Source organism: Cyprinus carpio, chromosome B8 (genome assembly GCF_018340385.1).
Source record: "Cyprinus carpio isolate SPL01 chromosome B8, ASM1834038v1, whole genome shotgun sequence".
Taxonomy (NCBI): domain Eukaryota; kingdom Metazoa; phylum Chordata; class Actinopteri; order Cypriniformes; family Cyprinidae; genus Cyprinus; species Cyprinus carpio.
In genome coordinates, this window is record NC_056604.1 from 107,985 (window position 1) to 180,073 (window position 72,089).

General features: G+C 37.3%; 1 protein-coding gene across 1 annotated transcript; it reads right to left on the reverse strand.

Moving 5' to 3' along the window:
- Positions 1–2,819: 2,819 nt before the first annotated feature.
- LOC109098877 (metalloprotease TIKI2-like) lies at positions 2,820–57,990 on the reverse strand. The gene is given in 7 exon segments (XM_042729143.1): positions 2,820–3,777; positions 3,872–4,113; positions 7,708–7,802; positions 18,456–18,630; positions 21,521–21,667; positions 54,115–54,681; positions 57,517–57,990. Coding segments are annotated over 7 exon segments (1,563 nt in total). The 5' UTR covers positions 57,628–57,990; the 3' UTR covers positions 2,820–3,551.
- Between the last annotated feature and the right edge of the window lie 14,099 nt (positions 57,991–72,089).

Genomic DNA, 72,089 nt, shown 5'->3' on the forward strand with positions numbered 1-72,089 from the left:
TATTTATATATTTAAATGTAGGCGAAAAGCTTCTGTGGATGTTATAGCTATAATAAAATAAAATAGAACCTGTTCATTTAAATGACACATGTTTTTTTCTCTGTCATCTGTTTTTCATAACTAAAATTAGAAGCGAAATTTTAAACTCTTACCTCAAAACTGTTTTTTATATATGTTTATATTTTTAAACAGACACTTGACTGTCACTTCAGGAGGTAAACATAATTAATTCCTTGAAAAGTAACAAACTGCATTACAAGCGGTTATGTAAATTCTATATTTGCATATTATGTAGCCAACATGTTGTTTATCATAAGATATAACTCCAGAGACATTTTTAATTATTGTGAAGGATATTGCATTAAGACAATGGAAGTTGGTTTATCGTTGCATGGCTCCTACTTTATTGTCTGACACCCACACAAAGGCAAAATAACCTCAATGGAAACACTGTGTAGCATAGGCACATCATAGAACAATAATATATTTTGTAATAGAACAAGATTATCGACATTTTGTTAAATGGGGAGAGCTGCATTTTTTTCAAGGTGAATATTGATGCACTAATGTGTTTTTCCTAGATGTTCCTCTGAAGGAACTGAAATAACAGCACTTATTTGAACTAATAAATTGTCCTTACCTGGTGATCTCTTAAGAAAGGGCTTTCAATGGCAGTCCCTCACATTAACAACAAAGCCCCTTCTTGTTATGTGTTTTAGAAACATGTCCCTGAATTTGTATTGATCAAATGGATCCTATAATATAGCCTGAATTTGTAGTGTTATATTCGAAAGACCTCGAGTTGATAACCATTGTGTGCATGCTTTATCTTTCGCTACTCAATTAGAACTGCTGCAGATAAATTTCCTGAGAGCATTTGAGGGCCCCAAACAGAATACAAAATATATGTTTTTTATATAAATACAATCTAATATTAATTGTTAGCTATCCTCAGCATCTCCACAGTGTAGACAAGATGCTGAAACCATTTCATTTTGGTCTGGCCCTGGTGGGCCTTAACCTTGGACCATATGACCGTGCAAAGGGGGGCTTTAAAGCCAAGGGGGTCCTGGAGGTGTGTGGGCAAAGTCATGCCTTCCACATTATATGCTTTAACATGGATAGCAAATCCAGCTCGGTTAAACAAACTTAACCTTCATTTGTAAAACGGTGCAACTCAAAGGGCAGAAAACGACTTGTGAAAGTAATTACCGCTAGGGAAAAGCAACAGAGGGAGAGAGAGAGAGGAAGACAGAGAGGAGGTAAAGAACAGAAATCATTTAAGATGAAGAGGCATTTTTAATCAGTTTGCTCAGACATTGATTTTCCCCAGTAATCTTTTATTAATATGCAGTGGGCATTCTGTCCCCAAGCCCAGGGAGGGGTCACAGCCTGTCAGGACCCCTACTCCCTCAAATAACACCCCAAAGCCCAGGGAAAATGGTATTTTAGCAAAGGCAAACATTGTCCTGTCTTGGCTTAAGGGGCGGAATAGCTGTTTATTTTAAAACTTGTTCCTCTCTGCCTAGATAAGTGACACACTTTGAGGCAGAGCGGCAGGAGGTGAATATATATATAAGAAATGCATAACATTGATATCTAGCTTTGCTTATTGATTTTCTTTAATACTTTAGATGCCAAGTTGTAAGTGTTTGAACTTACTTTACCCAACTGCAGTATTTAATTGGAAGGACAAACATATTAAGAATTGTGCAGAATAGTTAAGTACATAAAAATGCTTTCTAGATGTGAAAGTGGTGTTTTTTATTTTTTTTGTTGGGAAATTTATTTTTTTTTGTTTTAGTTATATTTTTATTTTAACCAAATGTAATGGAACATAAATAGACTAGCGTTCCAAAAATAATTTAATATTAAGCATTTGTCAGTGCTTTTAGTTTCTTTAAAGTGTCATTGAGACAGAACTTCGAAAGATAAAAGCATGACAAGGATTGTTATTGTTACTGCATTCTCCTACATAGTAGGTCTACTGTGTGATAGCTTTTATTTATATCATAATTGTTTATTATAACAACTTAAAATTATATTGTTATATAAAATTAGATAATTATTTTTTATACGCAGACAAACCATGCATCTTTTAAAACGTAGCATTCTTGAGGTTGCATGTTAGACAGCAACCCATTTCTTTCAGTTACAAAGGCGTTGTCTGCCACCTAGTGGCTAAAACAGGATGGATTGATTACATTAAATGGGTGTATATGGAAATTACATCCTACAAAATGTTGTAATTTTTACTTACGGCATTCTAATGCAGTGTCTTCTTCTTCCTTGAAACAGAAAGGAGATAGATAGCTTTTCAGTACAATGAAAGCATATTACTAACTTAAAAGCCAAGCTAGGCCTATAACCAGAAAGATAATAAGTACCATAAAACTATAAATGTCCATATGAATTGTGATCAATATTCAAAGTCTTCTGAAGCCACGAGGAGCATATTGAATTTAAGTCCTTCTTGACTCGCGATTTTTTTCTGTCTGAAGATATTCTGCCTGACAGGAAGTGAGAAAATAATATTGCTTCGGGACTGCCTGAGGGTGAGTAATGGCAAAATGATTATATTTTCATTTTTGGGTGAACTTTTCATTTCAATAATTTACTAATCATCTTTGAAAATGTGTATTCTTTTACCATGTCGACCATACCATTTCCGTCCCTATTTAATAAAAAATATTTTCTTATTTGATTTTACAATTTTTCGTAGTATGTAATGAGTATTAATAATAATAATAATAATAATAATGATAATGATAATAATAATAATAATAAATGATAGGCTATTATCCAAAATTATAATAAAATGTAATGGTTTGAGTGCCAGTAGAGGGCAGTATACGTTGATTTCTCAGCAACGCTGCAAAATATCAATGGACCGTACAAGGCGAGTTTGTTTCCATAACTATAACTTTAATACGTGAGAAATGCATGAAAATATACTCTTCATGAAATAATAAATATAAAAATTCTGTATGAACAAATGCACAATTTACAAAATATAAGTGTCATCTCTGTGAACTATTTAAGTTATCTGTCAGTGACCATATCACATAATACGTCTCTATTATATAATTTAGGTGTTTAACCTTAATGTCATATTGATATTTTTGGTTTAGTTTCTTTTAGCCCCATTTTATTTATTTGAAGAAAATGCACATTCATATTTTGCTGTCTGCTCTGATGGGGCGATGGGGAACAGTCATGGTGGTATTCACATAAAAAGGTACAATCTAAGCTGATTCTTATGAATCATCTCTGGGCAGAGTCATTGCATAAGTATAACAAAATGTTCTTGTTTTTCTCTTATTGTTATTCTTACAGACTACCATTCTGCCAGATGTAACAATTAGAAATTACTCACATACGTCTACTGTTACATACTGCGGCAACTAATCTACTGTAGGCAGACACCCAAATCTGATCTAAGCAGTACCTAAATGTACTTCACTGCCATTTATTTTTACCACAGGCAAAGTCACTCAGATAAAATTCTGATTGAGTTGGTTTGTGAGCTTCCAAGAGACTCATTTCCTTCTTCAGGAAGTGAAAAGCAGTTGTGAAATGAGACAGGCCAAAAGGCAAGTCAGCGCATATGTTGAGTTTGGAGCAGCAAAGTCAAGTGCCCTGGGGTTTGTGGGGTGGACGGGAGACTTCAGTCTGTCTCGGAGCGGCGTTCGTCTTTGCTGTTGTTCCTGTCGAGTTCGAGGAGGTTCCACCGTTACATAGCCATTGGTTATCCTTACATTCGGGTTTGGAGTCGTGCTGAGGTCAACATGAAAACAAAAACGTGGATTTTGTTAGTTAAAAGCAGCTTTAAATTCCCTGTTGTGGCTTCTGGCATGCGTTCTGTCCTCACCTGTCTCCTATGCGCACCCACAGGTCACTGAACAGCCGTGGTCGACTGTGTGCATGATGGGTTTTACGGGGGCGCTTGTAGCGGCCAAACTCCTCTAGCTGGCTGAGGCTGTCTGGCAGCAGCATGTGGGAGAGTTCTTCCTGGCTGATCTCCTCTAGCTCAGGAGGTTCTGATATCCATTCCGTCACTGACTCAGAGCTGCCTTCAGGATTCACAGTAGTCCCCTCCACCTCAGACCAGCTCTTCTGTGAGAACATGTGGAAGTTATAAAACTATGTTAAAGTTAAAATTTAAATGGTTAAAACACAAGTACAATATCAATATATATGCTTAACATTAAGGATGCATGATATATCAGCATTTGTCATCAGAAAATATTAGATATTTCCAATGTCATCTAACACTCACTCAAACATTTAACTATGTTTAATAATTTAATAATGTAAACACTTTAGTAAATCTCAAAATATCCATTTTTTTTTACCTGTACTTTATAATGCTGTGATGTCTAAATTGAGTTGCAGCCACAAAAATATTACATTTTACACTTAAAAAAAATATATTTTTTGAAGTTATAAATAAAACTCAGATTATTAGAGTATGTTTTAAAAGAAAATACTATCAGTCTTTCTACTTCAGAATTACGTATTCAAATCAATGTGTTACTTGCCAGGTCTTTTATTTGTAATTATTATAATAATGGCGTGTATTTGTAGGCTAATTATTGAAAGTAACTAGCAATTTCTGAGTGAAAATGATTTCAAAGTACATCCCACACCACATTTTCAGTGTAGTTTTAGTTAATTTATTAAAAAATTTTATTAAAATGATTATTATGTGTTCTTAGATAAAATTAAGTATTTTACAATTAACCATTGACACCATGAACATAACTCTTAAGTTACTGATATGGGGCAGAATTTTAATACTGATTTTGATATAAATTCAATTGTAGCCTTTAAAGAGACTTATTTAAGTTTTTATTTGGTTACATTTTTATTAATTTTATTATTAATGAATATTTCAACATCAGTTATTTATGACATGAAAATAATTCTCTGTATATCTCTATTGGTCTGAATTTTTAATATTTAAAAAAGTGGATTTATCCATATGAAGGTTATTTGAGAACTGGACAGTGTCAGGAGACACCTTTGAAGTACTGGAGATAATGTCCTAGCAGTGTTTCAAAAAAGCTCTGGCTTAGTGTGACTGTGTGTGGACTTCTTTGGACTTCAAACAGCGTTATATCAACCTTTCCGCTTGCTAAGAATTCACAAAGAGCCAGTGAGGTCAAAGCCACAACCTCAAAGTCTTTAGCTCCCTTACTGATATTCAAGTTTAGGCTTACATACCAATCCATATTGCTATTAAATGTGTTATATAATCACAACCTTAGTATCATTAATTTTAACTAAAGAATTGAATATTACTGACATTTGGACATAGACTTGACCATAGTGTACCAGTAGGGCGTAGTATTGCCTAAGTTTATGCCACTCCATACTTGTCACCTCCAGCTTGTGAGTGCCAACTGGGGCATTTTATTGCAGTAAACATCAGCCAAAGCCATGCAGACTGGGTAACCATGACGACATTTGGTAAACCGTCCTTCATTCCGAACTGCCTCATTGTGGTTAGGCCAACCCGCCGTGTTTAGTATGTCCACAAAGTGTTTTGTTTGGTTTGAATCTCGTAATCACCCATATGTGCACCACAAACACACTACAGCACTGTTTTTGGGCCTCAAGTTTGTGGTTTATGAGCTTTTAGTAAACACATGTCCGGCTGCCATTGCACGTTGTTATACTTGCCCATCATATCACCTCATTTTTCGCTTTACAGTGGAGAGGAAGCGAGCAGAAAGGAGCGGGCCTATAAAGCTGAAAGAGTTCGTGTTTCTAAACCACAGTCAGTCTGTCATTCAGCCGGTCCATCCAGCTGTCAGCTTGTTACCACAGCCACTGTCATCATCTCCAGCAATCTGAGAACCCCCCTTCACGCTCGCTTTTTATGCCTCTATCACTTCCACCGCCGCAGTGTGCCAAAGGAAAATGTTTGCACTAAAATTTGTAACAGGAGGTTTTTCATATGACACCGGCTGGATGTTGCGGTGGTGGTTGGGCGCTTTGCGAGTTCGAACTACCTTTCTGGGACCGTTCAATTGCTCGGCGTTCTCATTTTTCCATTTGCGCCTTTGTTGGGTGTTGGAGCCATTACAACAGCTATTTAATGAGTACAACCTACACAGCCTTTGGATCACCTCTTTCCAGCTCCCCTAAAGGCTTGTTGAGTAATGGTACGAGTATGCCAACGATAAAGGTGGGTTGTCTTTGTCTGAGCAGGCATAGCACCCCTCTCTACAAGACAAATGGGTGAGGCATGAGTTGGCACAGCGCTGGTCTGGCCCACTCCGTCATGGTTAGCAGGGGAGATCAAAGGGATAGTTTAACTCTGTCTGCAGTTTAGCACAGTAAGTGGAATATCCTCTCAGTGAGTTACAATGTGCTTGGGGTTTCGATGTGGTGAAACACGATGCATTGGTGAGTCTGTGTATGTAGTATTCATCATTATATTCTGTGCCACAGAATATTTGGGAAAGTTTGTTGTTTAAATAACTTCATAATTATTAGGTGTGTAGGCAAGGTATTGGCATAGGAAGAAAAGGAATTAGAAGAGGACAGAATCTGAATGGGGAGGAAAAGGTGAAGAGAAGAACTGTCCTTTGTGAGAATCATAAAGCCAAGAGTGTGAAGCAGAATTGTGCGCCATTTTAAATTTAGGGTAACGCTTTAATATAGGGACCAGTTTCTTAAAGTTGCTTATGAACATATTGTCTGTTTATTAGTACTTAAGGTCCAAAATTTTCACAGGTTAAAAAATAAATACCTCATGTTGTGTCAATCACGTGCACACACTGCCTCAGAAACTTTCGTCCGTCAAAAAAATTCGGAACAGGTCGATTTTCTGCGTTTTCGCACCGTAGCAAGCATTTTGATAGGAAAAGATGAAGAATACGAAAAGAAAAAAAACGCATACGAAAATTTCGGACTCAGTGTGCAAGGACCTTTATGTTCAGTGTTCAGTTCACTGTTTGTCGTCCGGTCTTCTTGGTCCATACGTGTTTCCTGCCTGTCTGTTTTGGATTTGCCCTAATGTGGATTATTAAAGACTATTTACATTTTTCATCGTATTCTTTGTGCGTTTCATTTCACCGTAGCGTGACATAACTAAACTTAAAAACTACCTTATTAACTATTAATAAGCAGCAAATTTTTTTTTTTTTTTTTTCATCGTAGTGTTTTATAGTTTAATTTAAAAACTACCTTATTAACGCAAACAGAATGCAGAATTGAAATTAAAATTTGATTGTAAGGAGGAAGAATTAATATGAAGTTAAATGTAAAGAAATTCATATAACTAACTGTTAATGATTTTTTTAACAAGGCTTTGTCAAACTAAAATCCAAGTTTGGTTTGAAAAAGCCATGTTTAAAAGTTTTAAAGGTTTTGAAGTTTGAATGTTCATAGATATATAGATAGATAGATTTAGATAGATGGTAGATTTCTATGCCTACTATAGAAATTTTGTATTTAGTTTATATATTCATTCATACTTGATAAATTAACTATTGTAGACAAGGGTAGAGGAGAACTCCCAGAATGCATTACCTGTATTGAATTTCATGCCATTGTAATTCGGTAGATTTGACTTCTTGTCATTCCAATTCAATTTCCTGTATGATGTGGTCAACATACTCATAAACTCAATGGGAGCCACTTGTTCATTCTAAATTTTGCACAACTCTGGTGTGGCGTGTGTATGAGTGAGTGTACTCACTGTGTGATGGGCTCTTGTGCTGGTGTGTGCTCCACCTCATAGCCCTCCTGGCGCAGGATGTCCAGTACACTGTGATTCCCCAGAAAATGACCTGCAGCACACAAGAAACAAGTAGCAGCCATGTTAAAGAGGAAAGGTTTCAGGTGGGTGTGTGCAAATATTAAGAGAAAGCAGATAAGAGCATGTAGTCTTGGGGGTGACGCTGTCTCAAGAACCCTCCTTTTCTCTTGTTCTTGATCTCAAGGTGCACTTGTTCCTTCAAGAATGAGGCTGTATAAAATGCCCCGTGCTACTGTCTCTCCGCCTTGGCTCTCACGTATAATACACTCATAATTCCTTCACTCTTGAGACATCAAATGCACGCGCTCCAGCGCCACGCTGATGAAAGCTGTTTCACTTCTCCGCGTAGCCGATAATCCCATGTGTCACTCAACTCAGCAATAAGCGCTAATACAGCCTGACCTCATTGCCTCAGCAAGCTCCGCGAGCTTATTAACGGCACGCTGAAAATCTTCAAGGCTGTCTCTTTTCATGGTTCTTTATCATCATTATTTTGCTGATCAGTCGTGAAGACAGGGTGGGGGAGGGGGAGTGAGGGGCCCGCGGTGCTTTCTTGGCAGCCAAGTTCAAAGGCTGCTGGGGCGACTGGCACGGAGCGTGAAGAGGCTACCGCTGAGCGTCGGTCAGATCAGACGGACAGATTATGATGCTACGCCCTTCGGTATGGTGGGAAGAAACAGGAGGCCCATTGAGGCGGTCCCGTTGTGTTCTACACCTCATCTTCTATCCCAGTGCCAGACTCAGACAGGTTCAATGACATGGTGGCATGATCAGCAGGCTTTCACACCCACGTCCTCTGTTTAATGTTCATATTAAACTCTGTTAGAATGTACTTTTATGGAAATGTTGAATAAAACAGCCATGCTTCTGTATTCTGTGTGTGAGGTCGAGAGGTTCAATTTATGTGCTGTATTTATTTGCAGGGTTCCAGCCACATAAATAACCCCGCCGGACAGAGCACTCTCACAGACTTTGGCTACTGGAGGAAGTAGTTACTCGAGAAGTGTTCAGTTACTAGAGGAAGTAGTTAGCTTAGGTTTCAGGATGCGGTGAGGTGCGGGTGGTCACCTGGTTACCAAATTGGTGAGATTTTTCTTGGTTAGGACTTTTTAAGGCTGCATGATACGTTCACGTCATGTTGAAAATATCATATCTACAAGTTAAACACATATGAACTTCACCACCAAGTGGTAATTACACGTGGGAAACTCATAGGTGTTTGGCTACTAGAGGAAGTAGTTAGCTTAGGTTTCAGGCTGTGGTGAGTTCGGTTGGTCACCTGGCTACTAAATTGTTGAGGTTTTTCTTGTTTAGGACTTGTTTAAGGACTTTGGTGCAATTAAGTCTTGTCAGATAGATAGTATTTATGAGTTGAATGCACATGCACCAATATATCGTAATTATATGTAGAAAACTCTGAACTTTTCTGAAGCCCACAGTTTCCAAGTTGGTGACATGACAGTGAGAAAATATGTCAAGGGCAATAGATGCAACGTTGATGGTCATTTTTAATTGCAATTAAACTACTTAAATTGTGTTGAAACAAAATATGATAGTGTTGTACAATTTCTATGGAATACTTAACGATTCAGTTTACAAAAAACACAGCTGATGTGCATTCTTTATTCATATTTTTTAAAAGTTAAAAAAAAAATCTTGCTGAATTTTTTGTAGAAAAGGTATATCGCCATCTTGCTCTGACCAAACTGACTTGATTGTACTTGACGTTAAGGCAGCACAATAATGGTCAAATAGATACTTATGAGTATTTTAAAACAGAACCCTGATTATTAATCACGATTATTGTCATTTTAAATATTTTTACATTTCATCACAATTATTGCATTTTCATATAGGCACAATTCAATAAAACTCGCACTGTTTGCGCACAGATTTATTTAAACATTGCAAACAACCATGTGAAAGAAAACAGACTGGCTTTATTACACTTTGAATTTGAGTAGAATATCTCAATATAGAACACGGTAACACTTTAGTATAGGGATCAATTCTCACTATTATCTAGTTGCTTATTAGCATGCCTGTTAATAATATATTGACTGTTTATTAGTACTCATAAAGAATATTGTACATCCCTAATCCTACTCAATACCTAAACTTAGCAACTACCTTACTAACTATTAAACAGCAGCAAATTAGTAGTTTGAGGCAAAATTCAAATGGTTTGTTAATAGCAAGAATTGGACCTTAAAATAAAGTGTGACCCAGATCACTAAACTCCAACTTACTTGTTTGCCTGTATTTTCAACTCATCAGCGCTTTTTCCATACTGTAGAGAGAACACGTATACATGGTTGCCAGATTGGGAAGACTATGTAAACCACTGGGCAGACAATGAATCGATTTATGAAAATAAATCAAAATAAGCTCTAATTGGGATATTTAAACTCTTGAAATCTGGCAACTGCAGATTTAAGATGATTATGTTTAATAACGCGAATCAGAAATTGTGATCATGATTAAAATACAATTCCTCATGCAGCCATACCTGACGCCATAATTATGACTTCCCAACTCATAAATATGAACTTCCCAGCAGGATTTGAATGCACCATTACTGAAGCATTCTCCTTTAATTAATGCAAGGAGGCAGGCACATGCTACAAAACAAATCAGCCTGAACTAATCTCTTACTTTCATTCTTTGTAGGCACCCACACCCAAAACACTGGCACACGATAAATAAATATACACACCCAGAAACAAACAAACAAACCCATGCTCCACTCACACAGACTCGCAGCTCTCCAAAGGCTGATACAGTTCATTATGTATATTTGTGATGTTTATTTCATAACCGCAGTTAGCATATTCCGATTACCAAGAACAAACTGCTGTTAAGAAATCCTGAAAACACAGCCAGTACACGCAGGCCTTAAACAAATCCATTTGCAAAAGCAAAGGCTTAGCAAAAGCTCCTGGCTTTTCACTAGTTATGCCCAAAGCCTTCATCCAAATCACAGAGATAAGACAGGTGATTGTCAGTTCATTCCCTCTGATTCAATCGGAAAACAGCACGTGTGGTGTTAACATTGCTGGAATAGGAGTATTTTTTGTCAACCCATAGCTTTATTGGTAGAGCATGGTGGGAATGATTCCATAGGTTTGATTCCCAGGGAATGTGCATACCTTGAATTCACTGCAAATGGCTTTAAATAACAGTGTCTGCCCTATTAATAAATGTGAATGTTTGACTAATGTCCTTACAGTCTGGCTTTTACTGTAATGTGCAAATCTACAGCTTAAACTATATGTTCACTCTCTCTCTGACTTTCATCTGACTTGTTCCCGTTTTCTCTTTCAGGGTAATTAGGGCTCTCAATCACTTTATAGCAGGACTTTTTTGGTGCATTTATACTTTTTCCATACCCCCCTCTTCACTCGGCCCTTCATCATACTCAGAAGATGTACTGTGAACGGTTCAGGTGTTGGTTTGAGTATTTTGGGTTGTGTCCAAATATGTCAGCACCTTCGTGATACATGATACATGACACACAAGAGCATACGTACACATACAGCCAATGTTTTAGGTTTATGAGCAGTGTTTTACACATCAGTTTTTTAGTTTAAGTTATTGAGTTATTGTCCGTTTAAATTTAGTGACATTTTTAATATATGTAATTGTACATTTAAAAAAAAGAAAAAATAATTAATTTTACTCTTCCTAAAATAGCATTTAATTTAATATGCAATTAATATGCAAAACAGCCCAAACCTAAATTGAGTGAGCAAAAGATTTAAAGCAAACCAGTTACGTTACAGTTGGCATTCAGATCTATAACTCAACATGCTCTGCATTCTAAAAGCATTGTTATGGCATTAATGCATTGCAGTATAATTTTTTGTTATCAAATTTTTGTAACCAGTAAATTGATAATCATAATTTAATCTTTTTTTTATTTTGCAAAATCAAAATTTCTTTGTCAAACTGTAACATTTTGTCTCTAGTCGAGCACTGTTGGTGTATGTTTGTGTAACACTTGATGAGGAATCAAACATGCAAACGGACTGATATTCAGTTCACACACAATAGGCCTCATTGCTAGTCTGCCAAAAAATAAAATATTCCTCAGCAAGAGTGAACTGTTGAAAGAAAAGAAAAAGCACATATATTTGATTTTGAAGTTGTTGTGGGTTGTAGGACTGCATTTGTCTTTGATCATAGTACTACTTTTGGGTTGTTTGCTCTCTGCTTGCTGTCCATTATTATGAGCATGTATGTGTCTGTGGCTGTGTGTGTGTGTGTCAGAGGATGCTCGAGGGAAGCCTCTTTCTCTGACTCATTCATTTTTCTGCTATCCAACACTCAATCCCCCGTGATAACCCTACAAACAACTGACCTCTAATGCAGCACAGCTCTGTCTAATCCACACATCCATACTACCTTCTGCAAGTTTTTACAGCAGCAGGAAATCTATAAATCTCAACATGGTCTCTAAGTCAACAAACCCTCTGCACCGCCCCGGGTGTACACGAGAGTATATGACCCACAGATCAGCGAGGAGAGCAGCTCTCACACCTCTTATAAATCTCAGAGTGAGATCAGGAAATTCCAGCCCTCGGGCCATCCCTGGGATCCGAGCTGAGCTGAGAGATTAGTGAGAATTAAGGGGGTGCTGCTCTCTTTTTACCTGTCCAAAGGGACTCCTCTGGTGGTAGTTCAGCAAACTCCATAATGAGGGCACACTGTTTCTCTCTCTGTGGTGTAGGGGTTCGGGCAACTGTTTGGGGTTCAAGGGTTTGATGCAGAAACGTTGAATCTGTTTCCTTTATGGCTTTAAATATTTACATTTCTTTTACAGTGACTGTGGGGTGGCAGGCAAGTTGGGGAAATGTGAAAATGGAGGAAAGAGACAAAAAAGGGGCAGCAGGAGTGCATTAACAGTCAAAGTTCACAGGGGTTAAAGCATTTAGGGGAAATTGCCCCTACCGTTTGTTTTAGTTTCTGACAGATGGGGTCTCTACTTCTTTTCTTGAAATGCTTAGGTGGCTTTGTGAAGCAGTGGGCATGACTGAAGAAAAAGAAGACTTTCTTGCACATAAATACACATGTAATGGTGCATGCACACATACTTGCAGAACAAAAACTGTACGTTTGTATTGACAAGGTAGTGCACAACTTTTTGCGTGTGTATCTTTCTCTGACTCTTTTTTTATGTGTGTGTATATTCATAAAATGATTTATGTATAATATTATTATATAATTGTTATTTTAATATATAATTTATATGTGTAGCAAATAATTGCATATTAGACATGGGCGATATACCGGTATACATGATTAACTGGTAGAAATTTGTCAACTGTACAGATTTTGTAATATTGTCTCTATTGCGGTTACACGCTCATGTGATGTTGCTGTGCATTGTGCATTTAAGCATTGCGGTTTATGTTGAGATGCAATCAGCAGCGAAAGAGAACTTTTTTTGTTATAGGTGTGCGCTGTCTGAGAGGCTGTTTCTGAGGGCTATCACAGAGCCTCACGCACATGAAGACGGTGCTTATAGAGCGTGAGAGTACTGAACTGAGTTATTTTTGCCACTTTATATGCCTTGAACGGTTAAATACACACACTTGTATGTGTAAAAAATCCCGTTTTTGCAAGTATCCTTGCGAAAGCAAATACTTGAAAAAAAAGATTACATGTGTAACAGTATAATGGATCTGGGCAACTCTTAAAGTATCTAATATTCCTAATATTCCTGCTGTCTGTCATTCGTGTTAATCAAACAACTGCTCTTGACTAACTCATTTTTGTAACTTTAATAAGGAGAAATATTTAATTTACACAGTGAAGAATATGCAGTGTTTTTATACATTTGATTGCTTTATACAATATATGTAGCAGTTTTATTTATTTGTTGTACTGTAGTTTGTCCTATTTTTTCCTATTCCTTATAATTAGTTTCTTATTCTTATTTAATTTCTGACTCTTTACTTGTCTTCAGTGAGCTTGAGGTTTTTATTTTAATTTAGGCTAGTATTAGTTTTTTTTTTTTTTTTTTTTGTGATATTGACACTGGTCAATTATGAGAATTTTGACATTTCTGTGGTATCAAAAATTTTGATATCACAAAGACCTTATTGAAAGCAAAAATAATTATTAACTATAATACAGCTATATTGTGATATATATCATTACCATGAAATAAAATTACTCATATCATGATACAAGATTTTGTCATATTGCTCACCTCTACTGCGATTTTTTTTAAATAATAAAAAGTTTATTATATAATATATTATTATATAATTTATTAAATAATGTATTTGTGTGTGTGTGTGTGTGTGTGTGTGTGTGTGTGTGTGTGTGTGTGTGTGTGTGTGTGTGTGTGTGTGTGTGTGTCACACGGTTGTCACTCCCAGGACTCCCAGAATTTGTTGACTTTGCAATAATTCCCACAGTTCTTTTCTCTGTTTTAAAGGGACACAAGGTTGCTTAAATAATTCGCCTAATAAATCACAGACTCTGTCTTGGAGTGCATCCACATACTCTTTAAATGTGTATGTGTTGGCTGAAATCACATGTGCAGGTAGATGCATCTGTGATAGTGCGTCACAGTAAAACTGTGTGGGTGGGGAGAGAGCATGTGTTATGTGTGTAATGTGAGCTTAAATTCCATTAGCACCCAGATCAGTTGTTTTAGTAGCTAATGAGGCGTGTAATGGCAGAGTCTGATAATGAGCTCTGCAGATCTAATTAGCACTGAGAGTCACTTTAGCATCTGCGCAAATGTCCTAAGAGATGCAGACCAACACAACCCGCAGCTCAAGATAAATGGACTGTTTTCTCCAGCGTCCCAGAAGCCATTAGATTTGACTGCCATTTAATAGTTGAGCTTTTTTTATTGTGTAACCATTTGGAGTAGTCATTTAATGACATGGCCTTTTAGATAAAACACTTCATGTTTATTGTTTAAACATGACAAATGTTAATCTGATTTCCATTTTAACCAGGTGCAGCATTGCAGCAGATTCATCTGCTATTTAATAACATTTCTTAACAATTAGAGGAACAATTGCAATGGTTGTTGTGGTGCCATGCAGAATTGCTGGAAGTCAAGATACAAGCTACTGAATTTAAGATAACACAGGTCAACTAAAAAAAATCCACAGGAGTTCTTCATTTAAACAAACCATCAGAATGAATCTATTCACTAACATGAACTGGACTTCCCAAACATGCTTCATTTTGTCTATAGCAAACCAAGGCAATGTCACGGGAGTGAAGCAGATGCCAGTTGGGCACCAGGAAAATTTCCTTTGAAGCTATTGATTCTGAGCACTTCTGATAGGACTGACACTAAAATGACCACCACAAACAACTGCAAAACACATGGGCTGAGAGTTCCTCACCACACACAAACACACGGATGAGTGATCACGTTCATACAAACACAGTAAGACATAAACAGTGGCCCGTGTGCTTACTGGAACTGATTGCTTTAGCGCCCGTGATATTAGCTTTGTGATTTATTAGTGTCATATGCATGTCAAATCAATAGCAAAACAAACCTGAGGCTATTAATGAAAAGACAAATGCGCCTTATCACATGCAGAGTGTGTATTAAAAACGAGAATGGTGCCTGGGCTGTGGCCATCGCAGGAAATTCCTAGGGATGTTTTCAATAAGTGCACAAAACTCCACGCAGCACCGAGGAACCAGGCAAATGAGAACCTCCTGAAATGCCACACACACTCTCCTTGCTCAGCAAACAGCTAATTATATGCAAGTGAACATGTTTGAGAGGCACAATGATATGCATTAGTGTACATCAAAATTTAGAATCATATAGCATTGCATATAGCATATAGGTTGTTTTTATGTATTTATTTATTAGTGATTGTCAGAAGTTTATTAGTAGATTTCTAGCGGATGTGAAATACTGATAATGCAGTTTTTTTGTGTGTGATCTGTAGCATAAACAGATGTGCCATGGTGGCATGTTCCTGCTTATCATCTGACCTCTTATGTAACTTTGCAGGCTCTCTCATAAGGTCACACTCACAAAAGAACAAAGCAAAACAGATGAAAGAGAATAAGAACCCTTTTTCTTATGAAAAACAGAATTTTCACAAAACAAGTCTTGGTTTTAGTATATGTGCTACTCCAAACCAGCAGGGAGCAGTAACTGCTAGCAGTGTAGCAGTTCTACTAAATCAATTTAAAAGAATAGTTCAACCAAAAGGGCATAAAATAGAAATGCACCTTATCTACTTTCTATTCATGTTGTTGATTTTATTGTAAAATATGCATGATGCGTGTTTTATTTTTAAATTGTGCATATGTTTCATTTAAATGTCTGCGTCTTCAATGTAATGACAGATTTCTCTCTGGCGACATATGCTGGACTTACGTCTACTTCATGTGCTATCAGAATTATCGTAAATATGTGTTTCCCAATCACAAATTGGACAAGAAATGGCTTCGCAAGTCATATTTACAACTGGGAAACTGAGATAATTTTGATACCTGAGTTTTATTCAGATCTGCCTCCATCCAGTTCATAATCAATGGATTGAACCATGTTCCCACCCCAAATTTTTATTTCTTAGAAACATTACTAATAATGTTTTTCACTTGGATGCATGTCACAATGTAAAAAAAAGATCTGTTGCTACTTATATTACATCGCAATGTTTTCATGCAGTTACAATATAGTTACCGAAGCTTTTAGGTATTAAAAAGGACACAAATGCACTATATAAGTATCATTAAAGTTGTTTTTCACACCTAGGCCATTGGTTAGTGAGCTGGTGATCACTGTGATTCAATGAGTTGAACTCAAATACATCAAATCATTTAGAATTTTTGTCAAATTCAAATGAATGATTCATTATTAAAAATAAATGTGCCAAGTAGAGCTATGCAGATGAACACTTTGGAAAATGTATGGAAACTTTTAGAAATGTTTTTACAAAAATTAGCATTTTTTTACACCAGTCCATTCTTTGTAACTGCATTGTGGGAAGAAAAAAAAAGTTTCTCCTTTTGTGTGCCACAGAAGAAAGTCATACAGGTTTGGTACAACATGATGATATAAATTACATACATGATGAAAGAATTAATTAAATTTTTTTTGGGGTAAACTATCGCTTTAATAGCTAGGCATTCAGTTTCCACAAATTGTGCTTTCTTTCCAGCTATGCATTATGCATTATGAGAGTCAGGGTTGAGGCTATGTGCGAGTGCACATGTGTATGATTTCCCAAAAGGGTCTTGTAGCTTGTGCCATGGGGCTTCCTGTAGAATCAAAACATGCTATTGCTGTGGAGCAAAGATGGATGGCCTGTTGAAACCACTTTACCAGCACAGCGTGTAGTTTAATCACCCCTGCAAAGACTCATAGAGCACTCTGGTAACTGTAGAACCCTCCGAGCCCAGGTTTACAGCTGCTAATTTTGCTTTCTGTCAGTAGTTCTGAATAGGTTCTGGATGAAATTGTCCAAGTGAAACTGTGAGCAGCTCAAACAAGAGCTCAAAGTAGAGAGAGTCCTAGCACATCAGGCAAAGACAGACCAACTAAAACCCCAGTCGCCCAACTATTAATGTTGATTTTGGGACATAGAGAACTGACAAGATATATTTGTAAATGTCATTATCTTTTTATGATTTTGAACTCACTGTAAAAAACGGAAAGGGTGGCATCATGTTAAATTCTACTCCATTAACATAAATCAACACAGGTTCTCACACATACACGCAAACACACACACACACACACACACACACACACACACTTGTCCTGTAGAAAACCTCAGATTCACCCCATCAGTGCTAATGAATTACACACAAACATAACCATGTGCTCAAACGCACACCACAGCTATCCCTCAGGACCTTGATGCAGCACTCAGGAAACATTAGCAGCATTAGCTTGGAATGCAAATTAAAACAAACAGCTAACACTCTCACAGATGAAAGTAGCTGGATGTCCTCTAACTGGGTCTCATTCACTATTAAATGCGTTCAAGTGTTCTTAGTTATGCATGTACAAGGCTATTGTGCAAAATTTTCACCAGATTCAGAACAGGTGTGTACACACATACATTTCTATTCTCATTCTAATGAATCCAGATTATTCTAAAGCATGTGGCCAGAGTTAGTAATTAGCCCAAAATCTCATATTCTCTGTATACGCTCTCTCTTTCTCTCTCTGTATAAATAATATATGGATAAATAAATACTTTTTATAATAATAAGATATATATATATATATATATATATATATATATATATATATATATATATATTCAACTTGTTTGATGAATATTATAGGACTGATGTAGTTACTGAACAGGAGTTTTTACGTACATGTGGTGTAACCATAAAAACACTAAATAAAAGTAATTGCAACCTGATCATTGAACCTGATTATTCATAATTTCATGAAAAAAATGCTTTTTGTAAGGAATAAATTTGTCACACAGACAAAGAAACACACTCGCACACACACAGGTGCACACAGATCATTAATGAAAGTGATGTGTTCTTAGTCGTGGGAAAAGTTCTTAGGACCATTTAGTTTTACTGCCATCTGGGGGAGTTTGTGTGTGTGTTTGTTTTGTATGTGGAGCTGGACCTATTCCTAGTCAGTCAGTCAACTGACCTCATCTTCATGTTGTTACGAGTGCGAGATAGTTATAGGTTTTGTGTGACTCACCAGCTCCGAAAGCAAAGAAGAAGCTGTGGGTGGGGTTTCTCTGAAGGAGGGCAGAGACGCGGCGGGCCATTCGCTCATTGCGTTTGTAAATGAGCTCCTGACGCAGGTAACTATCAATCTGCTGTGCCGTCAAGCGCTCATGAGCTGGCAGGGAACTGTTGATGAAATGCGGAAGCTGAGACAAAATAAGAGAGAGAGAAGTGTTACTAAAGTCCTGGCATGAATCTGAGTCTGTGTATGAGTGAGAAACTGGGAAGCTGAGACATTTATGCCACTTTGTGGAACGTGACAGCCACACACACAAAGACTGTTTTACTGTCTTGGACTCCACATGAACTGATTGATTTGCTGCAGGGTAAAGTGTATGGGAAGCTTTCTACAGCTGGCCGGTCTGTCTACAAAGTCTGCTATGAATTCTGAGGGATGGACATAATAGATTGAAGTAGAAAAAGGGAAATAAGGAAAAGAAGATAAAGAAAGCAAAGTTTGTGGGAAGAAAATGAAAACAGTATCTTAAATTCCCAGTGAAATGGTTTGATGTGATGTGGCGATGTAGTTTTAAATGAGATGATTGAGCTTTTCCATGTTTTTTTTAATAAATAAATAAACAAATAACCAATGGTTAATTTACGTCTTTCTTGAGATCTTGGCCACAGTAATAATAAAATAAAGTATAACTGATTTCCTCTTTTAGATTTAATATAAAACTATAACATTACTATTATTAAAACATTTACTGCTACTACAGTAAATTAAAATAATATGTTGTTTTAAAAAGCTTCTTCTTCTGGAATGCTGTTTATAGTCTCAATTTTCTAATTATTTGAGATTTTTGATATCCATAGCATTGCAATGTAGAGTTTTGATTTTGAATTTGATTTTGTTGGGTTTTCAGTGCTTTTACAGCAAGTGCATTGTGACTGTTAGAAAAGTTGTGGAAAATTGTCTAGATTCGAAACTTTCATCTCAATTTTAAAGTTTGTCATTGTAAAAAAATAAATAAAAATAATTGTTTTTATTGTTGTGTTTAATTTTCTAGTATATATATAATTAAAAAAAGTTAATGGCAGCCCATTGCCACCCCAGAGTAAAAAGTAAAAAAAGATTAAATAAATATTATAATTTTATATATCATATGTTATAAAATTGTGATATACAATGTTGCAATTACAAGAATTGAAGTCGTAATCATAAGAAATTGCAGTACAAAAGATATAGTCACAATTTTGAGATAAAGAGCTGCAATTAAGTCAAAAGTAAAAAATGTCATGCGTTAATTGCAATTTTGAGATATATAGGCCAAATAACTTTTTAATTTATTTTTTACTTGGGCTTCCATATGTTTGGAATCCATCTTTGGAATTGGAAAAGTGTGTATAGATCTTTGAAAGAGAGCAGGGCATTAGGGATTATATATGGTCATGGAGCTCAATTCTGGACCTTTTGCTCTAATTGATGGTCGGAAACACAGCGCTTCCCATGTCTTGACCGGCTATACATACACCAGAGATGGTGGTGGGGGGGATAATGGATACATAGTACAGGGACGGAGGAAGCGAGAGAGAGACTTAAAAGGGAAACTGTGGGTGGCCTCTTGTTAGAATCCAGAGCTCTGGAAGTCTAAATACTATGTTTGTGTGTGTGGTGTGTGTGTGGGTGTGTGTGTGTATTTATCCATACGCCCTGCTAATGAGAGAACAGTTTGGAAATGGAGAGGCAGAGGGGGTAAATATGGCTATACACGTGTGTTTATCTGAGAGATTCCTGCCTGAGCTGTGCACTAAAGAACTGAAGTGCAGTGGAGCAGAAAGCCATACATTTGGCTCCAATTTGTTGTGTGTGTGTTCAGACACTGATAGATGACTTCCCTGCCTGCCACCTGTAGCAATCCAAACCACTTTACAGGGAAGGCCTTTCCTGTAATGCCCTCTTACACAATCTATCTATCTATCTATCTAGGGCTATCTATATATATAATAGGTTAATAATCTAAAATTATGAAATGTGTTGTGTAGAAAAAAGAATGCAATATTTTATATAGTAGGGCCTAATACTTTTTCTTTTCCTTTTTTTTTCTTCCTTTTTTTTTTTTTTTTTTTTTTTTTACAAAGACCTAACTCATAACTGACATTTAATGAGTTTATGTTCACATTATCATTGAATGTGTGGTTGAGTTTACTGTCCATTGAGAGAAAGGGAAAGTTCACCCAAAAATCGAAATTCTGTCATTAATTACTCACCCTCATTTCGTTAACAAGTGAGTGAGGTCGTTGTTCTTCTTATGAAAAATTATTATGTTTTTTTTGTGTTTTGTGGGTGTTTTATGCTGCATAAACAGCAATGCAACAACCATTTTCAAGGCCCAGAAAGGTAGTAAGGACATAACTGAAATAGTCCTGGTTTCATCAGTAGTTCAATCTTAATTTAATGAAGACAATAATACTTGCTCAAAGAAAACAAAAATAAGGACTTTATTTTTATATATGTTTATAAAATTGGTAGTTCTGTTGCTGTCTATGCAGGATCAGAAAGCTCTCGGATTTAATCAATAATACCTCAATTTGTTACAGCTTTGTATTAATGACAGAATTTTTATTTTCGGGTGAACTATCCCTTGAAGAGACTTGAGCAGAAGACTAGACTTACACTCAAGTCAAGTACTACATAATGTCCGCATGGAGTACAGGAGCAGAATAGAGACAGAATGAGGAAGAGAGGCATAAAGCAATGAGAGAGAGCACAGATACCTTATCAGGCAGCAGAGCCATTAGCTGCCCTGCGTCTGACCTTTGCAGGAAATATGGAACAACAAAGATATTTCCTCCCTTCCTCGTCTTACTGCTCCCTCACATTTTTCCTGAAATGTTCATTCTCTCTCTCACTATGTGTGTGTGCCGTTGCTTTAATCTTTTAGTGTGTTGCAGGGTGAAGTGGAGAATTATAGGTCATCCATCAGAAGGAACATGCTGCTGCTCAAACTTTAAGTTCATAATGACTCCAATACATCACATACATACTCACATGATGCATAGAACAAGACCAGGCTGTGTTTTTGGTGTGCTTACCTGGGATGTGTCATGATTGAAGATGATGGAGTTAAGGTCTCCACAGTTGTAATGTGTGATGAGGTCCTCAGTAGTGAATGCGCCCTGCAGAATGCCTGCACGCAAACTCTCATGCTGCAGTAGAGTCTGGTTTAGAGCAAACAACACCTGCAGACATAGAGAGAGAGAGAGAGAGAGAGACGGTCAGTTTGTCATTCTGAACGCATAAAATACACAAGTGTAGTCATTCTCACTCCTGCACACACAATATGATGTCACATCGGACATAATGTGTTCACAAACGCACTCTTTATTTATTCACACACTATAAACATAGTCCATGCGAACATTTTTCCTTTTAGGGCCTCCCAGATATTACGCCAGCTTACGGCCAGGTACAACTTTGTTGTGTAAGCCAGACAATTTCTAAAGAAATAGGTACGAGAGAGAGAGACAAAAAAGACAGGGAGTGCTCCTTTAAAAACAGCTCTATCTCCAGGGTCCAAGGGTCGTAAATTTACAGCCCGCATTAAAATAAAAAGTAAACCCTCTTTAGAGAGAATTTATGGTGTGCAACAGCCACAGACCAGCGACCTGCGGTTTTTTTTTTTTTTTTTTTTCACTGCCGCCAGCTGTCCCAGACTGGTGTTGTTATTCTTCACTCTCGCGCACTGCTGTATTACGCCATGGCTGACTGGCTGACTTGCTCGACTCCGGCTGTCAATCAAAGTTAAGCGTTTTGACAGCAGAGCTTGCTGGAGATGGGAGGAGGGGAGTTTTTTCCGTTATTTTGCATGGAAAGGTAGATTGAATTTCACGCTGTCGTGCATTCTGCTGGCTAACACGTTCGTACCCGATCATGTGTGGTCAGTTGATTTGTGTACTTGATTACACCTCTCTATTCTGGCTGGGACCCGTGGCTGTGATTGCCTTGGAGATTTGTGTGGGTGTGTTTTGTGATCGGGTGTTGACAGAATACAGTAATGAAAATGGTCTACATGAAGCATGATGCTGATTGATTTATATACTAGCTTAAAGGCTACAGAAGATTTCGTCCCTGCCTCATGTAGAAAGGTTAGAAATAAAAGTCTGTACTGTTTTCTTTAGCACTGGGAATGAAATACAGATTTCTGTTTTGGTCACTAGTCTGGTGTGCTTTGCCTACACTGTGAGCATCGCCAACAGCAAACCAAGCTTTACATCTCTTTACAGTAAATGTTAAGTTAATGTTAAGTAAATGCCTCTCCTAGAGTAGAACCTTCTCTCATCTTCTCCACATCAGTTCTTGTCCTCTCTCCATAAATCTGTGGATTACACTAGGAGAAATGTAAAAATACAATTTTATTTTATTTTATTTTATTTCATATTTTAAATATGAATATAAGTATTTAGTGCAACTAGCTACTTTCTCAGCATAGCATTTTTGGTTGCACTTTATTTTACAGTACGTGTACTTACATGTACTTATAGTGTACTTACAGTGTATTTATCTAAGAAAGTTCTGGTAATACAAGGTAACTACATGGGGTAGGGTTAGGTTTAGGGGTAGGTTCAGGGTTAGTACCTAGTTATTACATAGTAATTGTAATTACTAAAATAAGTACATAGTATGTTCATGAGGAACAGGACTGTAAAATAAAGTGCTACCGCATTTTTTTTTTGCAGTAGTTTAGCTAGATATCTTTTTTTGTGTGTTATTTTAGTATTATTTATATTACTTACTTACTTAATCCTCTTTGTCCCAAGTGAGACATAAGGGCGCAATCAGATTATTTTTATACCGTTATAGTATTTAATGATATTTTAAATGAGCTTTTATTTAATATTTTTAATGTAAGTTTTAGTTTGTTTTAATAATTTTGTAATAAATAATAATAAATAATTTAGTAATTTTTTTGTCATTTTTTATTTGTTTTTGTGTTATAAAAATATTTGTAGATATTTAATTTAATTCAAAATAATTCAACATTATTTTTTTATAAAGTGTTTTTTTTTAAGGTTTAGTTTTAGTTTACATTTTTGGTTAAACTTTTGTATAGGGAGCAATTCTCACTAACTAGTTGCTTATTAGCATGTCTATTAATATTAACATATTGGCTGTTTATTAGTACTTTTAAAGCACATATTCTGCATGACCATATTCTGCATCCCTAATCCTAAATTTAAATTCCAAATACCTAAATTTAACAACTACCTTACTAACTATTAATAAGCAGTGATTTAGGAGTTTACTGAGGTAAAAGTTGTAGTTAATTGTAGTTGGTCATAGTTAGATGTTAATAGAAAGAATTGGGATTTTTTTTTTTTTTTAAAGTGTGACCAAGTTTTTCTTTTATTTTCTTTTATTGTAGCGGAATTACTGAAAAACATATTTTTTAGTTTTGCTAACTTGCACAACAATACCTGAGCCTGATGTTAATGGGGGTTTGGGAATACTATTTAAACGTTTTTTAAACGGTCTATTTTCAGCCTCCTAGTGCTGTGCAGATCTTTGTCACGCTTCCAGTGCGGTAATCCCAAAATGGACCATGATCAAACCAGCACCAGAAGAGCACGAATGCACTCCATCTATCGCACTTCACATCCAGCCAGCACTCTGTGCTCTGAGCCGACCCCCTGCCGGCCTTGTAATCGCTGGCCGTTTATTTCAATATTGCGTGTGTTGTTTTATTGTCTTCATTTTTTACACTGCCATGTCAAGTCGGGGTGTTGCCCTCCTGTGCAGATGTGCTCTGGCTCCATGTTCCACGGTATGTACCCACACATGGGAGCTTTATAGTGATGCCAGCTGCTGCAGCGGCCATGGCACGCTCACATTAGGAGACGGGTGTCTGACCCATCTGCCTCGCTTCTGTGCTGGTGCCAAAAATGAGGAGTTTCCCTTAACCTTAAGCACATTCCATGTGAGAAATAGAGAGATGAAAGAACAACTGGGATGTGATAGATAGAGGGATTAAAGGATGGGACGGCGAGGACAAGAGCAAGCCAGGAAAGAGAATTGGATCATTCTGTGCTCCTTTGCCATTCATTTGATGGACAGAGTGTGAGAGAGCACATACATTAAGGCCTGTATGTGTGTGTATGTGGGATGAAGGATGGCTAAAGTGTGTGAGAATGTTCCATTTGTTGAAGTGTGAACACCCTTTAGCATTTATTGTTCTAAACAAAAGCATATTTCCACAGCGCTTTCTCTCTGGTAATGGAGATTTCACGGGGCGGTAGGTGTGCGATCTACGCAGATGGACTCTTTTGTATGTTTTTGATGTTGTGAGAGGCTCCATTTACATTTGGTATTATCATCCGTTTTGGAAGTCATTTTAAAACAGGATGATGCCAAATACAAGTGTTAAGATTTACATATAGAATAAACCTAAAAGGTATATTTGGGAGAAGGAGCGGTGATATTTTCCCCCGAGACGGATCTTAATACCAGGTGTAACCAGGGCCAGATTCTCATGGGTTGATTAAAAAAAAGTTTGGAGAACCCAGTCTACTGCTGGAACGTCTACCCTTCACCCAAGCATTGCATTCCAAATTTTCATTAGCGGTTTGGAAAGAATAAATAGAGAAAAAGACCAAGGAGGGAGGGAAACACAAAAGAAGAGAATGTTAATTCCCATGTAATGTTCCCAAATGAGAGGCGGAAAAAGAAACATGCTATTTCATTGACACGTGTGAGTATGGAAGCAGTTGACTTCTTGTTCATTCACGTTAGCAGATTTCTTTTTCCATTTCAGCTGGTGCAACATACGGCACATGACATTAGCACTCTTACACCTTCATTTCTTTGTTTCTCTTTTTTCATTCAACTCTCCAGCATTCACTCGCTTGTCTTCATTGTTGTTTATGGAAAGTTCTGAGGTAGAACAGAGGGATGGATGGAGAGAGGATGGCAAAATAAATAATAGCTGGCTGCAAACGCATGTGCACCACAGCTGGAAGTGATTTAGTCTCTTTTAGTGTGGTCAGAGGCATTATGGGAAAAGTGCAGATGGGCACAGGTGCAGTCGGTGGGCAGTGTGAGCCAAAATCAGCTCAGAGTATCCAAACAGAGAACGAAAAACAGCAGTTGAGCACAGCTGACCACTTCAAACCAACATCCTGTGGATGACACTTGCTCTTTATTGGTCATTAATTAGAGCTTGTTTTCTGTTTCTTGCCGTCTTTTTCTCTGCACTTTGTTCTCACTCTTGACTGCCTCCTACACAGAGATTTTGTGGATTAGCTTGGGATAACTCAAAACATACTACATGGCATGCAGTCTTTTTTTAGTTTCCAGTAATCTTTCAGCAGAACATGTTTTTCACAGCAGTGCTGGCCGAAATTTAGAATTTAAAAAAGGCACATACTATAAAATGAAAAGATTATAATCTTTTCATTTTATAGTATGTAAAGAACTATTAAATATCAATTACTCTTTTATATAAAATAATATTACTTTTTTGGGCATAAATTTTAATTGTATTTCCTAAATTAACATGTGAATTAAAATTCTACTTCTTATTTAATTGCAGTTTAAAAGACATTTTCAGTTCAGTTCTGGATGACGCTCAATCCTATAGATCAAAGAGAGTGAGTTACTGGAAATATTTAGACATTTTAATGTTGTTTGACATTCTTCTATATCTAAAAGTTATAATATCCATCTTCAGTTGATTGAGAAATATTTGATTTGTGAGTAGTTCATGCAGAACAGAGCAGACCTTTTGGAGCATATGCTTATGAAGCACTTTCTGGACCAAGGTTTCTTTATTGCTATCTTGCATACTAATTTTACATACTTTCCTTGTCTTGTCTTTTCTTTTAGTTCAGGAGTCTGTGAATTACTGCCAAGAGAAGTTTGGTAGCACATCAGTGCTGTTTGGTTTTCCTCTCCTTCCTGGCTTGCTAGACAAATCTCTTCATCTCTCTGTCTAATCTGCAGTCGTCTCCATCCTGTCAGTCTCTATATCTTGAACCCGCTGTCTGCCCGCAGTGACCATCTGTGTCTGTTTAATAAGATCATGGAGAGAGTTTGTCTTTTCCTGTTTTTTATTTTCTCTCTCACACCCTCTCACTCTTTTTGCACTTGTCCAAAAACAAACTCTGCCATTTGACTTGGCAGCACTGGTAGCTGAGTCTTCAGCAACTCTTTCCCTTTAGGAAAAAAAAGAGAGAAAATAATCAATTATTGCTCAGTTCACTATGTGCTGTGAGGAGAAAAAAAGTGGGGAAAGACCAGACAGTATGAAACGTGAAATGGTACACCATGCACTGAGAAAAAAAAAGAAAAATAAAAAAAACGCTCAGACTGGTCTCCAGGAGCTGAGGAGAGATGGAATGGAGGGATGAATAAACAGAGAGGGAGAAGAGCATTGTTGAGAGTGGTCAGAGGTCAAATAAAACTCAGCCTTCTGAAAGCCCACCACTCTGAACAAACATGCCAGGAGAGATGAGCTGAGCTGCATGGGGCTTCAGGACATTTATTAAACCCTGTGTGTGTGAGGGGTCAGGTTTTGCTTGTCTTGTAGAGGGGGAGATCTGTTAGGACAGGATTTGTTTTCTAAATGATGTTACGATTTTTAACATACAACACCTGTGATTTCATGTACTGGTTCAGAGAGGACTGGGATCTGTGCATCTCTGGATGTGGGTGTTATGGAAGGGCATGTGCTGCTATGGATGCAAGCATCATGGAACCCTTTTAAATCTATAGAGATGTATACAAGTATGACCAATATAATATGATATAACACACTATCATTTAAATGTTTGGGGATTAATTATTTGTTTATTTTATTTTAAAAGAAGCACTTTTATGCTCACACATTTGTTTGAGAAAAAATACAGGAAAATAGTACATCACAAAAATGTTATTACAATTTACAATATTTAAGTATTATAAAAATCTAATTTATTCCCGTGATGGCAATTTTGAGCAGCTGTTACTTCTGTCTTCAGTGTCACATGATCCATCAGAAATCATTCTAATAGGCTGATTTGGTGCTCAAGAAATATTTATTATTATTATCAATGTTGAACTCAGTTATGCTACTGGATGGAATGTATAATTTTTTTTTTTTTTTTTTTTTTTTTTTTGCAAGATTCTTAGAATTGAAAGTTCAAAAGCATGCATTCATGCTGAATAAAAGATATAAAATTTTCTTTCAAAATAAACAAATAAATAAAAGTACTGACCACAAACTTTTGAATGGTAGTGTAGTGAACTTTTTTTATAGAGCTTAGTCATAGTAGCACTACATTTAAGTTTTGACAGGAATGAAAACGAGGCTGTGAAGGAGAGAAGTACAGCATGTTCAATGGATCATACTGTTGTTTAACAACATAACAATTGTTCAGCTGACGAAACATATTTATATAAAAAAAAAAACTCCCTCAAACAGTTTTAAAAGTTGTGAATTATGAAAATTACATGCTCTAGGACCTTTATTAATCTATCCCTCACTGCCTCATTTTCATCCATGTTCAATTTAATGTCATCTATCTTGATAAAGGTCTATTGATTTAAGTGCTTTAATTTTACTCAGACATTTGCCAAACATGTCTTAAACCATAATAAAAGTGCACCAGGCCGCATAATGAGAAGTGAAAGAAAAGACACACACACACACACACACACACACACTCAAAACAGTAGGTCGGTAATTTGCTAAGTAATTTTGATCAAACCAGTACAAGAAAAACATACATGTCTGATTGCTTTGAAGTCCAAATTTGCCTAACCTCCTCAAGGAAGACTAGGCAAAATACTGAATATTATTTTTAATTGAAAAATGAAAATAAGATTTTGTGAGCGATAAGGCATGGTTAGGGAATAGAAAGTCTCATTAACTATATACACAATAGAAAGCAATGGAAATTCCTAACTATTTTAGATAAACAAACATCTGTGTCTGTGTGTACTGTACTCTTGCATTGATCCTTTCACATTAGGATAACACAAGGATAGCTGCCCCTCCCAATGGGAGAGATAACTGACTCCCACTGCTCTTTATCAGGCCCTGGGGTGTCTGATAGCATCTACACCATATGCTGCTCATTCCAGGCAAGAGCGAGAGAATAAGAGAGAGAAAGACTGAGAGTCCTTCCAACTTCTCTCTTATCTAGAGGACAGGTTTTTGTCCATTTAATGCCCTCAGACAGAGTAATTCTCCTTGAGTGATTTGTAGTTTTCACAAACTCTTGCTGGAGGGTGTGCTGAAACATGAACATAACCCATGAGTTTTAATATGAAGATAGATGTGCTGAGGAAACTGGGACACAGACTCCTACCGCTGCTGTTCATTCATACAGACAGACAGACCTGTGTGTGTTTGAGAAAGACTAAATGAGAAGCAGACAGTGACATTGTGTCATGTTCTCCTGGTCCGAGCCACAGATGAGATCTGGAGCACAGCTGGGCCGCTCCCCACCCAAACCTGCAGTCTTATCAACATTACATCCTCTTTCTAGCTCTCTTTCTGTTTCTCTCTATGATTCATCCTCATCATAATGTTTATTCTCCTTTCATCTGCTCCCTGCCCTTCCTGTGCCATTTTCCTTTCATGTGCATGTGTGTGTGCGTACACTAATGTTGGCCAAATCTGAGTGTGATTGAATATCCAACATGTAGGTGTATTTCATGTGCTCCAGTTGGTGTTTGGAGAATGCACTGATTTAGTTTTTTGTTTTTGTTTTTCAGCAAAAATGCCATAATGCCACTTCGTTTTTAACTAAAAGAGAAAATCAGCAGAATAGTGGAACAGAAACCATTACTTCATTTAATAATACAATCAGGGCTTGAAAACAAACAAAAAAAATCAAATCGGTTCAAAAAAATCGGAATAGATATTTTAACGTTTCTGTTCCCGCGTTCCTCTGTATTATTACCGTTCCGAAACCGGTTCAGGTGGAAGAAATACCGGTTAATAACATTATTTTTTAAAAACAATTTTCTTTGCCTAATAATAATAATAATATTAAAGTACATTATTATCTTTACTCAAAAAGAAAAGGAAAAAAAAGAGAGATCTGGTAACGTTATCCAATAACCCGCTGTGCTTAGTCAGCCAATACAGCATCATCTTTTCTAGATTTTGGCCAAATGTAGGTTACTAAAAAAAAAAAAAAATCTGTCAACATTTTAAAGTCATTAAAGTATTTTTCAAATATTTAAAAATGTTTGCTGCTTTGTATATATATATAAAAAAAAAAAAAAACAACAACACTTGTATAAGATTGTTTTGAGAGTCATCTCACATTGCTTTTTATTAGCCCAAATACTTTCCGAAATAATGAAGGCTAAAATGCCTGTAGGCTAAAGCAAAATGTTAACAAACATTATAAAAACAGTTATTAGTTTCTCTCCAAAACAAATCAAATGCTGTGCTTTATTCCAAGCTGTCAAGCTTTTACAAAATAATTCAAACTGTAAAGCTTTTGCAAAATAAAGAAAATTACTCTGTGCTGTTTCGTTTTCCTTTCCGAAAACTTTGGAATGTGTCACAGTGAACCGTAATTTAGTAAATTTTTTCTTTCGTTTTGTTAATCTGTCAACATGATTTAAGTGAAATATATTTAATGTATATGCCTATATTCCTTTTTATGTAAGTTTATAGTTTTTCTGTTTTCTCTATTCACAGAAGGGCTGCAGGCGCGTGTGATCTGTTTAATTCATCTTACACTATCCTCAGATAAACTCTAAAGGTGGTGCATTGCAATTGCGACTTACCTATGATGAGTTCACAGCTGAGCGGACATTTCACTCGTTGGCTTCAGCATCACATTTGCATAGGCCATACTACTGTAATTCGTGATAAGTTGACAGCAAATTTCAAATATTAAATGGAACGATAAAATAACGTTATTAACCAGTTAATGGCCATTACAAATTTTTGATTCTGTTTGGAACTATAAAATTTGATTTAGTTTCTGATTCTGTCTGTTCCTGTCAAAATTTCATTCATTTCGGTTTTCGTTCCTTGAACTGGTTCAGAGCCCTGAACACAATCATTAAAATTTTCATTCCCGAGTTCGAATCCTAGCTTGTGGACCTTTCTCAATCCCGCCCCCACTCTCTCTCCCACTTCACTTCCTGTCGTTACTCAATTGTCCTATCAAAGGAAAAACAAAAAATGGCCAAAAAGAAAAATAATTAAATGCTATTCAAATACTGAGTAATCTTGGGTTCAGACTGCATGATTTTAGGCCAGATTTTTACTCGCTAAAAGTTTTGGGAAAATTGCAGACAAATGCTGACAAATGTGTGTGACATTTGCGTAGTGTGTTATCAAAGAAGAGATCCGAGAGAAGTGCTGATGTGTCGCCCATGCCTGTGAGATATTTGGCATGCTAAATATATCTGGACCTCAAAAGTCCTGGAGTGTGAAATGTGTTTTGACTGGAAATGACATCTGCAACAACCTACAGCCAATGAAAAATCAAGATACAGGGCAAGGGAAAGACGACTTTGAAAATCATGCACTGTGAACCCAGAACCCTTATTGTACATTAATGTGGAGCAGGATTATGGATTATGAATTGGTATTACAAAATTAGAAACCAGGTGACCAACAGATGATTTTGTTGCTTGTCACAGTTGCAGCTGGTAAGGATAAACTCAGATTTATCTGAAGACAGAGGGTTTGTCGCTTGGTTAGAGCACAGCATAAGATTAAATAGTCTGGATGTGACTTTGTGTCATACTATGTGCAGAAATGCCGTGCTAATGCAGCCTAAGCCCAAACAAACATAGCATTTCACGGCAAATCTTTGCAGAAAAGTCCAATTTCACACATGGACTGCACCAGCACTGCCTGCAGGCCTCTGTCTCACAGACCAGAGGAGAACCAGAGAAAATGTGCGAGTGTGTGTGTTTGGCTAATGGCAGGCATATGCTGTCTTGACTGTGTGTAAGGTACATGTGACCTGATGACAGAAAACATGGAAGTGTGTGTGCTGTCATATCAGGAGCATTAACTTGTGTTGAATGCATATGAGTGTGTGTGTACAAAGGCAACTGCTCTCATCCGAAGGGGTCAGCCTCCCCCGTCAATTTCAATGTATTCCATTACAGCACGAAAGGTTCCTGTCAACACATGCATACACACTGCAACAAGAACAAGCTGTCTGAGCCTGAGCAGATATTGATGGAGCTTTCACAGACTGGTGCACAGACGCACCGTGCGATTCTGTGGAGGAGCCAGCGGCCTCTCAGTGCTGGCTAGAGTGCAGTCAGAGTCTGAAAGCAGAAAGAAGTGACACTTTTTTCCTGATGGAAAAATGTACAGAGGGCTTAAGCAGTCTTATGTCATCCATTTCTCGTGCTTTCACGCTCTATTTTTGGCTTTAACCATTCCAAGGTCCACAAGCTCTGTGTAACATACACTCATGTGTATTTATACAGAGGCATAAACACCAATAAAATGATTTATATATGAATGTGTTTGTAAGAATAGTTTAAAAAGAGAGAATAGAATAGTGTAAGCAGAATTTTTTATTTTATTTTATTTTAAAAGGAATATTTTTCCCAGAAATGTTTTTCATTTTATAATTTATTATGTATATTTTTTAATTGTAAAAGCAATAATTCGGCCTGGATTTTTTTAAAGATTTATTTTTGCTGTTTTTGCCTTTATTCTGACAAGACAGTAATAATAACAGTAAGCAATGTGGAGGAGGGAGAGAGAGAAGGGGGTATATGATCAGGAAAGGTCCACAAGTCAGAATTCGAACTTGGGACGCCCGTAGCACAACGACCCTATATGTTGGCGTGCTGTGATTGGGAAGGGTGGAGAAGTAAGAATTTGTATTTTGGAGTGCTGGAGAAAAGGTTTTCTTTGCAATTAATTACATTTTATTTAATTTTATTTATTTTATTTTAAAAGGAATATTTTCCCCAGAAATGGTTTTTATTTTATAATTTATTATTTGTTTTATTGTAAAAGCAATACTTTGCCCAGAAAATAAAATGTAATATTTAATTTAATTTAATTTAATTGTTTGTTTATTATTTTTTATTGTAAAGGGTATTTGCCTAGAAATAAAATGTAACATTTTATTTTTATTTTATTTTATTATAAAAGGAATATTTCACCTAGAAAAGATTTATTTTTATTTAGAAGTAATTTTTTCCCTTTTTCCCAAACCGAGTGATCAGGTCCCAGACATGACTGATATATTAAAACACCAACTTCACTATTTAAGATATTAATAAATCTGCCAAATAATACTTTGCTTTAAATCTATTAATGTCAATTGTAAGGTTAAGGATTAGGTGTGTAGTAAATCATTTTCTAGCAGGAGAACTATTTTGTCCTCACTAAAAAAGCTTCAAAGGATTATGTGTTTGTGTGTGAGGTGCATGCTGGCTCAGGCCGTCCTCTCTGACAAAGCCCAGCTCTCTTTCATATCATCAGAATACATCCTGTCAGCTCTTTCCCTCTCCTCCACACCCATCACTACACAGAGTGAGGTTGCGGGTAGCTTGGCAGAGGAGAGTGTGAATTAGAAGCAGATGAAGACAGGGAGTCACAGCCAGTGTTTCGGCAGGAACAAGAGCATTTTTACTCTCTCAGAGACCAGCATCCCAGAGCACATCCACTACGCATGCACACACAGAAATAGATACACACACACACACACACACACACACACACACACACATAGACAGACAGTACTTCCGTTTCTGCAGCTGGCTGGATCCTTATCTTACCCTGTGCATGACACAGAAGGAGAGGAAAATGGAAAGAGGGATAAGACCAACATATACAGACAGACAGACGACAGGATGAACTCAAGGAAAAGAGACAGAGAGAGCCAAGGGATGGAGCCAGGCAGACAGACCTACACACACACACACACACACACACACAAACAGAGCTCCTCTTTGACTATGTGCTGGTCTTAATTAGAAACTTCTCTGGCTCTTTCTCCCTCTCTATCCCCTTTTCTTTCTTAGTGTCTCTCTCTCTCGTACTTTCTCTCTTGGCCCTACCCAAGTCTCCAAACCAAAGAGACGTTTATTACTTTACAAGAATGTTCCACAGGTGAGGGCAAGGCCAATTTGTAAATGAGCCACTGGGCAAGTTGCAAAGCGAAACATGCCAAACTGCAGCAATCACAGTTATATTTGCATTCATTTATGTCTCGTTTCATTTGAGTCTTCATTAGCCTGTCACAACATTATTTATTTGTATATTTATGTGTATTTTTGTGTATTTTTAAATCATTTAATCATTCAATGCTGCATGATGCAATGTCATATTAAGGGTTTAGTTACTGTTATGGCTCCTCATTGGGCTTTAGATAAAGTTAGTAAAGTGCTGTTAGGGGAACAGATTGTATGAATTTTATGGTAGTGACAGATATTCATCTGTCATTTACGGACCTTCATGTCATTCCAAACCATACTACTTTCTTTTTCTTCATTTGAATACAAAAGAAGTGCCATTTTCCATATAGTGAAAGCATGCAATGTCCAACAACATGAGGATGAGTAAATGTGACATACACTACCATCCAAAACTTTGGGGTTGGTAAGATTTTTCTTTTTTTAACTTTTAATGTAAATCAATACTTTTAGTAAGAATGCATGAAATTGATTAAAAATGACAGTAAAACTTTAACAGGGTTTGAAATAAATTATGTTCTATTCTGTTTCCATTCATCATAGAATCCTGAACAAAAATGTATCAGTTTCCATAAAAAGTTTCCAGTTTCTTGAGCATCAAATCAGCATACTAGAATGATTTCTGAAGCATCATGTGACACTGATGACTGGAGTAATGCTGCTGAAAATTCAGCTTTGCCATCACGGGAATAAATGACTTCTTATTAAATATTTCACAATAGTACTGTATTTGGATCAAATAAACTTCTTTAATAAACATTAAAATATTACTGACCCAAACGTTTTAACATTTCGGTATGTTACAATTTATATTTTGTATGAACTGTTCTTTTTAATGCAGAAGTGTTAGGTGTGGTGGACCTGTAAACTGCACAACATTTCGTGCGTGTCTTTAATTCTAGTTGAACTTTATAGGTGTTTTCCAGCATAATTAACAGCTTTCATATCATTCATATGATGTGTTTAGTTCTGGCCAGTCCAACAGCTCAGAGCTGATTTCATTTCTCTTGTATATTTACAGCTGTAGTTGTTTTCCCTGAATGTTTTATTGTTGTGTTGTGTGTTTGTATGTTTTTATGGTGGTTTGTGTATACGTGTGTGTCTGTTTGTTTGCCTTCCAGTAGTAGCGTGCATTTGGCAACCTTAAGTCTTTTGCTGAAATTACAACAGCATTTGGTTTACTTCATTCCATATCTGTTTGTGTGGGTTTCATTTGTGGCTCTGTGCTTTGAAAAACAAACATTTTATTATTTCATTAGAACCTTTAATAATGTGAAGCATTAAGAAAAACAGAAATCTGGGATTGGTTTCCTAGTATTGACTAAAAATAAGGGTTATTTTTTTGACTTGAGGACATGATAGGTCAGCAACCAATCACAAGCAATCCTGTCTTCCAGCTTCTGCCAGCAACCAATCACAAACCGATCTCTGGCCCAGCTAATTAAATCCTTGGAGATCAAAAGCTAGTTTTTTTCAGCATTCACACTGGTTGTGTCATGTGTTTTTTCTATCCTGGTAAATATAAATTAATATTATTAATTTAATAATCATTTGTGCTAGACAGAGCATAAAAAAACACTGCACACACCTGTGCTCACACACTTTCGTGGGATAGAATTTAATAGCAAACCTCTTAAAAGGGTTTATTTCATGAGAAACCTTCAAAAAAGTACAGAGCGTCGCTGATGTTGACAGAACAGCAGGAAAGAGGGAAAGTTTTGCACCGTATTTTAACCAATGAAACCAAAGAATCCATGGCAACACATACACACTCACAACTATATTCTGGAAACTAGAGACTTTATTAAAGTCATGACTTTTTATTAAAATGATGATTTGAACATTTTCAAATAGCTGTGGTTGGTATAATAAAACTCACTTTTTGTAAATTATAGTATAATACACAGAAAAAAAAACATTTAATTTGAAATGTAAATGTAATTATTTTTAATTAAAAAATTCTTAATGTACTAGTGCTACGGAAATTCTACAAATGATCTTTCATGCAGAAAATTTTTTTGCAAATAAATCTTGCTTAAAATAAGTATTTCTAAAATTTTCTGGCAAAATATTGATTGGTGTTTATTTTGTGTTGCCGCTACGTTGCAATGTGGTTGCTTGTTAGCTGGTTCAAAGTAAAAAGAGTTCACCTCCATCTCTCTGTGATAATGAACCCTAAATATGGCTTGGGTACCTCCATCAGAGTAAGTGTAATGGATTTTTCCACTCCTTTAATTGTCCGTCAGGTAAAATCGTCAATCCAATTGCTTAGAAAAGTAATGGCACACCTTTTCTCAACAAACCACATGATTTGAGGTATCATTCATGTCTGTAGCACAAACCCAAGCAGTTTAATACTCAAGCTTAGGGATTTATCCAAAATCCAAACTTTAAGTAATACTAATGATGATTGTCTTAGCAAGCACATTTATAAGTGTGATCTGACTTTTAAACAGCCGTTTAATCTTGAAAACATTTAACTGTCACAGATTGATTCATCCCTGTGGGAAATAGTGCCATTAATGCGTATCAGTCCTGTTAATAAAGTTTGATAACTTGTGATGAAGCAGGTGAGGAAGAGGGTGATTTTGTGGTAGCGCTAAACGTTACTTCTGCTGGAGCAGCTGTGAGCAGTAAATCCAGCGGTGCCGCCAGGCTGATCTCAGCTGATTTAATTCAATGAGTCGTCCTTTTTCCTGCTCTGGACAACACCGACTCCCATCACATTAAGGCCATACTGAGGCCTCATGCGAATGCATACAATGGAGCTCTTTTATTGGATTCTCAACTACTGTTCTCTCACTCTCTCTTTCTTTTCCTCTCTGATTTTGTTCATAAATTTAAATAGGGCCTCTCTGTTTAAGAGCAGAGAATTCGGAAAAACCTAGTTTAAGGTCTTCTGTTTCTGTAATAGATTGTGCTGATTAAGTCTTTAGGGGACCAGGCTGACTCTTTTGCAGCTGTGGGAGGTGTATAAGAGAGGGCAAATGTGTGTAAGAGGATATTATGAAGCAAATTATGGATGCAGGGCATTGTGGGGCACAGGCAAGGATGTAGCAACCATTTTAAACTGAGGGAATAGAAATCAGAAATTTCCTTATGTTTCATGCAATAATGATATTTTAGCAGCTTTGTTTTGCTTTGCTGCGGTGCCATGAAAAGTACTGACAGAAAAGCAATCTACTGTTATTAATATTATTTAATGCATATGCATTAAATTGATTAAAGTGACAGACTTTTTTACAAGATTTCAAAATATTTCTGTTTCAAATAAATGCTGTTCTTTTGAATTTTCTATAGTCCTAAAAAAAATTTTTTTGAGGTTTCCATAAAAATATTCAGCAACACAACTGCTTCCAACATTCAGGATAATAAGAAATGTCTTTCTAAAGGATCATGTGTAACTGAAGACTGGATTAACAGGTGATGAAATCTCAGCTTTGTCAACACAGGCATAAATAAAACTTTAAAATAAAATAAAATAAAAGTAAAATTGGGAAATATTATTATAATTTAAAATAACTCAAATAAATGTATATATATATATATATAAAATTGTGTGTTTAAGGTTTTAGCTTAATCTGGGATTGAATATTCTCTGAATAAACATTCAATTGCATGCCCATGGTGGTACAACTACCAAGAATTTATCTTTAGCATCATGCAGAAATTCATGTGTGTATGTGTGTTCTGAATTTTACACAAGAACCAAATTTTGACACAAGCAAAATCATGAATGAGACCTATATAAATGGTGAATATCAATGACTTTGACAGTGGCAAAGCCTCAACCTCTGAGGGTCTGTATCAGTGTATATATCTGACAAAAAGTTCAGTTTTGCTGAACCTCAGTCAGGACCCAATCACTTCTCATTAACCTTTTGGTTTTCCAAATTAATATTTGAATTAAAGTAAATATTGGACTCAGTTAAATTCCTGGATGTGTTCGGCCTTTTCCATCAAAATGTTTGACAGACGTCTCACAATATCTGTCAGAGGTACTTACAGTAAGTTACGAGGAATGTGTTTTTGTTTATGTGTTTGAGAAGAGAGCGATAGCAGCTCCCATCTTTCATTTGGGCCACTGCTCTTGTTTCATTTAGTAACAGATGCTCCGGGTGAGTGATTTTGGTTTTGGTATCTTTTGGCGTGTGTGTGTGTGTGTGTGTGTGTGTGTGTGTGTGTGTGTGTGTGTGTGTGTGTGTGTGTGTGTGTGTGTGTGTGTGTGTGTGGTGCGTTGTGCCTCCTAGACACAAACTAACCACATTTTATCGCTGTGTGCGCATATGTCGGTCGGTGCCTTTATACATAATAGGAATGGTAGGACGAAGAAGAACTATTTCAGCAAAAATAAGCACTCAGTTCACCACAAACACAGACACACTCATACTCTTGGCTGTGTGAGGAAATGCTTCATTTTCAAGGCCTTTCCACATAGATTACAGGCAGGGAATTGTTCACCCCATAAACAGTGTGCAACCAGAATCCCTGAGTAGGGAAGATAAGCTCTTTGGGTTATTTCAGGTCACACCAGACCCAAACACTGCTGACGCCTACAGGGGATATAATAGGTGTCAATTAGACAGACACAACACACACACATAATTGAGTCCAGTTTGTGGGCAGTCTGTCAGGACCCATGAGACAAAGCACAGCTTCAAAGGAGGCCTTGAACACCATTTTCAGAGAACATTTAAACATTACATCTCTGTCCATTTAAATAAACTCAAAACAGCTTTACTCAGTGTGGTAACAGAACCCACACATATAGAACACAGAACTGGATCAAACGGCTGGGATATACAGTAAACAGTAAAGCTTAGCTGAGATGTGGTGCTGGTTTGGTTGATGGGTTTGGGCTGGGGTGATTTAAGGTGGTGTGAATATATATGTATATCTGTCATGACAACTTTTTGGGAGAGTTTAGCATGGTAATGCATATGACAATGTTGATGTGTCTGGTCTTGGCGGAATAGATCTGTTACGCTGCTGCTGCGGCGGAAGAGCAAATGCTTTGTCTTGCTACTGTCAATACATCCAACAGACATGCTGCTGTGATCATGTAAGAAATACTGCTGCTGCACATATAACATATATGTAATAACCCCCTATAAGACACATGAAATCGCCTTGTAGCAGATCTATACAGCTGGAGCTGGGGAAGGTGGAGGGTTTCTGAAGTGCTACAGCAAGCACTAGCTGAGTATTTGAATATTGAACAACAAGCTAATTGGCTACTGATACAAAAATAAATCAATCCATGTGAATAATGATGTCATTATGTCAGATTGTGTTAGAACCTATTGGACTGTGCCATCTAGAGTTTCATGTCAGAACTTTGGATATATATAAATAGCACATTTTATGAACATATATATTGATATAAAATACACACATTAATGATGTATAAAGCATCTGTCATTGATTAGATTCAATTATTTTAATGATTTGTTTTAGTATTGAAGTGCTTAAAGTTATTTTACTCACAACTCATCCTCCATTTGGATCATTTTATTTTCACTGAGCTCAACGCACTGCATTCTGGGACTGCTTTTTTTTTTTGAAGAGTACATGCCATGCTGCCTAAATTTGGTCAAAGAAAATATTTTAGAAGGCAATAGTAGTTAGGCTGCTTGCCTTTGGCAACAGCCTTTGTATCAGAAGCATCAAGTCACATTGTTACATTTATCATTTGGACAGCTTATAGTTTAAACTTGTGACAAGGTTCACACTTCAGGACACGATAAGACACTTATCGCAGAATAAGACAGAGTATCTAAAACACAAAAGTAACATAAAAGTATATATGACACAAGTAAAATATACATTTGTAATAAGTGGATATTGTAGCAGAAAGTAATGTGCTTGCAGAGCAACAATTGCCTATGATGTCTGGAAATGCTGTCTAGTTAGGCAGCTTACTTGGTTTTGGTTTTGGTCAGGACTGATGTTTCTTTCTCTGACCAGAGCAGGGACTGGGACACATGGTTATCATTGAAGGGGATTGTGGATTCCTTTCATCTGGGGGTGACTGTCTGTTTCCTAAACCTTGCTCTGACCTCCCTACCTTTATCTCTCCTTGTCTCTCTCTCTTCCTTTCTCTTGCCATTTTCACCCGCTCTCATCTGCTTCTCATCCATGAGTGAAAGTGAAACGGGGGTTTGGAATCAGAGCATGTGTAATGTATGTCAATGCTGGACTCGAAACCGTTTTCCCACGTAGAAGTGGAGGTTATCTATTCCCACAATACGATACAGCTTGAAGTATCTACTGCGGATAATGAGCCAATAGATACACACAGATCACCAGTCCAAACAGTGGTTTGTCAGTGTAAATGTGTGGGCCGCTTGCCTTTGTGGAAAAAAAACAAATGGAGATTTGACGGGGCAGCCTGCCATTTCAAAACACACATATACAGACATTCTGTAAGGCTGTCAGTGCCTGTTAGGCTTGGCATCCTAATTAGCAGGCGGTTTGGATCCACTTTCAGAAGACCTTTTCCCCTCAACTCCTCTCCCATACACAGACAGAGAGTGAGAGAGGAGGATTATGGGAAAGTCTGAAAAGCTCAGTCACACTGAAAGGGAGAATATAACACATTATAATCTTCTTTTCTCATACCCTTATTTCACAAAGCACCTCTTTGATGCATTTGATATATATAATAAACATTAAATGCAACAAAGCAACAAATTCGTTTAGCAGTACACATTGTCTATTATCTGCCAGGTTTAAAATTTGATTTCTGTATTTATTTACTTACTTGCTTATTTATATGTTTGATATTGGTTAATTGCGCATGCTCATTTACCCTATTTTTTCTTTTTTATTATTATTATTTTATTTAGAGTACCTTAGCCATCATCTAACACTCACTTAAATGTAATATTTAAAACACTACTTTTTATCTATTTTTTAATCTCATCCCATTTACATTCTTGAATTTGTTATTTAATCTCAAAATTAAAATATTTATTTTTAATACTTTATAATGCAATGTTGTGATGCAAAAACTCACATGTAGCATTTAAAATGATTTTAAATTAATAAAAACAATATTTACCCAAATTACTATAGAATTTTAATATTGGCTGTTTATCTGTTATTAGCCATCTAACATGGAAATAATTATTGACTTATTGTATCAGCAAGACATTTAATATCAGGGCATCCCTGCTTTTATTTTCACTCTTTGAAACAAAATCCTTAGGGACTGGAGCTTGTTTAGGAGTTATGAGACTTAAAACTAAACCAAAAGATCCCTGTGAGTCATAGTAACATCAGCCTTAAAACTGACCCAGATCACACACAGCCAATAATGACAGAGCCTGAGTGCAGACAGAATCAAATACTGATGTTGTCTATCACCACATTAAATGTGTTATTACCACAATAAACAAAAAGGCAGGAGCGTTTTCTTTGGATACAGTGTCCCAGATACCAGTCCGCTAAAGGTGCTCTTTCTCTCTTGCTCTAACCATCTCTCTTTCCCGTTCCCCCTCAGAGGAAAACCATTAGCTCCTACTTTTCTTCTATGGATAATGTGTTTCAAATGATTCCTTGCATCTCTTTCATGCCTCTTTGTCTCTCTCCTGAGGGGCAGGGTGCCTCTTGAAGGGCTCGTTTGGAGAGGGATGTTTCCTTCTGAGTTTGGCCTGGACCTGTGGCAGGTTCGAGAGGGGCCCCTGCAGGCCTGTATTCTACAGGTTGATGGATGGCTGTTTCACCGTGGACAGCTCTAAGGGTGGGGGGAAATGTCTCTGCTCTGGAACACCGTAACAGGGCTCGTTCACCCCCGAGACGGATGGCACTCCAAACAAAATGTGAGCGGCAGGGGGCCATGTGGCTTAGTAAGTTAACAAGCTTCCTGTGTGCTTTTCTCGCAATATACGGAGCACTGTCACACTCGACCTCTACACACTGGGGTCACGGCTCCTGAAGAACACAAGGTGGCAGGGGGTCCGCATTTGGCTGGTAAAGGCATTATGGAAGAGAATGCACACACATGCACAGAAGCCCCATGGTAGATTTGAAAACTTTCTTACATTTAACCCTTTTCTTAGTTAGTATTACCTACTGAACAGAAATGCTTTGACAAATAAAATTAAGCAACGTCATTGGTTTGATTCCCAGGGAATATATGAATTGATTTGGTGTACCAAGTTAAATTGAATAGATTAATTTGATTTGATATTTTATTTTGCTTTGTGTTATCATATGATATTATGACTAAAAAGATATTTTGACAAATGTTGGTGACTAAATAGTTTTGATTCCCATTGATTTCCACTGTATAGACAAAGATACAAAGATGAAAGAGATCTTGAGAGAGTGTTTGGTGCTACTACCTTTTTTGTGCATTGTAAAATACAATGGAAGTCAGCGGGAACCGAAACTGGTTATCAACGTTCTTCAAAAATAGTTTTCTTTGTGTTCAGCAGAGGAACAAAATGCATGCAGGTTTGGAATGGCATGAGGGTGAATAAGGTTGACAGAATTTTGGGTGAACTATCCCTTTAAGTTATTAATTTTACACATTGACACACATAATGTTTGTCTTGTGGCTATCCCTTTGAAATATGCAAAGCTTTGCACTTTCGACTTCCATTATGAATGCATTACTTAAAAGTTATGTTTGGAAACTAAGAGACGAGTCCAAATTATTTTGTGTTTTAGACAGATGCTGTTAATAGAGCTTTACTTATTTTGAACTGAGAACATTCCTTTAACTTCTTTCCAAACTGTATTCAGTCTTATGCTGTATCTTCTCTGTAGTGACCTGTTTCACCCTCCTCTGACCTGTTTTAAGGAATCTATTGGGGAATTTACAACTGAAGCTACAGGTTGTGGCTGTACACAGACCAGCTGACACATAGAGCGTCTTAAGCACACATAAACACAAACACAGTAAACATTTGTAAATTCCGAGCAGTATAACTGCCTTTCAAAGTTATAGAGACACTGAGTTCATCTCAGGGCTGGAGTCAAAGGTGCTGAAATATGTAAATCTTGGACTGAAAAGCCATAAAATCCATAATTACTTCAGCTGGTGGGCCAAACGTGATGCTATAAAGACTCCCTTGAATCACAACAATGTCCTAATACCGCTCCACACCCGTGTTTTAAACTCTCAGCTAATTTGTCTCTGCATTATTCCAGCAAAAACACATTATACTATTAATTGAACCACTCCAAGATGTTTTTTGAGCCTTTCAAGTCATTTTTGGCTGCCTTTACATGTAGTTCTAACCGAATCCAGCAAGCGTAAATGGTGATAATATTCAGGATTAGTGGACACCAAGGAAAGCTGACGTGTTCGACTCAGTCAGGGGTGGCTGGAAAGACCCGTCCCCGCTCTGTCGACACTCTCTTCCCATCTCCAGTTCGCCACCGTGCTAAATACCACTGCTGTTAGCAGGCATTAAAAAGCCATTCACACTGCAGCCATGTGCTTGAGTTGGCCGCCATAATAGCTGAGCTACGTCTGGAAGGTGTCCGTTATACACACAATCTTTCTCTCGCACATCTATTTTATCCATCTCCCTTAGCTTTTGGCATGCCAACGGCGATCTTTCTCTCTGGAACGGTGCCGTTGCTGCTCAGACATGGCAGATAAAGTCCCTCATGCGTCTTTTTTATTTATTTATTTTTTATTTTTTTGCTTAAAACATTGAGAAATAGTTGTTATGGCTGTTACCTGTGAGAGCCGGAACAGAGACGCATGATTTATGTGCTTGACAACGAAAGGATTTGCTAATGCATGTTGATCGAATATCACGGCTAGCCATGAAAAGCGCTCTCTGGCACGGATGAGCGCCTGAAGCCATATTTTTCACATTAGAGGTTCTGTAAAGTTGCCTTGTGGTGCACATATCCGCTGGCACCCTGCTCGAGGGACGACCGAGCCTCGCCAGAGCTGTTCTCGTACTCTGATGCCCATCTGACCATCATCATAATCAAATACACTGTACATGGGTCCTGTGAATGATCCAGTGTTGCAAAGGGGACTGAATTGGGGGCGTTTTGGAATGTCAGGGAGGGTTAAGAGCTTGATGGGTGGGATAGAGATGCTGTAGTGCAAGTCTCTTTCTCTCTCTCTCTCTCTCTCTCTCTACCTCCTCCCTTGGGCAGGTGGTCTGGCTGAAAACTGACAGGGGCATCAGAAACCAATTACCCAGACTGCTTACACACAGGCTTTTCACTGCCAAGCCAAACTATGCTATCTGAATAGGCCTGCGTGTTCACTCCCACCCAAACCCCCGCCTTTCTCTCTCTGTCTCGGTGTCCAGAAGAAAGAATGTGAGATGGTACAATATTATATCCCTGTTCCCAATCTTTGTTTTTCCTCATTTTCTTTCATTGCTGATGTTGCCTCAAATGCCCATTTACAAGTTATAAACACAATTAAACTGTATTTATAAGATGATGGTGTATTAAGGAGCTTTTCCTCTGAGTTTTACTGCTTTCTTTTTTTCTTTCTCTTTCTTTCTTTCTTTCTTTCTTTCTTTCTTTCTTTCTTTCTTTCTTTCTTTCTTTCTTTCCAGTTTTTCTGCTCACTCATCAGTTTGTTCCAGTGCTGCTTTAGTATTTTTATGTTTTTATTCGTTAAATATTGAGTTTGCTTTTATTTATTTTTTATTTAAGTTTAGCTTTAATATGTATTTCAGTTAGTTTTAATCTATTAATTTTAGTATTTTAGCTTAAACTTACTTGACATATTTCTAATATGTTTTTCATGTAATACATTTTATTTTATTTTAATCAGCAATTTTGTTTTAAATAGTTTTAGTTAAGAATAACAACACTGGTTTGTTCAGCTCTGGTTTCGCCACAGAGCACATCAGGCCCCAAAACAACTCAGACGTGTGCCCTCTCCTACTTTGAACCTGACAACCTGAGATTTCTCTCACTTGTTTTCTTTCTTTCTGTCTTTCTGTCTGGAGGGTGTAATTTCAGATGCCCATCATCATCATCTCCCATGGTAACCGTTTCCTGAAGAACCAGAGCTGGAATCGTTAAGCAAATTTGATTTCTCAACTCATTTGCCTTCTATAAACGTTGCCATGTGTTTGATATTACATATAAGCTGTTCCAGTGGGAGTGCAGAGGGAAAACTGAGAAAGAAGAGAGGTGGAGAACAGGAATCGGAACATTAAATGGCAGGTGAAATTGAGCGAGATCTGAGGCGGAGGAAAAACAGGGAAGATGTGAGGAACGATACGCCAAAACATCTCTTTTCTTGGCCACAAATAAGGAAAAAGGCGAAAGATCTCTTCTTTCAATCAGTCTGTTTTTACATACATAGAACAAGAACATCCGAATTTTGAAAGTTCAACCAGCAGACAACCAGGGTAGAAGACAAACACCATGTCCCAACTTAAACAATGCAACACTGAGTGGCTAACCAGAACCTCTCTGTAGGGTGACTCAACAGTACATGGTTTCTGAAAAAAAAAAAGATTATAAAAACAGGGGGGTAGAAGTATTTAACTCAAGGACAGCCTGAAGTTTGGACAGTTTTGTGCACTGTAAGGAATGTAAGCAAAGGAAATTTATCAACCAAAGATAGAACTAAAAACTTTCAGCAATGACATTTGGGTTAGTTCACCCAAAAATTTAAATTCTGGTACCATTTATTTACCCTTGTGTCATTCTAAACCCATATCACTTTCATACAAAACATACACACACACTTTTTTTTTAAATGAATCAATGTCCAAAAATGTAATTTTAATGTTATTTGTTTATCTTTTTTATTGTCCCATTTCATTATGTATTTCAGTGCCAGCATTTATTGAGACTTTTAATAAAATACAGTATTTATTATGCTCACTGCCATTGTAGGGAAAAGAGATGCTTGTACATTCTGTTTGATAACCACTTCTATGTTCCACACAGACAGACAGTCAATCTCATGGGTTTGAAATGACACTATAGGGTGAGTAAATGAAGACAGAATTGTTTTTTGTTTTTTGTTTTTTTGTAAACTATCATTTTTATGCTTTGTAAAGAGGCTGTGAAGAGTTGAGAGTGAGAGCAGAGATGGGTTAAGAATATTTAAGAATAAAGGAGTGGGGATAAAACATGACGGTGATGAACTGTTAGTAATGGATACGTGTCAGCGTCTTCCCCGTGATGTCACTGGCACTAAACCAGTATTAGCGCAGTGCAGAAACCTAATCGTGTGCTAATCTGGACGTATCTGCTGTCGTCTTAGACGGACTGGGAAAAAAAGCCCTCCAAATGCCATAAACAAGTGCTGTAGATGTACTTGGTTCCACATGTAGCCATATAATCTGCTCTCTAACAGCCATGAACAGTGAGCACTATTTTACATCCCTCATTTATTGATGAAGTGGGACTGAATTTGTCTGATCTCATTCTGATCTCATTAAAAAAAATGGATGGAGGGATGTACAATCTTTCCCATGATGCCTTTCTCAAAAGCAGAATGGCGATAACTGTGTAACTGAGTATGAGACCTTGTTAATATCACTGAAGCCTGTCTTTATCCCTTAGGCGCTGATGATCAGGGGTTGTTCGGATTCCGAGACCACAGAGGTTACGGTGACAAAGTGACGGGAAACGGGTTTTGAAGGGAAGAGGTTGACAGGGAATCAGAGGATTTATGTGCATGCCTGTAAAACTTTATGAGAGGAGCCGCATTTCAAGCGATCCAGCGGGCGTTTTTCACATCAGTCCTAACGCGGCGGGGGCGAGCTATGAAAACTTTGTCTGATGCGGAGGTAGAAATGATAAAAGAAGAAGAGAGCTGTTTTAGCCAGTGGATAGCATCTGTTCAAGCAGTCTGGCTGAAGCTTTAGTGCAAAACTGTCCATTAGGATCGTGAATGTTGTGATTAGGGCAATGATTCTTACTCTGCATGCACGTGCCTGCTTGTCCAGGGGTCACAAAAGTAGCCATATTCCCATCTTTACTCGACTCATGGGCTTTGTGTGGACATGTGCGAGCAGGACCCAGAGGAGTATTTAGGGAGAGTATGGATCGTATTAGAGCAGAGGTCACCGAGAGGCTGTCCATGTGTGCTATGGACCTGATAAGATGCAAAAAAGACCCCTGGATCCACTGTAACCTAGAATAGAAGGTTTCTGGATTATCATGAAACAGTGTTTGCAATACATTCAACTTCTGTAAAGTTACAGATTTCTGAGACCGATTATTCAGTGTTGAATAATGTAAAGCGAGATTTGATCCATTAAGATTTGTTTGAAAGATGCTGAAATGTGTTAAAGGGATAGTTCACCCAAAAATGAAAATTCTGTTATTAATTACCCTCACGTCTTTCCAAACACCTCAAAACTACATTCATCTTCGAAACATACATTTCAATAAAATGTATAAAATAAAGATTTTTTTGATGAAATCCGAGAGCTTTCTTACCCTGAATAGACAGCAATGCAATTACCACGTTCAAGGCCCGGAAAGGTTTTGTTAAGTTGTGTTGCTGTCTATACAGGGTCAGAAATCTCTCAGATTTCATCAAAAAAATCTGGGTTTTTTTTGGTGTTGATATATTGTGTTGCTGTCTATACAGGGTCAGAAATCTCTCAGATTTCATAAGTAGCAGTAAAAAGAGCTATATTGTGAAATATAAGTTAATATATTTTAAAATGTAATTTATTTCTGTGTTAGCAATACTAAATTTTCAGCAGCCATTGCTCCAGTTTTCGGTGTCACAGGATCTTTTCTTAATATGCTGATTTTGTGCTAATTTCTTATCACATTAATCACAATTTTCCTTTATGAATACAAATATAAATTTCTTAAAAAAAAAAAAAAAAAAAAAAAAAAAAACTTTGGCCCCAAACCTTGATATATATAATATTCATTTTCTTAATGAAAGGCAATGTCTTACAATTATGCACTTTTGAAGGAGATGAAGTTGACCACACAAGTAGTGTGCACGTGACAAATATATTTCAGTCTCATTTCAATCTCTGTTCTTTGTTCCATTAACAAAAGCAATGCTGGAAAGTCTCCTCATATTTCTGAAAGGGTGCCATGTTTGTGGTCAGTCGCCGCAGAATCTTTCCTATGAAGAGGGAACACTCTGAAAACCTCTTTATCTGTTGACTGTCTGAAGAGTGTTTGTAGTGTGTTATCCGATGTAACTCTGTAACACCCATTGCTTGTATTTGTGTTTTTTTTTTTTTTTTTTTGTATTTAGACCTTGTTCTCGCTGATAGGTAAGACAGCCGGTGGCCGACCTCTCGCGTGACGTGAGGCCATTAAAGCAAAGATGAAATGACTGTTCCATTCTCAAAGAAGGAATGCAGTGAAGAAGATGAAGAGAAAGGAAAAGAAAGCTGGATCTTGGCGCTGGGATCACAGCTGTGTGGAATAGCACTCTGTCTTGTGCATTCCCAGCTGCTGGGAGCTCATAGCTCTGCTGGTCGAGCACAATCTATCCCCAATGTGCAGAACTCATTAGGGCTGGAATACTGTAGCATAACAGACTTAACCAGACAGACCATTCATACAGTCACTGAGATGTTTCATGAATCACTAACAATAGGAAGCACCAGGGACCACTCACTGTTAACAGCAACATGCATGCACAAAATCAGCCTCAGTTTCTGTATGTTAAGACATTTATATGGTGCTTTAAATGAAAGTTTGGGAGGAGCATGTTCACCTAACCCTGTCAAGCAAAGCTTAAGTGTATATAAATTAGGAATGGGTTAGTTGAGTAATTTAGATTAACTCACTACTTGACTTTTTCTTGAACATTTTAGAGAAAATTCTTTAAAGGAGAAGGTTTTTAGCACTCAGACAGTAGGTTTTTTTTTATCGGGATGATGGTCTATTTTTTAGCGAGATAAAGGTCTTATAACTCTACATTCATCCCTGTTAAAGCACTGCCACTAGCTATCAAAGCACCACCTTTGTTAATATAATATTAATACATGTAAAATATTAAAAAGTTTGGGTCAGTCAGATATTTTTCTTAATACTTTTATTAATCAAGCATGTATTATATTGTTGAAAATAGACAGTAAAAACATTTATAATGCTTCAAAAGATTAATATTTCAAATAAATGCTTTTCTTTTTAACTTTCTATTGATCAAAGGGTCCTAAAAATGTATCACGTTTCCACAAAAAATATTAAGAAGCTCAACTGTTTTCAACATTAATAATAAGAAAGGTTTCTTAAGCACCAAATCAGCATATAATAATGATTTCTGAAGCATCACATGACGTGACTGCTGAAAATTCAGCTTTGCCATCACAGGAATAAATGACATTTAAAAATGTATTAAAATAAAAAAATGGTTATTTTAAATGGCAATAATATTTTATAATATTACTGTTTTTACTGTGTCTTTATTCAAATAAATGCAGCCTTGGTGAACATAAGTGAGACTTGCAGACACATCTTTTGCTGTTGAGTCAGAATTCATTACACCTATTAACCATATCTACTTCTATTTTAAACTTGACAGCAAGCCGCAGAAGCAGGATGTTTGTGGGACACAAACCTAAGTGTGTACTGCATGGATAATTTCCTCTGCGAGGAAGGCCGCACCCTCAGCACAGACAGAGAGTTGGTCCTGTAGAGCACTGCTTCCCCGCTGTGTGTGTGCCACGCTCTGGGTAAGATGGCACTTTGATGTAGGTAAATACCTCCCATTTGATGAAAATAAACATACACGGTATCCATGGCTTGTCTTTTCCACTTCAGTGAGTTACAGAGCAAGCCTCCTTTTCAGGCCAATACATAATTGTCTAAGTGGTTCTGGACAGCAGGGGGCAATTTAGTCATTAGAAAGGCCAATTAAGTAATTAGGCCAGCAGTTTGACTGCCGCGTGTATGCTCATGGGCCCCGCAGATCGCCTGATTTGGCTCCGGTGCCACTTACGCACATTTGCTCTTGATATCATTGAAGGCTTAAGTCCCCTGGTGGACATCCTCCAAATGGAAATTGCATTTCTTTAACATCATGATGGGTAATTGAGAAAATTAAATCGTGGATATACAAACCGAGGTCATTCCTAAGGCAGAAGCATTTAAGAAGTAGAGAGTGCCAGAATCTTGGGTAATATTTAAAGACATGCTTAAAACATCATCCAATCAGCCACGTGAAAACACCAAGCTCCAATACCATCTTGAAACAATGAAGAAAGAATTTGATGATAACATCTTTGCTTCCACCAGACTGAAGCTCATGTGTTCTCATTCCCATATTATTCAAACTCCTAGACATTCTAATTCTATTGCATGCTGTAACTCATATTCCATTCTGCAGGTAGAGTGTCACAGAGGTGTGCAAACAGCCTCCACAAAGAAGACGAGAGAGAAAAAAATGGAGACGGAGAGAGGTAAGGAGAATATTTTGGGCTAGGAGGTTATCCAGCAGGAGCACGGAGGTGGCTGCTTTTTCCATCACGCTGTTGCTCATGCCAGCAGATCATAGCGCCCAGTTCTTACACATGAGACCTGGAATGTAAATATTTAAATGCAGCAAAAGTCCGATTCTCCTTAATTCTATCATTTAAATATGCATTATTTATCTGAGGTCTATCAGATGGTTACAGCATGGAGTGCTGAGTAAATATTTGTAGCTGAATACTGATGATGAACTGTTTTGAACATAAGCCAGTTGAGACATTTGCCAAATGTATGATTTTCCACACTTTTTCCATCATGGTATCATTCCTAATAACATTTCTAATTAAACAATGAGCATACAAGTAAAAGTGAATAGCTGTTGTTTTCTTGTGATGTTCCGTAAGTTGCTAGTTTAAAAGAACTATTTTATGCTCAGAAAGGCTGTTTATGTATTTAAAAATGCAGAAAAACAGTTATATTGGAAAATATTATTACAATTTAAAAGAACTATTCTATCTGAATATATTTTAAAATAGGAATAAATGTAATTTATTATAAATGTAATTTAGCTTTCAGTTTTCAGCATCAGTACTCCAGTCTTCAGTGCCACATGATTCTTCAGAAATAATTGTAATATGCTTATTTGGTGCTTTTAAAAAAAAAAAATATTGAAACCATAATAGATTTTTTTTTTTTGGGGGGGGGGGGGGGGTTCTGAATACACACTTCAAAAGAATTCATTTATTTGAAATAAAAATCTTTTATAACATTCTAAATGTCTTCACTGTCACTTTTGACCAATTAAATATGTACTTGCTCAGTAAAAGTATTATATAAAAAAATCCTACTGACCCCAAACTTATGAACAAGAAGTTGTTAACAAATAATTTAAAGTAACTGACATTTCATTCACAATATGGCTGGTTATACAGTATGGTTTATTTTCTCTCTGCCAACAAAAAGGCTGTAGTTAATACAGTTTGAATTCTCTGCAGCAAACACAGAGAAGCAGAGTGATACAAACAAATCAGTGGACTGGAACTAATTGCTGTATAACAATATGACGAAGAGCTCATGACAACTACACAGTGGAGTACAAATATTTCTGCTGTATTTGACCTATATATTTCTGTTAATCCCATTTTAACAGACTCTATCCCTCTAAGGTCCATCAACACTTCAGCACTTCTTCACAGCTGAAAACAGATGTGGCTTCTGCTAAAGTGTGAGTTCCAGCAACTTTATTCTGTTAGTCTGAGTTTGAGTTTGCAGTGGGGTTTTCAATCTTTACACAGAGCCTAAAATAGCCTTGTGACTTTTCTGCTTTGCTAGCCAGTATCACACAGAGACTCTAGTATCCATGAGGTTGTCTACATCGTCAGCAAGGCCGCAACCTTTGACCTCAGCCCAGAGGAGGGAGGTGTATATATGCTCTTGTACATTTTTTGTCTCCTCCCCCAATGTTCAAATGCTAGCTACAATGGGACCCCAAGATGAATAAATAAGGACATGCTTGCGTACCCTGCTTTAGCATAGGCATGAGGCATTCAGTCTACTGATGCATCATGGGAGCTTTTCTTACAAAATCAGAGATAAACAACTTGCTCTTCATCCCTATAGACACGCGGTGCTGCTATCGCTTGGTAGCAACACACACTTGCTTAAAGCTTTAAGCTTGTGTTGCTTCCTATCATATCCTGCTGTCCATGTTCATCCACGTTTGCAAAGCTGGAGATGAACCATGCGCTCCATGTGGCCTTTGAAACTCACCACTCCTGCTTCAAGGAGAAAGCCAAACCCTCCCCAATGCTCCTCAACTTCCCCCTGCACTCCATCCGAAAGCCAGACGTGGATCTGTGCCAGGCCAGGCAAACCGCTTTGTCCTCCAGGCATCGCACCCCATTATCCTCCTAGGAATCACATCAGCATTGAGATGGGGACCTGTTTTTCTGTAGCACCTTTTGAGCTCAAAGCACTTCCTGAGCTCTTGGCGAACAGAGAGGAAAAGGTCAGGCTAACTGCTTTAACCCAAGGTGAAGGCCAGGGCGGCTGACACAAATCCTGATGTGGAGATGCCAGAGACAACTGATGACTCACGCCACGAAAGCCCGAGAAAGAGAGCGCTGCAAGTTCGAGGATATCGTAGGCAGTTACTTTTATTGGGAACGATTAATACGCCGGCTAGCGGCATTTGGAAGTGTTCCCAACTCTGATCTCCCACAATCCCGCGGCTCATGTTTCAGATTAGGCCTCGCAGCGACACCACAGCCTACACATCATCCAACCCCTTCCTTCTTGCCTCCATGCATGATCTTGCTGTCTGACCTCACTCCTGCTTGAGCATTCCAGGAGAGCACAGCGCTTAAATTATCCCTCAGATTCTAATACAGCATAATCATTTGCCTGTCATTTTCATTTCATGCTCTTTACTTCTTCTGGGACTATTTTTGGGCGGAAAGCTGTAGGAAATTCAGATGTTCAAAAGCTCGCTGATTAGCCCTGTGATTAAAATGGATCGCTGGCTGAGCCTTCGCCAGAATCTAAAGCAGAGACTTCTAGAATCATTATGAGTACTTTGTAACAGTTCATATTGCAGTGCCTAACTCCATCTGTTCTGCCCATTCTGGTGACATTTAGCGTATGAACGCAATGCAGTGAAAAATAAACTCGTACTCAAAGAAATATTTGATGCAATAAATATCCAAAATGTAATTCTATCTAAAACCCATTCTGTCTGAAAGTATTATTTTGCTGCTACATTGAAAAAATAGATATTTTGACTTTGTCAGCCTGGGAATGAGAGTGGTATTTTGACCTCTCCCAGATTAAAGATGAGAGAGCTGTCACCCTGTGCTGGGTCCACATTTCCCACGATTCCTTACAGGGGTGCGCTGGCTGGCAGGCCCTACAGGCATGTTCTTTTTTGACAGCATAGTTAGGAGGTGCTGATGAAAGTGGAGAGGCTACATTGCCCCTGTACCCTCTCAAATTAGCACAGGAGCCCTGTTGCCTGTCACACAGGGGCCCCGGCTCACAGATTCAGTTGCAGTGTGAGCATTCATGTCTGTGTTGCTGCCGCTGATGCAGGTTTTGTGGTGATAAGCAGTGTATTGTGGTTGTGTTGAGGTCTTAATGAGACCGCAGCTGGCGCAAAACAATATTTTGGAATTTTTTAACAAAATGCTTTTTTACATTATTTTTTAAATGTGTATTATATATATATATAGTTTTTATAGTTTAGACTTATATAGTTATTAGTTATATATAGTTTTTATAGTTTAGACTTATTTAAAAATTGATATATGTTTTAAAATGACCTTTGGGCTTATAATATAATTCTGATAATTATATCTATGTAATTAATTTCATAGTGTGTGTGTGTGTGTGTGTGTATAATTAAAATAGAATTTAATCATTTAACCTATTGATGACTACAAAAACTAAATTATATAATTTAGCATTTTAAAAATCATATAAAATAAGAGGTTAGGTTTACATATTTTTTTAAAATCGCACACACACACAATAAATTTCATATATAGTTTTTGAAATGTATCACTTCATAAATATAAAGTTATTTATTTTAAAAACATAAATATGAAATGTAATATATAAATTCTATGTAAAATAGTGTAGTGTGTGTGTGTGTGTGGCATGCAAGGAACAAAACACTCTGCCTGTTTAATATAACTCCTCCTCTCTATACATATCTTTAACCCACTCATTTTTCAGTGCAGAAATAAAAGCTGGATATCCTCCACCTCCATATCATCAAGCAATTAGGTTAGTTTGCCCATCTTTTACTCTAATGTTACATTCGACAGGCAGCAATAGGATAATCAAGACGTGTCAGATGACAGCGCGACCCCACAGGCAGACAGTCATCCTCTTTTCTCCCTCTATACCTCATAAATTTTATTCAGCATTGATTTCCACACCAATTTATCAGCCTGACAGCTGCTCTCTCTCCCACTCTGACTTAACTCCAGACTTTGTGTCAGGCTTTTTTCTCATTTCCTCCTTGCTCTGTTTGTCTGTGGATATTCATAATCACTTAATCCATAACAACACCTTTTTAACCAGCGGATCTCCCATGCACCCTTGCCAAAACACACACACACACGACTCTCTGTCTGGTTGCCTGCTCACTGACCTGTGAGAAGTTCAGTCCATTCAGGGGATGGCACTGTTCCTCCACCCTCTCCACTGCACCTGTCTGCTTTCCGAGACGCTCAGCCTCCTGCGCCAAGAACAGGTCGAGCACCGGAGTTCCCCGTGACCGCACATCTGCTTCGGTCAGCGAGTTCACCATCAACATTACCCATACGGGCCTCTTGCGTTCCCAGTTCCCTGCGATGGCGTTGAAGAGGTAGTCTGCATAAAGCCCCCGGCCACGCTGGTCTGCCGTCATCCAGAAGGGCATCATGTGTTTGACATAGTCCAGGTGGCGCTTGAGTCGGCGGTACAGATTGCGTGGCAGTAGCGTCTGGAGGTTTTCTCCATTGGGCAGAAGTTGGCAGCTAGTGAGTTTTGAGATGGTTAGGGGATCTGTGAGATCCAGTTCAAAGAACACATTGGTGCTGATCTGAAAGGCCCGCTTTGAGCTCTCGGGGATGTAGTCCCAGACTCGAGTGTACGGGACGTGGATTGTCCCAAACAGATAGGACGGAGCGTAAGGAGGAGGCCGTTTCACGGTCCACAGGAAGGAGTTCATGTCTTTCTGTGATAAGGAAAAATGAAGAGGAGGTTTTAGGGTCAAAGGGTCAAACATCAAACTGAAAGAAATACTTCAGTGTTACAACTCAAATAACTTCATTTTGAGAAGATTAGCTTATGCATTTGGTAAATATCAATTTTATTATCATAAGAAATCATAATCTTATGAAGCAGACTGATAAGACACTGATACAACAATCTCAAACTGCATTCCAAAGGTCACAGGCATTCATATGCATTAACTTTTTCCTAATTTGAAGTCAAACCAGGGGAAAAAAGCAGTGTATAGTAGCTGTGTCACAGAGGACTTGGTTCATGCCAGTGCACTGATAGAGCTGGCGTATTAAATCTGTGGTGGAAATGTTTAACTGGGGTTCTTAGTTTACAGTGTGCCTCTCCTCGTAAAAAGGGCCTTTACACTCTGCAGCGCGGCAAACCTCTGCTGTTCTGCACCCTCTGAAACTTTAAAGTATTTACTAGTTGCTGAGGCTGTCAATAGCTGTGCCCTTGTAAAAATGTAACCTTCAATGAACAACTCACTCTTAAACGGTAAACCTTTCAATTTAATGAATTGTTCAACCACCTCAGATCAGGAAAAAGCAGTTAAGAGTTTATTAACCACGAGTCAGAGCTGATGTTAATGAAGGAATTGCAAGTGATGTTTGACAATTCTTTCACCCCCAGATATCTCCCTCAGATATCTCATGCTTGCTTGCTTTTAGTAATGATATTATTTGAATACAACTCCTCTATAATTATTTTTGAATTAATGTCATTTTAATATTTTTGTCAGGGTGTAACATGCAGAATATAATTTTGCTGTCATGTGAAAAAAGAGAGGATACTTTTATTTCATGATGTGTGTGTATAAACATTTGAAATTTTTAAATAGAAAATAAGGACTGCACAAAGTGTTTTAGTACTTTTTCCTCGATGGTTACACCACGTGACATTTTAGGCTCATAAAATCAAAATATATATTTTTTTAAAAATGGTATAATGTGTTTCAAGAATGTATGAAACCAACATATAATAAAAAGTTTAGATTGTATTTTTAAGAACTTGGCACGTATTAATACTAGCTTTTTTAATCGTGTGTGTGTGTGTGTGTGTGTGTGTGTGTGTCTTGGTGTGTGTGTGGTGTGTGTGTGTATATATATATATATTAATCGAACATCCTTATTTCTCATTGAATTTAATGTGCATCGACAAACTGCAGGTATGTATTTCTTTGTATTTTTTTTTTTATCATTTTTTATCGTTTAAATGGCCACGTGTTCGCGACTGCTCATATCTTCATATTGTATTTGGACACCTGTGGAAATGCCTCGAATACTAACCAGCTTTACTGGAGAGAACATTATAAAGTAATATATTCTGTATGAGCAGGTCACATTCACAGACCCTCTGCTCTGCTTTATGGAGTAATTTCTTAACTAAAAACAGGCCTCGCAGTACTCGCGCATTATGAATTACATTAAGAATGCACAGGTCATGTCCTGGACAATAGGACCATTAATGATATAAATCTCCAGGAAAAGATAACAATTAATTGTCAAAACAAAAGAAAGGTAGAACGTTTGCGTGCATAATGCATTAAATTTCTTTATATTTAACAAAGACTTGTTAAGAGACTGACGAAGACTTAAACGCTCAGTTGAATGAGTGAAGAACTCTCTTCTCTTTGAAATCTCTTTGAAAACTTGGGATAGTCAGTATTACATATGTTTTATGGAATATAATGTATCTCTCCTCCTCTACTGATGATGAATCCTCTCCTCCACACACTGTATGGCTCAGATGAAAGCTAGACATTAATTGCGTTTAACAGCCTCGCGCAGTTGCCAAATCATAATGAAGTAAATATGCTCGATAACTACTTTAACAGTTCTCGTCTCAATGAAACTTGATCAGTTTATGGGGGTCAGTGAATTTTTTTTCCATATAAATGCATTTTAAGTCTATTCACCCGTGGGTCTTTCCCCTTTTTCCTTTGACACATAAACTGGCACTGCACTGGCAAGATTTTAGCAGTATTTCACTTGGCACAAAATTCATTTTTTCTGGCCCAGATTTCTATAATTACACGACAAGAAGTGACACGCAGCTGGCTGGACGCCACTAAATAACTGTTGTTTTAAAATAGATTGCTCAGTTGATTACTGAAATGCAACAAATACAGTATTATAAAAATATTTGTCTTCGTAGCAAATATGTCACTATAAAATGTCTAATGTCTATTAAAATTTAGATTATAATAGGCTATTTTATGTATACTTTTATTGTTAATGATATGAAGAACAACATCGTGCAGAATAATTAAATAAGAAACGAAAACGCCACTGAACCTCACAGCAAAAGTAGTTAATGTTTTATTTTAAAATAGCATTTAAAAAAAAAGTTTGAATTTGTTGCAAGATGGATACGTATTTCAGTGGCCTGACAGTTATGTTAAGAATAAATTACAGTCTAATGAAAAAGAATGTGCAAATTTTTACCATTTTTAATTTTAACCCTTTTTCCTTTAATTGTATCCAACTAAAAAAAAAAAAAAAAAGAAAAAAAAGAAAAAAAGAAAAAAAATCCTAAAAGTTAAACTGAACTTTTATCAAACATTACAGCCATTCTAATGATTTCGACTCGGATTTTAAATTGAATTATTTCAGTTTTTGGTAATAAAAGCAACTCTTTAAAATAACAGAAGATCAAACAGCGAACCAGTCTCCTATAACAATATCATGCATGATAGATCTTGATGACATGCCATTTACGAGCTTCTGCAAAGGTGCGTGCAGTGCGCGCGAAGCAGCTTCACAATGTGCGCACTAAGCAAACTCACCGATACGGGCTTGTCACATTTCCGCGTGCTCTGGTGTGTGTCCCGGGGTGAGCCCACTTGAAACAAAGCGCATAAAGTTACCAACCATCGTAGTCCCCAGTGACAGTTCATTTCGAGATGAGAGGGCACGGGACACCTCACGCTTCCCTCAGCTCCGTTACCTCTGTTGTTTAAAACTTGTTCCTGGCTTCACAGCACAAATACAATGTTTTCCGCCGGTGGTGATTGTGGGCTCACATTTGCCGTCTCGAAAGGAAAGCATTCTGCCCCTCCGCCATTCTCCTGCCCCAGACTTTCAAAGAGATTCGCGTTGTCTCCTGTCTCTCTCTCTTTCTCTCTTTCTCTCTTTCTCTCTCTCTCACTCTCTCCAGCTGCCCAGCTGTGGAGAGCACAAACTCTATTCTGCGCCCCTCAAGTTTCCAGTTTAACTGCGCTGAGAACGTGAACGCCTTGAATGTTTCCCCCTCTGCTTGTTAAGAGGAGGGGAGAACAGGTTCTTTCGGAGGACGAGAGTTTAACAGTTCGACGGTCATGGAACAGAGCACTGGTCTACACTGTTCACTGAAAAAATAAACTGGCCATTAGATGGATGATTACTTTTAAGCAGATGTATTAAGACTGTAAAAAATACGGTTAAATTTACTGTAAAACTGAGATCTGTAGTGCTATAATGTTTAGTAGCTCTGTACAGTGTTTAGTAGATCTACTATAATGTTACTACATATAGTTTGTCCCGAAAAATATAGCCTACTAATAACCACTGTAATATTACAGGTGGTACCGTAAATTATCATACCACATGATGAACAATTACTAAAAATGTATAGGCAGAGCACAGTGTTATTCACACAAAAACACCAGTGGTAACCCACAGGACAGTGCATCATGCAATAAGTATTAACTAAACAACATAAAATGTAACATAGATGTACTGATTTAAAAAAGAATTCTAAGTATTTTGATGAATAGAATGTGATGTGTCCTGCTGGGACTTCAGGGAATGTTTTGCTGTGTTTCATCTAAATTATAACTTGCATGTATTATCTTGCTAAACATAGTTTTTAACTGTAAAATATATTTTAAGTCATACTTTTTTTTAGTTCCATAAACATTTTACAGTAAAATTGCATGGCCATTTTATCCATAAAAGTAATTGATCACTATGTTAACGTCCAGTAATAGCTACATTGTTTTTCTAATTAAACGGAAAACATTTTGCATCTATTTTAGGGGGTCAAAATAATCCGACAGTCATCAGCAGTTACAAGATAACTTTTTTCCTTTGATTGTTTTCCACACAGTACAAACTGATGCTTTCTGCATGAATTTGTTTGTTGTTTTTGTAAAAATGTGAAGCATTCTGTAGCCTATAGAAGGCACGCCATCGGGTCTTTTAACACTTAAATATTTCATTTCTGGCATATTGAACCGTTTTACCCTCAATTCATCACTGTCACTGTCTATTTGACAGTAATGTGCCGTGGCCATTGACTCTAATCATTTTTGCATTGACGTGTTCTGGATCGCAGGCGTAGCTATGATTAATGAATCTAAGCATTGTAGGAAGTAATGCCTGCAAAAATATATTTTAAGTTTGTTTTTCATTCCAGGTCTCGTTAAGGATGTGTAATTCTGGCAAGTACCACTGAACAATGAATGGCTGTGTTGAAAGCCAGTTGTCGTTTTTCCGCGGTGCCAGCTCTGGTGCCGTGACCCGTGTTATTGTCCGAGTGGACGGCCGAGTGACAGTGTCAAGTAGTGGGCAATTAATCATAGGGATCCTTCAAAACGAGTGCTACATAGAGCTCCGCTGGTGACAGCAGAAAGGGTCAACACAAGAGCCCCTTTGTGTTTCCATCATGTCTCATTCCCAGACTCTCCACAGGTCTTGCATGAGGCTCCAACGCAGGCGTACTTGCTCTTACCTACTGTATATTTTCTGTCGGCTCAGTGATTACACCACACTGATTACAGCCTTATTTTTGTTTATGTGAGTGCGAGCCTGCTCAACAAGGCCTTGATGATGTGCAGTGTCAGTAAGTTTTAAAGCAGCACATTTCAATCACAAGTGTTGATGAACGATTAAATTATATATCTGGTTACAGTTTAATGAATGGCTCAAGCTAAAATGCCCTTCCTCGCAGTTTCCCCTGCATGCTGTAGTATAGTAAGAGATTCACCGAGAGTCAGTTTTCAGTCTGAATGATAGATAATCCCATGTAATTGTGTTATTCTACGGCTCATTGACCGTATGCGCCGTTTAGCGGGTTTATTTGACTGTTACTCTCATGGAGATCCCACATCTGCCTTCTCTCATTTTGTGTGTTCTATTATTGAGGGCTTTTCCCTTCGTGCTTGTCTTCTGTTTCACCTGTGAGCCACCTGCAGATGCACTTACCTGTTGAAACCATGCCTTGCAAGAGTTGGGGTCTGAGGGTGATTTTCACATTCTTGGCTGGTGATTGCGCAAAGTATGTGACAGAATAGGCCTAGGCCTATTCCTGGATCTGCTCCAGAACTTGAAGCACATATAGCCTATATATGTTGTGCACTCGGATAGTGGAAAAAAACAGTTGAAAGTTAGTGTTCTGGTTGTTTCTTTAATGGATGCCTTGGGACACATACGCTTAAGAGCTCGGATGTGTTTTTTCTTAAAGGGCGCACTTATGGTCACACTGTCATAGTCTGTATCTGCGTTCATTCAACTCATCGTCAGAGCTGAACTCTTCAGTTAGACTTTCAACCAAACAAACACCTTGACAGACCAGTCTGTGCTCTCATATGCCATCAAGCTGCTTTTGAGATGGAGTGGGTAATGTCTTTCACCCTCAAGGTTCCTCAAAACGCGTGTTTTTGTGTTCCTGAGGCCGAGAACTGACACTTTGATGTTTCACAGCGCACCCCCGAATGAGCTCAAGATTCATGATTGAATCAAGATGAAATCGCGCCATATATATTTAAAGCTCTTTTGTACTTTTTTTAGTTATTTATTTATGTATTTATTTATTTTTTTGTCCATACCTGTGAAAGTTTAACTTGTTTATCTTTAAAACGGCGCCCTCTATTGCCCATTCACAGTATTACAACAGGCTGTGAGAGCAGACTAAAGTCATTGTGCCGCTCTCGGTAACCTAAGATGAAGTCAAACAAAAGGGAAAGTTCCCAGTGAGAGGGGTGAAAATTAAAACAACCTAGTTCGAACCCTGCAGATGTTTGCTCATCCTGACATCCTGGCATGATACAATACTGTAGTCAGTGGTAACTTTCAAATAACTTTTAAATTGTCCCCTAAACCTAAAATAATACAGCTTTTTTGTAAATACTGAGGTATTGTTGTGGTTTATGGTGCTCTGGATTTCCTAAGAGGTCCTCACAGAAGGGGGTTTCAAGTGTCATTCAGGGGTCAGTAGGCCATGAGTCCAATGAACTAGTAATAAACCGGCCTGTGGGAAAAAATGTGGACTTAAATGGGTTTAAGATTTCACAATCTTCATGCCAAAACATGAAGAACTTGTGTAGTTTTGACAGCAAAGTGTAGCAAACTACAAAAACAATAAAGGAGAACGACTCTTTTACGACTGTTTGAAGCATCTGTTGTGCGGCGCTTTCCTGGCGTGTGCTCACACGCAGACAAAGACTGTCAGGATATCTCATGTATCAGTAGAGAGATGGAGAGAAGGTGGGGGGGAGGTGGAGAGAGTCAGATGATGATAAGATTGGAAGGCGACAGACGGATGGTTGTTCGCTTTCTGTGAGACTGTGATGGAATTTCTTACAGATCGAATTCGACAGAGTTGCTGCTTCCAGGGAATATCAGAAACTGTGGATGGAATTGTTTAGCTTTGTTTGTTTGATGTTGGAAAAGGCTTAACTGGCTTTGTTAGTGTATGTATGCATGGAGAGAGAGAGAGCGGAAAAAGAGCACATTTTGTGTTCATAACCTCACAAGACACTGAACAATCACATCAAAGAGCTTGCAAACAAAGGGCTTCCTATAATGCAACACTGCTTTCTTTTAGATCAGAGATTATATGTGTAATTGCATGATGATCTATGGGGGACCCCTGTTATGGCTTCATCTGTTACTGGGGTCTCTCTGTGTTACAGTCTGAATAGACTGAATAACAGCATCTTTTCATGACACAATTGTACAATGAGATCCAAAATTACTACTGGTTAAAATTGTGGTGGTTTAATATAGTGAGACCTGGAAGTCTGGATTTGAACAAAAGAAATCATAATATTATGGAAATAACAACCTGGCCACCATTGTCAGGCAGCAGTGCATTCACATTCACCACAAATCGGCTTATCTTTGTCCAAGAGATGCTCATGCATAGCAAACTGGCAACAGGGATCTAGAATTTCCCACAAAGACAGAGGTACTCCGTACTGAAGCCGGTGTAAATCACATATTCTCAGACCGTGTAATTATAGGGTTTGCAAGAGCACTTAATCTGACCAAAGCAGGCAAACATTTATTGTCATAAATTTGCCAATCACACTGTTCTGACACACCGTTAGATGTAGTGTATCATCTTCTGTTTAAAATGTACTTGGGGTGAAAATGGGTGGGGGGGTGGCCAGAGAGCTGCCTAAGAAAATACAGCGAGGCCTGTTTCCTGGCTGCAGCGTACTGTGTGGGGTTTTATGAGTGGTGAAATCTTAACCATGTTTATCTAGCGTTTTTCCAGTATTCTTAAAGAACATCTTAGTTTCTTGACCTGGATTGCTTGTCGGATTTTGAAATGTTTTGGCATTGGGTGGATGCTGTGCGTGTACTTGGTTGACAAGGACGCCTAGTCTTTTTAAATCAATAATGAATACATTTATGTATTATTTTTTATGAATGTTGTTCACAGTGGACAATCTTCAATACTAAAATGTTGAAAAAAATATATATTTTTTTTTATTAATCCAGGTAATTACTTACAGAACATTCTCTTGTCTGCAAAGTTTTGTACCTTATGTAATAAAGGCACAAAAAAATTATTTAAAAAATGCATAAATATATGTAAAAATATAAATTTTTGCGTACAATATTTGACATTTTCTTGCAAAACAGAGATTTTTTTTTTTTACTTTTGTTAAAGGAGGTGAAAGGGCTAAAAACTAACATTCGGTTCCTTCTATTACTTTCAAATGATTAAAAAAAATATTATCAAATCTGTCTTTTTCCACATCTCCACATCTTGTGTTTTTACAAAAGAGCCTCTTTAGATATGTTCATATGAAGACATCTTTAAGTCTTGCAAAAAAAGATGGTTAGCTGATTGTTAGCTTTCTCATGCTGGTACTTTTAAATGTTTTTGTGTGTCCATGCTGTGATTTGAGGTTGTGCTGATTATTTCTGTCTCAGAAATCATAGATAAATCACAGCGGGCCAGCGGGGCATGGGAGAGAGATGTGGACTGCTTCCCCAGTCTGTCAATTAGACAGAATTGCAATGCCATTTTTCAAAACTCACAGAAGTGCATTACAAATTCTGTCAAACTATCACTTTCTTGTCATGCTTATCTTTGTGTAATGTCCTTCATGAAGTAGGCTACTTCACCGGATAAATAAAAATCAAATAAATATCTTGTCCAGCATTTTATGTCTTACATAAATGACTGAAAGGGGAGACCAAAACAAATTCAATGACCTAAAGCTCCCCAGGGATACTATAAGTGCAAGTAATTTTCTCAGGAGGGAAAAAAATGCTCTGCTTTTCTTTTCCATGAAAGACTCTGCACTCCCTGACACCACAGTCATCCTGCTTTCCTTTACAGTTTGTTTTCATCCAGTGCTGTCAGTAAACAGCACAATCAGATCCTGTCTTTTCTTGTTCTGCTGCATGTTTTCAATTTCAGCTCACAAACTGTTGTTGCTCTCTGGCTCAACCCAGAAGCAAAGAGAAGCTGTCAGTAGAGACATGATAAAGCCTAGGAAACATCCCACCCACCTATTCCTTCAACAACCTCTCTTCTCAACGAACGGCGCATAACCGAAACTAAAAAAAACAGAAAAAAAAAAAAAAAAAAAAAATAAAAAAAAAAAAAAAAAAAAAAAAAAAAAATAAAAAAAAAAAAAAAAAAAAAAAAAAAAAAAAGTGAGTGTGGGCGCTTCCAGGAAAAGCTCAGCTCTCATTTTCTGCTTCTTCTGCTGATTCTGAGCATGTGTCTGAGCTTTTACTGTAATCTACTGTACGCATAGGAAAAGGAACGCGTTATGCTGTTTTCATTTTGTGATTTGTTTATTGTCCTGCCAGCGGCCTTGGCCTGACGTGCCACATGTTTGTGCAGACGCATTTCACGCACAGTTTGTATGGAAGAAATTATGCAAGTATGTGCATTTCTGTGTGAGACATGAATGAATCATTCACGTCACTTTTCCAGGCACGAAGAGTAGTGTTAAAATCATTATCATATTCAGAATAAAATCATTAATCATTAACTTTGATGATGAGGTGGATGACAGAATGTGCACTTGTAGTGTACTTAAAATCTTAAAACAATACGTTAAAAAGTTTTTAAAGTAAAGTTTTACTTTAAAGTCCACTTTTAATAATTGTTTTAATAATTGTTACAGTATTTAAATGCATTAAATGCAAATTTCAGTATTACATTTAAGGTTACTATATTTTAAATGTACTAAATTGCTACTTCTTGAGTACAAAAATGTAATTTCAAATATATTTAAGCATGTGAAATACAAAAGTACATTTTAGTTTACCATAAATGCTTGTCAGACATTCAGCTGTATACCATATCCATTTCTTAAATTCCAATAAAAGTAATTATGAAATTATGTATAATATAAGTGGATCAAAAAAACACTTATTGCATTTAGAATAAATTTAAATTATAATATATTTTCATTTTATATTAAATAACATGCAGTTAAGTGTCTGAAAGCATTAGATTCAGAAGTATATTATTTATGTAATGCGTATGTGAAAGTATGTTAAAGTGTACTTGTTTTTTCGCAAAGGGTTTGCATTTCAGAAGTTTCAGCGAGACTCAGTTTCACTGGGCCGGACCCCCTACTAAAGCCTTTAGGGGTTTGTTTTAAATGCATGGGCAAAGGTGAAGGACTCTGTTTGCCTAAAACACACACCACTCAACAGGGGGTTAAAAACACAGCAAGGCCCGTATGCAGACAGCTTGATTAATGTCTGCGCTCACGGATGCCGGGTTGATCAGAGATGAGACGCCGATTCCTCCTAAATCAATCTCAGATAGTTGCAGATTTGCCGGTGTTGAGTCACGTCATTTTAGATGCTGTACGTGATAGTGCCGTTTCCCTCAATTTGATTCAAATGAGATGGGTGCCTTATGCTCAGACATAATAAAAAACAGTCATTCCGTGTGATGCATTTCCTCAATTTTTTCCACTCCGCTGTCAAACACAGATTCCTTACATATGGAGACATGTTATGAAACACTTTTATTTGTTTCTGTTTGTAAAACTCCCTTCTCAGGACAAGCCACGGCCGATCTGAGCATCATCATGTTCTCTTATCATCATTTGTCGGGTCTAAATGATGCATGGATGGATGAGAAGCATGCCAGTAATCTGATTCTCTTATTCAGAATGAGATCACAGCTAACTAAATCGTAATGTGTTGTTAAGTTAAACAAATGTTTCTTTTTAAAGAACGAAGAGAATTCTAAGAATTTTTTTCTAAACTCTGTTATTTAAAGTTATTGAAGTATATTTAACCATATTACATTTTTTATATTACCCATAAAACTACAAGATAATTAAATGTAGCATGTTATTGTAAAAATTGTCAAACCAATAGTTTTTCTTTTTAATCTAAAAATGTGTATGAAATGCTTTAATCAAACTGTTTTATTTTCATAATTTGATGTATTTCCAAGTGAAACAGGATATTCAGTGAGATAAATGTAATAAGGCACTTGATTATATCCATGAGAAATTGATCGGCTTGTGAAAAGTGGACACTATATACTGGATTGAAGCTAAACAAGTTTTTCTTTCTTTTTTTAAGGATTACAAAAGGTAAACTTGAATATTTTTGATGACATGATGCAACACTGACTTGTGCACAATAGGAAATGTGCTTTTATTTATATTAAAAACCTTGACAGAATATAATATAATGTTCCAGTTTGTAATTGTATTCTTGTCTTTTTTTTTTTCTTTTTTTTCAGATAGCCAGTCAACTGCTTCAGTGTGTTTGGAGACAGAACTTCTGTTTTGAAGATGCAGGACTCAGACAGTAAATGAGCCGCGGTGTAGGTAATTGGGAAAATAATCCCCCTTGAGCTGCAACAGTGTTTTTTTTTTATTTATTAAGTGGAAACAATTTCATAGCCTGACCACCACATACCATCCAAGAGGAGGAAAGAAAGAGATGAAAAATTGCAATAATCCCTTCTTCCTGTTTATCCTGGCTCAGTATAATGGAATGTGATACTCTGATAAAACAAGGAACCAATGTTTGATGCAGAGAAAAAGGGTTTCTAATGTCAGACGGACCCTTAGAAGTTGTAAATTAAAGTGGGAAAAACGGTGTTCTCGCACGTATGTAATGTGGTGTTAACCTAAAACAGCACTATAATTTGTATGGGGACTGAGAGCTAAAAAGCCGAGCACTTTAATCAATGTTTCGCAAAAAAACACTAGTTAATTTGTCTTGCGAAACTTGTGAAAAGATGAAAGATCCCATCCATGCACGCTCATGCACTTTATATAAATGATAAATTAGGCCTAACTCTATAAGAAATCACAGAGGTTCCTGTTCTTTTCCAGTTCGGTCCAATTTTTTTTTCTGATCACCAAGCAGCTATGAAAGCAAAAGAGCAGACCTGCCCTTCAATCAGTGCTATGCTGGGGCTTTGTTCAGGGGATTTTGCACATGGCTAATTATTAGATTAGCACAGATTCCTCTGCTATTCACATTAATAAGCTTGTCTGTGTGGGTGTTTATAAATGTGTACGTGTGTGTGAGAGAGGGACTCTTAGTGTTTTCCATGACAGGGGCCAGACAGACCCCCAGGCTCAAGTCTCTCCTGACAGAGCCTGTGATTTATCATCTAGTAAGACCCTTGTTTCAAATCCACACACACACACAGACCGATCAACTAAGTTCTCATGTGGTTAACCACTCCTCAAAGAGACAAATCTCTCAATAATGTCTGAACTCTCTTTCGTAATGTGGAAGGCGCTGTCCCTCCAAAAAATGCAGTTTATGCTGAAACATAATACCACCGCAAGTAGGAGAGCCATTCACCTAATTTAAATTTATATTTTTAAGGGGCACCTCTTTTATAATATAAGAAATGGGTTTACTGTTATTTTTGGTCAATTTAATGCATCCTTGCTTAAATAAAAAAAAAAAATTATAGCATTGATATTTACATTTTAATTTCTAAAAGCTTGAATTGAGTAATAAAATAGAATTGGGAGGTTGGGAGGGCAGGATTGGGAAAGGTCCTTGAGCCAGGATTCAAACTCGGGATGCCCAAAGCGCAACATCGCTGTATATTCAGCTTACTATGTCAGCATGTAGAATTTACTTGAACTAACTTTTCAATGTTGAAATTACATTTGTTTTTCATGTAGAAAATACTTTTGTATTTACTTCACCACAGAAACATTTTTCAGTGTAGTATAATCTGATTTTGTAAAACAAACTCCAGTCCTTTTTGCCACCCAAGTAAAGTTATTTGCATATTGTTATTGTGTAATTTAGTTTTGTGTTTGTGTTTGTGTTTTTAATGATATACTTTAATAAACCAAAAAGCTACTGATTTTGCTATATTATGTAATTTACATTTAAATGTATGACTAAAAGAAGATTTGACTCTAGGAGGCAAATTTACATTTGGAGACTATAATTTTACACAACAAACCATCAAATTTATAGCACATGAGACTTTGGGGAATCAGGTCCTGTAGATGACAAAATATCAACATTTGTTTTCCCATCAGCGCTGGGGCAAGTATCGGCCGAGAGAGCTCTCTGTCAGAGCCTTCACGCTTCCACAGCTCTCAGGGGGTCAGCAGAGCGTGGAACTGACCACCCTCAGCAGCCTCTGAACGATAGTAAATCAGGCCTTCATGAAGCTGCTGCTGCACTTTTCAGGTTCAGAGTATCAGATGAGGGGGAAACGAGAGGAGAGATGAGAGAGGAGGATTTGGTGTGTGGGAGGATTGCGGTCTGAGGTTGATTTGAAGCTCTCCCAGGTTGCCTCCAATCGCTGCTGTCTCCATAGTTACCTTTCTGTTTATGAGGCAGTTTTGTTTTTCTTTTCGAGTTCCGTTGGTGATTAACTGCACACACGAGTCGCATTTCAGAGGGCCCACAATTAATAAAAACATATATTAAAGGACAGTCCACCCAAACAAATTTTGGTAACTAAAAAGTTTTTAGTCCCATAATGTGACTCCCATAATATTTTTGTCTATATGGAAGTCAATGGGACCCAAAACCATTTGGTTGCCAACATTCTTCAAAATACATTATTTTGTGTTCCACAGAAGAAAAAAGAAGTAATACAGTTTTGGTAAATTCTGACAGAATTTTCATTTTTCTTAGGTGGACTATCCCTTTAATAAAACACTTCAAATTAATGGATTCTTGGGCACTTGTTTGAAAACAGTCATAATTTAGTAATGCAAACAACTTGTTGCATTCTCATTTAAACCATGAGTTCTTACTTGAGCGAAGGAATTAGTGGGCAAAACTCAGATGCTGAAGGAAAGAGAGCGTGAAACCACAGATCAAATGATAAGAGGAAAAAAATTTTGCCTGGCACAGGGAGCCTCAGCTAAGCACGACAGGAAGTCCTCTACAGAGAAGCTAGTCATTAATCTGATGTGATACCTGCGCTAGGCTGGCTGTGGGCCAAAGCAAACATAGGTAGCAGCGAAGGGAAAGCAGGGAAAGCAGCCCATTTCCTCCAGCTTTGAATGAGCTCGTCTAAATTAATATATGGGCTCTGTGTCACCAGGATGCAATTAGGGGGTGTTGAAGTTGTCACTTCTTGTCTTCGTTTAAAAACCACTCTTTAGAGGGCATTTACTCTACGCAGACTTGAACTTTGTGCTCTGTAAAGCTTTACTTAGCTTTAACCTTTTAGCAAAAACATCAATACATACAAAGTATGTAGTTCCAGGTTTTTTTTTTTTTTTTTTTTAGAGAATTCAGGATTTGCCATGGAAATGGAAAGCTTCAACTGAATTACAGATCACAAATTTTGTCAGGGGTCAGTAATTCTCACTGAATTTTTCCTGTATGAGGTGTACGAGAAGGAAACATATACTTTCAATTATTAATTATTTTATTTATATATTATGTAATTTTATATAATCAGAATATTTTATATTGTTATTTTTTTACAAATAGTTTCTAGTTAATTAAAAATAGAAATGACTAAAAACGAGTAATGCATTTGGTTCCATTATTGATTTCATGACTTTTCCCCAAATAACACAAAATGTCAAAGCTCTTTTCCATATTACAAAAATGCATAAATAAACAATTTTTTTCTGTTTTATTTTACTTTTATTTATTTTTTATTTTTTATTTTTTTACTTAGTTCTGACATCTATTATCTCTTCGGTCAAGTTAAAGGTTAATTATGTTTGGATTTTTTATTTAGTTATTTTTTTTACTGCCTCACATATTTCTAAATTCAGTTTTTCTGTGGTCTCTGACATCTAGCTTTGCACTGGCAACCATCTGGATCGGATAAAAAAAAATGTTACGACGTGTCTCTATTTTGGTGATGGAAGACATGGCAAATAAATCAATAAAACACCACTTTGCTGACACTCCTGCATTTCAGGTTTGCTCCATAAATAGATTAAGTTACATTTGACTTCATTGGTTTTATTAAGTATAGCATACAGCTAATCATTTTGGCATCCAGCGGTCCACATTCATCTTTCCTGTCCTTTATAAGGAGTCTGAGACCGCTGAATGTGGTTTTGTTCGTGTTGTTACACACTCACTGGCTTGTCTGGCAGTGACATACTGGACACTTATTGGCTTCATTGTTTATTATGGGAGTGTGGTATCAGGGTTGCCAGGTTGGGATAGTATTTATGGTGCTTTGTGACCCATGTCGTGGCTTTGTGGATCGGTGGGGTGACAGAGAGGCCAAGGTCTGGTTCAGGTGAGGGTAGTGTTTCAGAACGACTCGACCATTTACCCTCCCTATAGGATCCATGGGCCAATTCAGCCACCGGCCTCCTTCAGCCCTATAGCTGTAAATGTCACCTGACTCCTGCCACACCAACACTTATTGACAGGCCTTTTATTTCTGCCGCTTTAACGAGGTTGAGTGCTCCTGTTTCAATCCCTATGGCTTTAAAGGCACTAAACACCATTGCTCCCAATAATTCTCTCATATTGTTGAAGCAAGTTGGATGGTTATTGCTTTTAAACAACAGTTGAACAGTTTGAAAGAGTTGTTTGAATAAATGATTTGATGGCTTACTCACAAAGAAATCGAGATCTGCTTAGAGACCCAATTATTTTTAATGTACCAGATTATCAAATTGCATTGAAAGATTCTTTGGTGAATTTGACTGAACTGATCGCAGCAGTAAAAGGGATAGTTTACCCCAAAATGAAATGACTTACTTTCTTCTGAATTCTGGCAATTAAACAGTTTTGGTTTTCATTGACTTCCATTACATTTTTTGTCCATAAAAATGGGAACCAATACTGTGTGGCTGGTTGTTTCAATGATCCAACTGTAGTGAGTCTCAAGTTCACTGAACTAGACATGTCTGGTTCAATATGAATCAAAAACCCAGAGTAATATGTGCTCAGAGCTCAATATGTGCTCATAATGTCATGCTGAATTCCAACCTATTTAAGCTCCATCCTGTCTCTGAAAAGGATGGAGGATGGTGTATATGGAAAAAATCAAACAGGGAAAAATAAATGCACCTTATTTACCACATAGTGTAGCATCCACTCAGAACCCCCCAGCAGCTGTGTACCACAGGACCAGAAGTCAGAAGGAAAGAAATCAAATGGACCCAGATAGTGCAGTTTCAGTCTTATGGAGTGTGGTTCCAAACAGAAACCCCATTCAGGAAGCTCTATATTAGAACTAGATTAGCAGTTATTTGAGCAAAGGGACAGTAAACAGAGAAGAGGGAGCAAGAGAATATGAAAGAGAGCAGCTTCTGTTGTTTTGTGACAGCAACGTATTTTAATCCAGTCTGCATAAACCAGAAAAGAGAGTTCTAATGTAGTGATGACAGCATGATTTATAAACTCAACGCTTACACATGTCTTCTCAACCACTGCATTCTGTGTTCCTCTTCCCTTCTCTCTCTCGCTCTTTCCCAATTTCTATTTATGAGAGGAAGATACTTTTTTCTCAGCACTCAAAATGAAAAAAAGAAAAAAAAAAGTTTTGGGATATTTAAAAAATGCTGTAATACATGTTATAGTGTGATTTAATTTTTTTTTTAATTGGCTTTAAAGGTCTTTATAAAAAAAACTTTAATACAACTTCTAATTAATACAACTTAAAACTTTATAAATCTAAATTAACTTAATACCAAATCAAAATACAAAAATATATATATTTGAGATAGGGGTTGTCACAGGGGGGATTGTCATACTTGGGGATCCCTGGCATTGTGGATGAGGAGATACCCCCTGACAATGTAAATCGCTTTGAGTGCCTAGAAAAGCGCTATATAAATGTAAGGAATTATTATTATTAATTATTAAACTGACATTTCTTGTATGTCAGTAATAGTATTGTCAATGTGAAAGTATTGTGACTGAACTTGTGTCATTTCTGGTAAGCAAAAGCTAGATTGAGTCACTGCATTTAAATCTCAACCACATACTGTATGAGTGTTTGTCCACTCACTCTGTGGGTTCTTGTGGTTCATGACTGTTATGGTGTGATAAACATCTTGATCTTTGACCCATCCTCCCAAAAAGCAGCTGTCATCTCTTACCATCAAAGAGCATTCTTTGAAGATGAAAAGGCACATCCTTAAGTTACTGCTTGGCTTAACCTTGAGTAACAGTGCAGGGAGTTGACAAATCAGGGGACCTTGAGCAATACCTACAGTGATGTTCCCTCATGTGACCTTGTCATGTGCACAACAAAATCAAAAGGCTTCTGTAGAGTTCATGTATGTTCAAGCAAGAAAATGATGGTCGGTGTTATTTAACCCTTTTTGAATGTTTACAGAAAATGTCCCCATGATGTCACTGTAATGCATGGGCTATGAAAACACATGGGTATTAAGTTAATTAGGATTTTGAGTCTTCGTAGTCATTGAAACCTTATTGAAATAATAGTACATTAATAGCATTTACCCAGAAATCTCCTCAAAGGCCTGTGAGATGTATGTTTGTTTTGTTATCCTATGAGAGCAAAATTGAATTCATGGCGTAGTCCTAAGCAAAGTGAAAAAAGTGACAGCAAAGTGACATGACATACAGCCAAGTATGGTGACCCATACTCAGAATTTGTGCTCTGCATTTAACCCATCCAAACTGCACACACACAGCAGTGAACACACCATGAACACACACCCGTAGCAATGGGCAGCCATTTATGCTGCAACGCCCAAGG